We start from the raw sequence: 72,089 nt of genomic DNA, 5'->3' as shown, positions 1-72,089 counted from the left end.
CTGTTGGTTAATTGGGTTATAGAAGAACTAGAGTTATTGTATGTGTTTAAAAAAACAAATCTGTGTTTGTTTCAGTAAATACACAATATATAATAAATACATAAAATAGATGTATACAAATTATGTATGAAGTCATATTACTTTTGTCTGTGTCTGGACAATCTATTGCTCAGATTTTCTGATTTTTATTGTAACTGAAGTAACAGAAATCCTCCACTGTAATGTGTGCTTAAGTAAGTTTACCTAGGTTTTTATTTAAAATATTTATATTTCTTTCTTTACTACTTTGTCAGAAGCTTATTTTTGGTTTGTCTGTGCTTTGTCTTATTATGTATTATAGTTAATTATTGAACTAAAGGAACTCTAAAGTCTGGAAACCAAAATGCTAAAGGTTTAAAAAGCATAAGCACATGAAGAGAAGGCTATAGAAATGACTGCACAGTATAGAGAATCATGACTTCTCTCCACTGAAAGTTGATATGATGGAGATGTGGATATATCATTACTGGCTGTTGGCTGACTTCTTCAGTCTGGTGTTTAAGCACAAGAGGACTATGGGTATTTTCTTGCTGTTAGCTCAAGAAATCCTTCTTGTTCCCTAATGATATAGGATATGTCTTCATATTGGGCTGTTCTACTTTTACTGTTACTGTAACCTGTACGGTTTGTAGTTTGCTGAGGACTGACTGTATGATCTTCTTACACACCTTACCAGGTATTATCAATAAAAGTGCTTATTGCTGACATATGTCCAGCTCCACTGAATAAGAGGATTTTTTAAAAGCTCACTCTAAATTATTTTATAATACTAGTGATATCTGTACTCCATAGCTGTATCTGGCACTTAGACAATTTGGAAGAGATGAGCTCTGTGTAACTAAATAAAAGGTAACTGCACAGAATATTCCACACTAAACTGCAGTCTGCACTACACAAAACTGTGACTAGTCGCAGATATTAGTGTTATTCCCTTTTGGCATTGGCAGTTATGAAAGTACAATTACAGTTACTGCTGATGTACCTGAGAATCTAAGAAACACTGCTAAGGCTGGAGATGTAAACATTTTTTACAAAAATTATGTGCTCACAGCAGAGGAATGCTGATCATGTGTACATGAATTAAGTTACTTACCTGGGGGAGGAAGAAGTAGTTATAGTGGTCCTCAACCTCACCTGAATTAGTATTTCAGTGACTACAAAAAAATTGTATTTGTATGCCTATCTCATATTGGGCCACATGATTTTCAACAGATTTAATTATAACACATGGTAATAATACTTGCCCTCAAGTTCACTAGAAGTCATATGGAGATCAGAAGATTGGAAGTTGATTCTTTAGGAGAGAGAAGAAACTTTGCATATAGTTTCAGATGAGACCATTCACACAAATGGTGACCTGAGACCAAAATCACAGACTTCTCATTTGGGGAAAGAATGGAATTAAACAATGTTTTTGTACAGTGAAACCAGAAAGACTGAATGGTCTAAAGTTTCTACAACACAATATTACTGGAATAACCAGGGGATCCATTATCTCTCTACACCAATATTCTGTTGGAGTGAAACATAGTTTTTTGCAAAATATTTGTGTCAGTGGTTCTTGCCATTTAGAATCCTCCATTGGGATTTGTTGTTCTGTGCTGTCTTCAAAAGAAACAAAGCCACTGACATTGAGCAGTGTGAAGCTGATTGTGCGTATCTGAGGGGAATCATGTTCTAATTTAATATGACAGTATGGTATAAATTATAGGTTGTCTCTCAGGGTGAAAAGAAACTGTAAGGAGAGGATGCTCAGTTCTAAAACTTTCACTTTCTGTGAAATTGTAATATTACATCTTCAAAGGAGAAATAGAACAGCTTTTGTGTGCGAAATTCAAAGAAGTTTCTCATATGGATGTCCTTATCCTGAGCTGTTCACTTCAAAATAAGGAGTATCAGTCAGAACACAAGAGGAAAGTGGTATCAAACCAAATTCTCAGCCTTTGAAAATTTTAACCTATTTTGTGGCTTCAGTCATAGTCTGAGGTAGCTATTCAAATGATGTTTGTATCATGCCATGTAGGTGTGAAACAAATTTCTTAAGCATTACTAGACTTGCTTGTTTGAAATTTAAAGGTTAACTGAATTTTGAAATATAATTCTGTAAAATACTTTGAACTGTAAGTAGCTCAGGTCAAAGTAGTTATTATAAACATGTTTATATATTATAACCACTTCATTCTGTGTTTCCACTATAAACATTGTGAGAACAATGATGATATTTTTATTTTTAATTTTGTTAAGAAAAATTTCTACAGTTTAACAACCTTGGGAAAAAAAAAAAAAAAAAATCTTCTGTTTGTGCAGTTTGTGGAATGATCATAAAAGGATTTGTTCCATGGAATATTTATTGTTTCTAGACTGAGTACTTAAACTTTTATAGTATAGACTGCTTAAAGAAATTTTTAAATCCCTCAAGGACAAGGTACAAGGATCCTGACATCTTCATCCTGAAGTAAGGAAATATCACTAGTTCACCTCGGTGGAGCAGCATGTTTAAAATTCTGTCTTGAGTAAGAGCATCATCTTTGCTTGAAATAAGCTTGAAGTTCCAGTATTCCATAGTTGACTGGAAGGAGAGAATGAGATATAGACATTGTGTTGTGCATGCTCAAGTTTTTCCTAGCCAGTAGGAGCACTGTTTCTTCCTTTATGTTTAAAAACCCCATGGATTTCTTGATGAACAAAGGGAAAAGGAATAGAACCCATTTTTAGCAGCAGCCTTATTTAACTGATTTTCTCCGATTGCTTTCAGCCTGAATAATTGAACATGTTTTTGTATTTGTGTTGTCTAATTTGTAAGCATTGCTAATGGATTGCCTTATCTTGGTTATGCATAAGAACTGAGTTGTGTACTACCTTCTTCCATAAACCAGTGGATTGATACCACAAGTCTATTGACTGACAAAGCCATATTACATGCTAATACTTACTTCGGCAACTGATCCAAAACTCTAAGGTATTTCAAGAAAGTGAATTTTTTACCTTTAACTATTAAAGAACAAGATTAAACACTTCATATATGAGAAAGACAATTTTAATAACAGTGACATGCATGTTAGCTTGAGAAATAGTTTTAATCCAATTTGTGAGATTGTTTGGAAGTTTGTGACCTCCCCTGCCTCTACTACCCCGCCCCCTCCAATCTCTCATTTCTCCCTCTTAATTCTAATGGTTACCATTTTGGAGCAGGTAAATTTGCATCTGCATGAAGCATGCAGTGTCACAGTTTCTCTTCAGATCACTGCATTTGGCAAACTGGCTTGGGGAGACTGACAGGACCTGCCATCTGCATTGCCGTGAGGACATGGGAATTGACAGCACTGGGCAGGAGAATGGTGTGGTAGTTCAAGTAAAACTATTACTACCTCTCCTCTGCCTTACAGCAACACCTGCACCCCAGTAATTCTGTATGGCATGATGACAGAGTAATAAGGCTAGTGAAAGCAACGGGGTTGCACACTGTTGCTGACCTGAAGTATCCCTTTGGCAAAGTTGTGAGAGAACTCGTTTGACAGAGCGATTGCAGCGGCAGTCATTAGCTGCACTCATTTCTTGTTTACAAAGAACTGAGAAAAGGAAATCTCCATAATGCTGTGGCTGTAAAGGGTGAATCTGGCTAATTTTGAGTTTTATCCATTATGTGAAGGAAAATTCATCTGTTTCAGGTTAATTGAGAATTCATTAATGGCTTCCTAGAAAGAGTAATAGACTCTTCACTGACTGTTAGTGAAGTCTAATTTATATTTGCAGTTCAGTGAAGTCAAACTTTTCTGCAGCAGGAAATAGATATAATTTTATTTGGCAGCCCCCCAGTACTGACATGCCATTTGCTTTCTGTTACCTTTGTGCCAAAATCTTCTAAATCCTGCCATGGCAAAATAGAAATGTTAAGTTTTGGTTTTAGAATGCCTGCATATTTTGAGAATAAGTGGTGCAAACAGTTTTATACATCAGTATCATATTTCATTTGTTATCTTGTGGTGTCATCAGAGTGATTAAGGATATCACAGAATTCTGAAACATGTTTTAGGGCATTTACACTAATAACAGACAGACATGTCTTAGTCTATAAATGTCCTGAAAGATGCTTAACAATTCTATGGCATGCTTAGGTATTAATTTTTCTTACAAATATACAAGTAAAGGTTTGAAAGAGAAAGGTGTAAAAATCGATTTGGAAAAAAAAAAAAAAAAAAAGAAAATAAAAGTACATGTTCCTAAACCACCACTCAGAGAATGAAGCCCTAAGTCCTCCATTCATAAAATGGTTTTCTATTTTATATGCATAGGCAAATGAACATCTCAAACTTTCTCCTTTTAATTTGAAGTAAGAGTAAACTGACTTTACATAACACTGTTTAGATTAGAAAAATGACAAACTGAAGTTACTGACAGTTAGATTGGTCTTGACACATCAAACACACAGTTGAACAGGAACACAAAAGATAACACCTCATGTAACCAATGTGGATAAAAAAGAAAAACAGAGAAACATTCATAGCATAAAATAGAAAAGAAATATAAAGTTATCAATTACTGACACAGATGAGAGGCTTCAAAAAATGCTTGAATCTATTTTCAAGACACTCATTCTTCAGAAAGAAAAATCAATGTTATTTTCCACATCTAAGCAGTAGGTATTTGAGTGTCAAAGTTTTTTACATTAATTTTAGATTGTGTTTAATTCATGGTGACTAATTAACTGCTTCTTGACAGCATTTTAAGAAACTTAAATCCTCTTTCAAATATCTTCCAGTGGCAAGTATCTACCCATGTATTGCACATGCAATAGGCACTAGTCCCAAGGGGAGACACAGTTTCTGATCATAGGATAAAATAAGATTATACATTTGCAGTCATAGTGGTAGTTTGACAGTGTGCATCTTCTTATGGCTTTGTTCATTTTATGCTGCTTACAAAACCTCTTCTTTGTTGTCAGGACTGGTTTGTCCTGTTCACAGATGTAAGCATACCCTGTTTTATGAGCAGCTGATTTATATTTTCTTATTCTTTTTCCTTAATCAAAAAGTGAGTCCTAAACCAAAATTTTAATTTTGCTACTGTGTATTAAAAAGATAACAAAATTATAAAGTTCATCTGGAATGTTTTCTTCAGTTACAGTAGTCCTTTAAGGCAGACTTGTGATCTAGGGATTAAATAACTTTCCAGAAAGTTTAAGTCATTTGATTTTGTACATATAATTAATGCTACGGAGACATAATACAGGCCACTTATTGAATTGTCTTACTGTCATTTGTTAGTAATTTGAACATTAATAAGTTCATGATAATGTTTTAGTATATTTCCTGGGGAGAGGGAGGAGGGAGTTTGTATGTCAGTACATGCTCCAAACCCTACATTATGGAATAGGACCTAATTAGTTTTTTTGATACTAAGCCTAAATGTTATTTTTGAAGGGTTTACCAGAACTTGTTAAACCCAATTAAAGTAAGAATAGTCTGTCACATAATGTTAAGGTTAAAGTAGAACATGTTTGTGAGCAAGTGTTTTTTTTTTCCCAAGTGATCTGATAGCTTTTTTTTTCCTTCTTTTCTAAATATTTACTTTCTGTATCAGTTCACTATATATTGAAAGGAGAGGTTGCATTTTGATGTACACTCTTCACATTGAATGTTGCAGTATCTCCTTCAGAAGAAACCTGATCAAAATTCAGTCATTACAGTGGCTCCAACAGAATTTTTGTTTCAGCTAAAGTTTGAATATTTTGCCTGCTTACTCCAAATGACTTTCTAGAAAACATAAGTTTAATCTATCTGGTTAGTTATAACTTCTTATTATTCTGGCAGTTAATTCAGCACTGTAGTGACAGTTGTTGTTTACAATACCAGAAAAGCAAGCACTACATTTTATTTGCTGCCACAGAAAAATGTTATGGGTTGCTGTTACACTGAAATATTTTTCTTTTTTTAAATAAGAATCGAATTTTATTTAGTTTTTTTAGTCTTCTTCTAAAGTAACTAATACTGACTAATGTGTTTATATATCCAATTTTTTTTATTTCTCCCAACCTATTATGAAAAAAAGTAAAAGTAAATAATAAAACACTATGGTTAAATAGTAAACTGTATAATGAAATAGTTGTGTAGCACAGCATTTATATTGTGAATCTGAAAACCATGCATATGTAATTGACACTTACTAGGACTGTATATATAAGTAAAATGTAACTTTCTTTTCAGCCTGGGTCTGGCTATGCTAGAGCCTGTGTATTTTAAGAAATTGCATACCAAACTTTTTTATTTGACTAAGTAGCTCCACTTTAAATAAATAAATAAAAAAAAAAAAGATAAAAAGAAACAGATTTTAATACCTAGTGGAACATCTGAAGAAATTGTTGGATCCAAATGATCTTTGTGAATGCTAAAAGAAACCTTCTTTTATCTGTGTGTGATGGAATAAAAGAATTAATAAATGAAAACAATCAGGAATTCTGATACATGCAGAAAATGTGGTCCATTGCCTTTCCTTCAGATATTACTGAAGACAGTTGGTATCATGATATGCTGCCTGCTCCTTATCACAAAAATCCTGGGGTTACATTTTTAAAGAAAAATGGCCATGCTAAAAAAAGTTTAAAAAGTCGTACTTCCAATCAGATGTTTATTCTATGTATTTTTAAAGCACTGCAGCACCACTGAAGATGACAGTTGTCTTTAAAGGCTTTTTTCATTCACCTCATGCTGAATGTCTTCTACTTAGGGACAATTTTCCCCAATGTTGGCTGCCTTTATATCTTTTACTTTCTTTGGGTGAACACATTTGTCATACCTGATGCATATACACACATTTTGACATGAGTCATCTGTTACTTCATGAAGGACGTAGGAGTTCTTTTCCAGTGAAGAGTGTTGTAAGATATATTGTTATATCTTTAATCTATATTTTTTAGGGGTATTTATATTCTCTGTCCCTTTTTGAAGCATAAACAAAGTTAGCTTTAAACAGTTAATGATTGACAATGATCAGACCTAATTATTATTTTTAACAGTAATGTGGCAATAAATAAGGTAAAAATAACAATATTTAGAAGTATGAAGTTTAAAAATAATGACAAATAAATTCAGCTTCTCTGTTGCTTTAGAATGTTTTCTGCTATTTGAGATTTCATCTCTTTTGGAAAAATGGAGAAAAAAGGAAGGAAAAACAGTGAGGAATGCCAAGCACCACTGCCTACATTGAAAGCTCTAAGAAGTGAAAACAGCAAGTGACAGCTATCAAGCTATATTCAGCTGGTAAAATAGGTTCTGCATCAACTTGTACGTTATTGTAGTTGAAACTTGAGATAACTGAATTCAGCATTGAGCTTTAGAAATTCAACACCCCTTGTAACAAGATGGGATATTTCCTGAGCTGTGGGACTGAATTTGGTATGAATTGTCTATAGACTTCAACTCTATTAGCTGACTCTGGAGAGAACTTTTATTGGGATTACAAATATTGGTCCTGTTTCCAGCTAGGATGTAATGCACTTGCAGGAGGCAACACAGCTTTGGGTGCTTCAGTTCCCTGTCTGCTGGGAATGAAGGGGGAGAAAACACAAAAGCACACAGTACACTTTTTTGTCAGATGCATAGGTAAACTACATTCAGTGGAGTGAGCAGAAGACAAAAACTGTAGTAATAACACTAAGTATTGCCTTCATTTGTATCTAATATTTTCTATGTTTTTCCTTAACAAGTTTTCACTAAATGTTCATTTAGAAAACTGGGAAAGTTTTAGCTGTAGGGTTGCTGATACGTGACTCCTGACAAATGATAAAAACTCTTCTACATTTTTCATCAAAACTAACTACTATGGAAGCTGAAGGTAATCTGTACTTTTTAAAGTCAGACATAATTTCTACAGTTTATGTTCTCCTATATTCTTTTTCTGTATCTGAAGGCTCTTTGTTACTTTAGTCCATCCATCACTAAAATTTTGTTTGCACCAGTCCACTTAAAGAATTCATAACAAAATGAAAACCTCTCCTCTTCACTGTATAATGAACTGTTAAGACGATAAACAGAAAACACTCAGTACCTGATATTTTGGCAAATTTTGACTTGATATTTTTAAGTAGAAGTTTCTTCAATAAATTGAAGGTGACAGAGAAGATGCAATATCTTCTCACTGCAGTTATCCCAGATTACATCATTGATTTTTATGTCAGAATGTGCAGTGAGAGTGGAAAGTGAGCCTTTAGAAACAGAAATTCAATCAGGTTTTTTTTTTAGTTGTGCAGCATCTATATATACGTTGCAAGAAAGGGCTTTACTGAAGGAACACATTCTTTATTCCTCTCAATATTCAATTTTTTTATTGAAAAATGTCAAAGAAATAGATTTTGATAGGTTAAAAAATGGCTGCAGGTGTAACTAAGAAACATGCAAAAGGAGACTCTTCTGAGTGTGACATATAAATATTCTAGTAGTTTACGGAATTGTTAGTCCAGTGAAATTAGGATATAAATCCATTTTATGGAAATTTTGTTGGATGCTCAAGACAGGAGAAAATAAATATTTTTCACTGTTTTTGATTCTCTTAGAAAACACTGTCAGATGTTCTGACAACACAGTACAAACACAGTATCAAGGTAGTAATTTTTATTTACATGCATACACTATGTACTTATGTATATGTGGGTTATAATTTACAAGAGTTAAAAACATTACCTATTGCTAGCTTTCACTAATCTGCCTTAAAAAAAAGAAGCCACCGTATTGATACTTTCATTATATTTCACCTTAACCTTTATATGTCATTAGCTTGTGAAAGGTGGAGCATTTATTCCATGAAAATGGAAATCACGATAGCATAGTGTAAATTCGTATGAAAAAAAGCAATTAAGGTTTCCTGCTCAGAAGTTGTCTGTGGATAAGAAAGGTCACTTATTGTAGCACCAAAAACTAAGACAAAGAAGTGAGATAATTAACAGCTGTCAAAATATAGAGACTATACCTAGCCCAAGAAAAGGTATGTCCACCTTTTTTACTGTCACGTAACATTTTTCTGCTTTAGTGTTGCATATTATGCAATCCAGGGAAACCTGACAAAACTTGCCCTTCCCCAATATAATAGGGTTTATCTCCTTAATCATTGTCCTATGTATTTTCTCTTGCATAAAGGTTTGCAGGATTTTTCCAAAGTAATGATTTCATTGATTCTTTAATGCAGTTCAGCTCACCAAATTAATACTTTTAAGAAGGGGGGGGGGGGGGGGGGGGGGGGGGAAGAGGGGCAGGGGGAAGGCATTTTTAGGATATTAAATATCTGAATTATTTCTACCTAAAGCAGACACAAAACAAATTATGCCTTACACATTACTGATTATTGAAAAATGTTTTAAAAAAGGACCTGTGATGACTCACTCAGATGTAGAGATTTATTATCTACAAGCTTATAATAAGGTTGATTCCTGCTGATTTTTCTACTCCCATGTATAGAAATGGTTTATAGTTTAACTGTTTCTCCTTATGGAATCAGCTCAGTAGTTAGGCACTATGTGCTATCTCTTAATATGCTGCTTTGCTATCAGCTTTTATATATATCAAGAGATGCATGTGCTTATATTTATCTGTATGTATATACATGGCATCCAAAGGAAAAGAACTGTGGTAAAACCAAGAAATGTGTGTATATGGTGTGAGAATGCAAAGTTGGTAATAGTAGGTCAGGCAAAAAATTAATTTACCTTGTGACGTCTCTGAGAGTGGTAGGCTAGAGATGGAATGTGATAATGATGTTACAGTATAATGAAACTTTGCCAAGATCTTCTCCATTTTAAACCATTATGTGGTATGGGAATCTGTCAGCCCACAGTCAGTGTCTTTGTATAAAATAGATTTCCTTTTGATTGGTTTGAAACTGCTATCTAGGGTGAATCTAGGGGACATCTGATTTCTTGCCTTGGAAGACACAGTGAATAACCAGTCCTTTGTTACTCCCTTTGCCATTTATGATTTTGTAGATCTATCTTCTAATCACCTCCTTCAATGCTGAAGAGTTTTTCCTGTATGAAAACTGCTCCATAGCTTTAAACATCCTTGGTGTCCTGCTCTGAATATTTTCCAGTTCCACTGTGTTTTCTGAGACTGGTCAGGCCACTGTTTCTGAATTCCTAATAGATAAGAGAAGTATCTAAATACAATTTTTCTTTCATTCCCTGTTTTATTTCTAAAGTTTTATACTTTAATAAGAAAGCAGCTATGTATGTAAGTATGGAGATTTTGGGTGCCTATTCAAAGTATTGAATTTGATAATTTGTTTTGGTAGTGACAGGAGGTGACAGCATGAATATAGCAGTGCTTATACATGTCCTTTAATGCCATTTGAAATCAAAATGTAAAACTGAGGTCAAAGGGATATGAATCAGATTCATTATTATGTCTTAATATATTTCCAAATATAGCTTTGAAATAGACGAATTGATTTAACTCTTCTGAAACTGTTTAGTGTGTAATTTTTTTTTTTTTTAATTTTATCACACAAAATTGGGTTTTATTAGCTTGATAATTATAGGTTAAAAATATTAGATTCTATCACTTGGAAAAAATATCTCTTTCTAGTTATTTGTGTGACCTATGTCATGAATATAAGAATTTATACAAAGCTCATTTTTAATGAAGGATCATTTAGGTGTAAAAAATTCAAGAAATAAAACCATAATCAAAGAAAATGGGTATTGATTTCTCTAAATAAGTGAATGATAGTTTATGTAATGTGTTCAACCTGGGTAATGAAGTTTTAGATTAATTAATAACATTGTGTTGTGGTTGGAGGAAAGAGGGCAACTGAGCATCACATAGCCACTCCATTCCCTCCTCCCTCCTCTAGCACTGGGAAGGAGAAAATAAACAAAGGCTTGGGAATTGAGGTGGTCACAGGTAAAAGACTGACTCGTTAGAGGAAGAAAAAAATAACATAAATTTAATACAGACACTAACAGCAACAACACTTAACAGACAAGGTAGGATTGTGAGAAGTATTACCACATCTTGAAAATACCTACCTCCACTGCTCCCTTCTTCCCCGGCTCAGCTTTGCTTCTGATATCTCTACTTCCTTCCCCCAGCATCGCAGGGGGCAGGGGATGAGGGGTGCCGTCAGTGCTGCCTCTTCTTTCATCTTGGAGAGGGGGCAACTTCTGGAACTCCCTCCCCCTGCTCCAGCATGGTCCCCCTCTCACAGAATTCATGTTGGTCTCTGCTCTGGCACACCTGCCCCTCACTTTTCTCCTCCATTCTTCTACTGACCTTGGTGATCACACAGATGTCACGACTCCTCTTCCCAACTCCTTTCTTAAATACGTTATCACAGAGATGCAGTTGATTGGCTCAGCCTTGATGCAGAGGTGGGTCTGACTTGGAGCTGGGGGAGCTTTGAGAAGCTTCCTCACAGGGGGCCACCACTGTAGCCCCCTCCTCTGCTACCAAAAGCCTCACCGCTCACTCAAACCAGGGACACATTAGTGTGTTGATATGGACTGTGAGAAAAAGGTCCTGCTTCAGTTAATAATTTGAAGTGCAACCATTTCTAAGTAAAACATTGGAAGATACCCATTTCAAGGTCGACAAATGACCCAGTGATTTGCATGTGTTCTTTGCAGTAGGATGCCTTGACTGCTCCTTCCCTCACAAATTTCTTAGTCACTATGTATGAAGTGCAGATGGGAGAAAGAGGAAGAAGTTTCCTATTTTCTCCTTCTTACAACTTTGAAGTCCTTGTTTTTATCCTTATATAGAGCAGCAAAATATTTTAAAGCATCTAGCATGTTGAGAAAGTTAAAAATAAACAAAGAAATAAACAAGGAAACCTATTTCCCACAGAGATTTTCCAAAGTGGAAAGGAGACAACTTCAGGAATGTTCAATAATTTATGTATTTGTTTAGAAATAAACACAAGCTTAAAAAAAAATATGACATTCATGGTGCTTTATGAAGAATAACACCTCAAATTTACTGTTGACCATGATTTATTTGAAAATTTTCATAGGGTCTGTGAAAAGGGAAAAATACTCATTTTGAGGAAGCAGAAAATTTTAGTGGCTGATATTGTTGAGAGAGGCAGAAAATGGTCAAGACACATTACTAATTGTTCCCCCCATGTTACAGGTGAACAGTAATTTACTTGAGTAAAAGTATATAGTCATGTAGGGGCTTTTTCTATTTTTGCTTACATGGTTGAAAACATGGCATAAATGTAGAAACACGTTTAATCTCACAGTATTTGACTTATCAACTCAAGCACCAGTATTCAGATGCATTTTCTAATTCTGTTTGTCACAGGATTAGGTTTCCACACTTACTTTAACTAAAGGCTTTCATATTTAACTCATCTTTCCATAAATTGTCTGCTCAGAAGCAGAGTCATAGAAAAGTCAGCAGAATTTTTTAATACTTAAAAATCTCATTCAACCATGAAAACTAAGACTGGATTGTATCTTATGTGCTTTCAATATTTAACTTATTATTTTAACACTCTTCACTGCTATTCTGTAGTTATCTTTTGGGTATTTTTCCATTTGAAAAAACCAAACAAACAAACAAAAAAAACCACACAAAAACCAAACTCTATTTTCATAAAAAATATTATTTTCTTTACATTTTTCATCTTAATGAATATGCATACATTTGTACATGCTCACATATTCATAGGTGTATCACATTTTAAATATTACTTTAAATTTTAAGATCTAGTTTTTAATGCCAAGATAGTTTCTGGTGGTTTTCCACTATGTTTGTATTTCTTTGTCAGTGGATTATAGATTTATATCATTCTTATGTCAACAGGAGGATTCTTCCATTTCTTTTTTAAGTCTTGCAATGACATAGAACCAATAGAATATCAGGTATGCCATGTCTCAAGTCTGTAACTGATACAGAGAACTTCATAGTTCATTTTATAAATATATCAAATGTAACAATAACCCTAGCATTTTGTAGATAACCTCTAGACTGAAATATAACTCTGCTACAGTAACTATGGAGTAACATGAAATGACTAATCTTTTGAGGCTGTGGGAATTTCACAAGACAAATACAGAATTAAATGTTCAGGTACTGTAAAATACATAGGTGTTTTCACTATAATAAAACATAGAATCATAGAATATTTCAAGTTGTAAGGGACCCATAAGAATCATCGAGTCTAACTCACTGCTCCTCACAGGACTACCTATAACTAAACCATATGATTAAGAGCATCATCTAGACGCTCTGTAAACTCTCACAGGCTCAGTGTCATGACCACTTCCCTGGGGAACCTGTTCAAGTCACTGACCACTCTCTCAGTGAGGAACCTTTTCCTAATGTCCAATATGCACTTCTACTGATGCAGCTTCATTCCATTTCCTCGTGTCCTATTGCTGGTCACCAGAGAGAGGAGATTGGCACCTCCTGCTCTGCTGCTCTTCTTGAGGAAGTTGTAGACTGTGATGAGGTCACCCCTCAGCCTCTTGTTCTCCAAGATGAACAAAACCAACTGACCTCAGCCACTACTCGTAAGTCTTGTCAAGACCTTTAACCATCTTGATTGCCCTCCCCTGGGCACACTCTAAATATTTGATGTCCTTCTTATATTGAGGTGCCCAAGACTGCACACAGTACTCGAGGTGGGGCCACACCAGTGTAGTGCTGAGAGACATGATTGTCCTGGTCTACTAGTTACCTATGCTGTCGTGGTTTAAATCCAACCAGCAACCAAACACCATGCAGCTACTCGCTCACTATTCCCTGACTAGGAGACTGGAGGGGTAAAGGAAAGGAGGCTCATAGGTTGAGTTAAAAAAATACAATAATTGAAATAAAATAAAATTACAATAATAATTATAATAATTATAGTAATAACAGAATATACAAATAAGTGATGCACAACATGATTGTTCCCCACCTGCTGACTGATGCCCAAGCCATTCCTGACTAGTGAACCCAGAAGAAAGAAAAACCTGAAGCTGCAATCCTGGAAGAGAGAGACAGCTTCCCAGCCAACCCTCATCTACATACTGAGCATGATGTTACGTGATATAGAATATTTCATTGGTCTATTTGGGTCCATTGCTCTGGTTATGCTCCCCCCCAGCTTCTTGTACACCTGTATACTAGCAAGACATGGGAAGTTGAAAAGCCCTTGATTTCTTAGCAATAACTATAAACATCAATATATTATCAACATTCTTATACTAAATGCCATACTGAATCCAAAACACATCACTATTCTAGCTACCAAGAGGAAAAGTTAGCTCCAACCCAGCTGAAACCAAGATGGATGTGCTTGATGCACCCCAGGACATGGTTGGCTCTTTTGGCTGCCAGGGCACACTGTTGACTCATACTCATCTTGCCATCAACCCAAACCCCCAGATCTCTTTCCACAGGGCTTTTCCCCCAGTTTGTACATATAACCAGGAATACTGTATCCCAGGTGCAGAATCCAACACTTGCTCTTGCTAAATTTCATACAGCTGGTGGCTTCCCAGCTCCCTAGTCTCTCCAGATCTCCCTGTAAGGCCCCTCTATCCTTGACAGAGTCTACAGCTCCTTCTGACTTAGTATAACTGACAAGCTTACTTAATGTACATTCAATTCCATTGTCCAGATAATTTATAAAAACATTAAAGAATAATGACACTAAATTTGAGCCCTGTGAAACCTCACTGGTGACTGGTCACCAGATTTATTACAAATCTTTGAGCCTCACCTGTCAGCCAATTAACCCAACTTATTAAGGACTTGTCTAGCTGTATGTTGTTGACAGTCATTTATTTATTAGAGTCCTTATGACAGCAGAAATAACTGAGGTTTTTCAGTGTAAATATTTACATTAGTGCAAGAGTATTCACTACACAATGACTTCCAAATTTCCAAAGGCATGTAATGGGGCTTACAAAGAAACTCTCCTGTGCTTTATCAGAAAAATTGTCATTTCTACTCTTTTTAGAATTTGTAAATTTTGTATGCAAATTCCAAAATTAGCTGCTTTGGTTAATTTTTAGAATTGCCGGTTTTTAAATATTCTTGGATGTATTTTTTTAGATTTTAGGATTTGCACATAGATCTAAAGAAAACCTTGTTTTGTCATCTTTCTTTCTTATTTTTAAACTAGCTCATGTTTTCAACAGTTCTCTAAATATATTAATACACTTTACCTTATCTGCTCTATCTGTTGACCATACCATAAGTTAATGGTATTTAATTATTGATAAACAATCACCTTATAGCTGTAAAATAGATCACTTAAATTTTAACTTTTTAGAGGATAGCACTTTAAAACATAAATACCTCTGAAGTTTTTAGGGTATATTTTGTTATATTTTGTTCCAGTTGAGTCTCAACCATGGAATGAGGAACACATTAATACCTTCTCATTCACGCTACTTCCTTCAAGCAAGAAAAATTTTGAAGGAAAATTTTTTTCAATCTACTATTACACATTTTGTGAATAAGCAGAAGGCTTGTATTTCCTGAAATATCCAGCATGTTTACTGACACTTGTACTGAGAAAAAGTTGAGAAAAAAAGTAAATACTTTCACAAATTATTTGGTTGTATCATTGTAGACATATTTGTAACCCATAATAAAGTAGAAAGCATTAAAATGACAATGATTATTTGACAGTCATTATCACAGATATCAGTTATCCACTGTAAGTAAAACTCTTGATATTTTACATAATGCTGTATGAAAATGGTTGGCAAATGACCTTTTAATGGCAATCCACTGTATCTTGTGACTAGTATTTCTCCCTTTCTGATCACTGTTGGTTGCTCTTCTCTCTGATTTATTTTGCTCCATACATGATATAGTGTAAAACGGAATTAAAATTATTTGCTTCTCATTTCATATTCTCCCATCCCTGTGTGGATATTGTCTGTGAGAAGATATTCTCATCACAGTATAATGACTACTGTGGTGACTAGAGAAATAAACCATAACATTGTTTTAACATTGTTATCATATCTAAGTTAACTTAAGTTGATGAGGTCCTGACAGATCTTCTGGCTTTTCTCAATGCCTTTTACAAGGATGATTCAATTACTTTTATTGTGTGAGTGTTTCCTCTGGAGGGAGTAAAAGAAAGATAAAAATAGCCTTCCAGGTTTCTGACCAGCTCATTCTAAAAGAAGATTGTTCAGCTTAGCATGCAATGAAACAACTGTCTGAGAAGATTTTCATGGCTTAGATGATGATTTTTTTTTTTTCTCTCGAACTTTTATTCACTAATTAATCTTGGAATTAAATCAGTGTTCAATTTACGATGCATCTTAAATGCACTTTGCTTGAGTTCAGTTTTTTAAAAAGGAGCTACAGATAATGTCAATTTTTTGTTAGATCAATTGCTTGTTTCCAAAAATATGCAAGCAGTTATTCAAGACAAAATTAAATTAATTTCATTATTGAAGAATGTAGTCTATTTTTTAAATCTAGTGACATTCAGAGGGATCTCAACACACTAGAGAAATGGACTAACAGGTATCTCATGAAGTTCAATGAAGGGAAATGCCAAGTCCTGCACTGGGGATAAATAATCTCAGACACTGGAAGCTGACTGACTGGAAAGGTGCTGGAAAGCAGCTTTGTGGAGAAGGACCTTAGGGTACTGATAGACAACAAGCTGACTATGAGCCAGTGATGTGCTCTTGTGGCAAAGAAGGCCAACAGCATCCTGGACTGTCTTAGAAAGACGGTCATAAGTAGGTCAAGGGAGGTGATCCTTCATCTCTATTCAGCACTGGTGAAGCCAAATCTGGAGTGCTTTGTCTACCTTTGGGCTCTTCAGTACAAGAGACATGGAGCTACTGGAGCAATTCCAGCATGACGCCACAAAGATGTTTAAGGGCTTAGACCACCTTTCATGTGTTTGAGCCTGAGAGACCTAGAATCATTTAGCCCAGAGAAGAGAAGGCTCAGCCAGATTTCATCAGATTGTATAAATACCTGTTGGGATTGAGCAAAGAAGACAGAGACAGACTTGTCAGTGTTATCCAATGGCAGGACAATAGGCAATAGGAACAAAATGAAAGATAGGTCATTTTACTTAAACATAAGAAAAAACATTTACTTTCACAACAGCCAAACACTGAAAGAGGTTGAAAAGTGGAGTGGTGGAATCACCATCCTTGAATATACTGAAAACCCAGATGGACACAGCCCTAGCTGACTGTCCTTTGAACTGGTGTGAAGGGGGCAGAACCAGACAATCTCCAGAGGTGCTTTCCAACCACATTTGTTCTGTGATTCTGTAACTGAGTTACATCAAGAAGGAGCTCTAACTTTATCTAGGTGCTTTTGCTCTAAGGACAGAGTATGTGAAAAATGTTAAATTAGAACCACAAAGGTACATTAATATAACTCAGCTGAGTTCACCTGTTGTAGCCAGAGAGAAGCAGAGAAACATCAGTGTGGGTGGGACCTTGTGAAATTAACAAGTCTGAACCATAAACAAAGAACTTCATATGGAAATTATAGATTGTGAGCATCTGGAAAATTTGTCAGCAGGGACCTGTCAGTCCTCATTAAGGGAAGAAAAAGGATAGCTGTGAATTAAATATTCCACAGGGAAAAAAATAGAGGAGGGAAAGCAGTATCATATTGGAAAGACAAAATCGAATCCAAAAAGAACCATCAAGGGAGTGGCATCATCAAACTAAATGGACTGGAAAGATAACGACAGTAGCTATATGTATCTGTATTAAAGCCCAAATGACTTCTAATAACCTTTAAATATTTCTCAGCAACTCTACCTATAATTCTATTTTTCTCCTTCCATCTCTTTTGCATCTGTTTCTTCCATTTTCTTTCTATATGTTTTTTTTTTTTTTTCTAGCTAGGAGTAATTACACTATTGAATTCCTGACTAAGCAGATGGCACTTCTCTAATTTTCTCCTGCAGAATTCCAGTGGAGATATGAAAATTTGTCTGCATTATTTCTGATGTTTTTAACCCTTTTTAGTTTTGATATTCACTTTTTTTTTTTTTTCTAAGTGTTTTTCTATATTTAAAAGTTATTTTGAGATTCAACACAAGTATGTTTCCATATTCACAGTTTCACTTGAATGTAAATCACTGAAAGTGTTTAAAAGCATCTCCTCTCTGAATAAATAGGGAATTGCTAACAAAAGTCTTAGGAAGTCAAACAGTGATTATTCCCGTATAAGGGAAACAAGTTTCGGAGTAGAATTTTAAAAATGCATTCTGTTTAGGGTTGTAAACGATCATGAGTAGAAGAATATGGATGTACCTCTGTGGAGCTTCCTTCTTTTTCAGCTGTGCACTTAATTTGAAATTATTATGAAAACCAAGTTAGTGACTGCGTACTGTGTATATTTATAGACTGTAAGTGAATGACCACTCAGTCCTAATTTAAGTCTTACTAAACCATGTGTCTGGACAATAGATCAGCATTTTGAACTTTTCTGAAATCTTTCCAATTTTTCAACATCATGTTTTGAAATCACAGAGGCAAAACGGGCTATTGTGGTCCAGGATTTTTCTTCCTGAATACTAATGGAAGTTAGATTATTTCTATTCATGATTTTCGAGCAATATTCCCTTGATGATCTGTAGTTAGAGAATTATTGTGAAAACTCCAGTAGAACAGATGATGATGACTTTTCTCTGTCAGTGTTGCAAAATATAATCTTTAAATTTTCAAGGTTATATTTTGAACACAAACTATACAAAATCTTCTAATACTTATAACCCTGCATTTGGCTATATTAAAATGTTAATTCAAAAGAGCCCACATTACCAAGCAGATAAGATCTCTCTCTGAGACTACAGCTGAGTAAAACATAAGCAGTTGTTGTCATTGTTTGAGCCTGGTCAGCAGCTAAAAGCCATGCAGTCGCTCACTCACCCTCCCAACACTTGGGAATGGGGAGAGAATTGGAGGGGCAAAGGGAGACTTGTGGGTTGAGATACAAACAGTTTAATAACAGTGACAGAACAACACACTGACAGCAGTATCAACAGATAATGTACAATACAGCTGCTCACCTCCTGCCGACCAACACCCACCTGCTCCCGGCTGGCAATCCTAAACACAAAAGCACCACAACAACACTCCCACAAGTAAGAGCTCCTCCTGACCCACTCCTGCCTTTATATAGTGAGCGCAGTGTCACATGACATGGACTATCAGCCAATCCCGGCCCAGCCCTCCAGCTGTGCTCCCCCCGCCCCCACGCACAGGTGAGGGCACTAGGACCTGGGGACCCCCTGGGAGCTCAGTGTGCTGCAGCACTTCTCCCGCTGCCAAACCAACGGGAGCTCTAGTCCAGCCCCAACTAGGACAGTAGTGTATATATCGCGTTTCTCTATTAAGATGTGGAATAAGGAGTGAAATAGCAAGATCTTCTCTTTGGTGTTGCATGAGTTTATTAATGAAATGCATCAGTTTATGTTTGATCATATAGCTAGCAAAGTTCAAAAATAGATGAAGGAGACTGATGCTGGTGTCTGCTACGAAGCAAGGGTAGTAACAAATGAACACAAGTAACTTTAGATTTAGCTGAGCTGTATTCAGAAGTTAATGCAAAAAAAAAAAAAAAAAAAAAAAAAAAAGTGTCCCTGTTCACCCAGGTATGGAGACCATATGATTGAGGGAAACAGTAGGTTGCAGGGTGTTGGGTTAAGTTTGATAGATTGTTGCCAGATGTCATGTTTGGGTTATTAAACAAACTTCTACCTTGGCACATGCATTGTAGTCTGTTCTCTCTTGAACCTTAATGGTCACTAGAGAATTCTTAGTTTTTGGTAACACAGCCCTCCTTAGACAAATACAGCTACCCAAATATGAGTACTGTCATGTTAGCTTAGGACCTGAGCTTGCACTAAAGACTTGAGTCCCAGACCATCCATGCTATCCATGTTAGCTCAGATGTCTAGCAGGTGTAGAAAAGACTAGACTGAGCTCCTGTAATCTCTTATGGTCTTATCACTTATTATCTGTAATAAGAATGAGGAAAAATTAACTTGGTCAGACATAGCTAGCAAAACCAGTGTAGAAATAGGTAATGTATTATCTTTAATTTTATCCACATCTCTTCTAACCCCACACTTTCTAGATCTCCCCTCTGTTTTTCTCCTGATGCTGAAACTCATTTTACTTCCCCAGTATAATAAAGATCCACAATATGTATTTGCTACAAAATATTATGTAAAATATGTTTCAAATTAACACACTATTTCATCTCTCTGGTCAACTGAGAGTACTAGATTTTTGGAAAAGGATGACTTACTTCTAGTACAGCTGCATCTAATGAATTTTAATTTTATTTAGGTTAGAAGATCATGCATAAGAGACCTTATTGTGAAATCTTCTGCCAGGTATAGTATTATAGAAACATCTCACAGCCCCTTACAGTTTTCAGATTGAAAATAATTATATTTTAGTTGTTGTCTGATGTCAATTCTTGTTCGTAGTGACCTAAGTAGGAGTTTTGCTACCGACTTCTGAGTGATGAGGTTTTAACAATACATACAGTTTTTTCTCACAGTATAGTTTTCCTCGCCTCACCTCGCCTCGCCTCGCCTCGCCTCCCCCTCTTTTATCAGCTTTCTGGTACATGGTATTCTTTCATGTATGTTTGCTTTCCATCTGCTTGAAAAGAAATATAACAGACACCACACTTTATAGGATGCGGAGCCGCGGACGAACGACACGCCGAGACGGGTTCAGTGTGGGTGATAGAGCATCAATCAACGTGTGTGCTTATTGGTCCAGGGTACATATATTTATACAGACAATGATAATTATTATGCCTACTAGTCACTATCTGATTGGCTTAAGCTCTAACGGTCGTATTTGCACAGTCCACCTACTTGCAGTTAGCTTACAGCACAAGCTTCTCATAACACTAAGTTTCTCATGCTACTATTTCTGATTCCTGTTGACTTGTTTTCAATACACGACAGTACCGTAACACAATGTTTCTCAGACCACCGTTATCATAACACTGGGTTTCTCAGACCACTATTCCTAATTCCCCTTAACCTGTTTTCAACACACCACGGCACACAGGGCTGAAGCGTCCTTGACATTCTTCATTATCAGCAGCTGCGAGCAGCTGCAGGCAAACCCTAGTGAGGCCCAGCATCAGCAGCTAGAGCAGGCTCTGATCATACAATTGCTCGGTGGGCTCAGGACCCTTGTCTCTGAGCCATTCTCCAACAATTCCCCCTTTTTCTTTTTGTAGGAGCAGAACCTGCCCTAACGTTCGTTCAAAGATTTTCTTAATACATGAGAAGGCACAACTTAAGCATGGAAGCTTACAATGTGTTGGCTAAAGGCACTTATCACGCACCCGGAAGTGCTGTGATAGGTCTGCATCATTAGTACGCGTGAACAAACTAAATCTACTTTATGGTTAGTGCATCCAGGCATTCAAACAGGGAGGAAGCACTAGATTGACTTCCTCCTTCTTGCCCTTCCAGGTGACCTCAAGGGCAGGATTACCATGTGGCAGTTTTCTGCTCAGAGACCCAGCCTGGATTGTCCAAACCCTGTAGGATCAGTGCATAACCCTGATCCCCCCCCAAAAAAAAAAATTCCTACCAGGTTTTCCCCCTTTTTCTTTTTTGGACAATCCAGACTCCTTTTAATGTCTGAATCATAGCATTCATAAAGCATTTCCACACAGACCCCAATACCATCATGACAATCATAATGACAATCGGCATTGCCAGTCTGTGCATCAACAAAGCTTTCAGCCACTTAGTAATTTCCAAGTTTTGTAGATTTGCAACCATCATCAGTCCATTTTCCAAATTCCCAAGTCTCGTAACCAGTCTGTCAGTCCATGTTCCAGTCTTATTCAGTCTTATGTAGCAAGAAAACCATCCTTACAGTTTTAAAAGTGTCAGCAATTGTAACAACAGAGTATGCAATACAGAATGTAATACAGGTTTCACCATGCTATGTTCTAAACATTGCAACGAACCCACAACATACAATGAATCTGATACTACATGAACAAGTTCTTGATACCAGTGTTGATGTTGAAACACCATACAATGAACCTGATACTACATGAACAAGTTTTTGATACCAGTGTTGATGTTGAAACACCCAAATGACAGTTCAGAGTTGTAAAGTTCGTAAGGAGTCTCCAGACCCCCCGAGGAGAATCTTGTGATCTTGAGTTCCCAGGTGTCCCCCATTCGTTGTCACTACTGGGCAGGCCAACGCTCCAGCAGCATGCCAGTCCCCTTTTAACAAGGCATCACAAATCACCCCACTCCATCGGGACTGAGCTAAAAGCGGAGCTGGTTCTGGTAAGGGTGACGGGAGTGGGTGTGGCGGGGCTGCCGGCAGCATTTCCTCTTCTTGTAATTGTAAATGCAGAGTTCTGTTCTGTAGCTCAACTTCTATAATTTTCTTTCAAGTTCTTGGACTTTGTCACTGTCCCTTACCGATGTTTGACCCTGTTGCTTTAATTCGGACAGAGCCGCCGCTTTTCTCTCTGAGCCAGATGCTGACGCGCCGTCAGGGGCGGAACAATCCGAAGGGCGGGGGGGCGGGCAGAGTTTATGGTGGCACACCGCTCCACCTGGTACCCCCGCGCCGCCTGATTTCTCTGCGGCTTCTTGCGCGGTGGAGCAAACAGGAATACTTGGTGACATGTCCTTAATAGAGCAGAACTGTTGATTACACCCAAAGAAGGTGGCTAATCGTGAAGGACAATTGGTTTCGGCAGGGACCGGCGGAGATGGTACAGCTCCGGCAGCTGCCATAGCAGCGGCAGCTACTTTCTTTTCTGCTGGCATCTGCCTCAGGGCTTTTACAATCGTTCGCCAGACCACCCCTTGCTGTCGTGCTTCACTGCCTTTATTGCCTCCAGTGATGGTCTCGTCCCACAATAAATCACCTACTTCGTGCCACTCCTGTTGGCTAAATATTAGCGAGGGGCCATCGTCCCTCTGCCCCTCCGCCTCTGAGGTAGGGGGGGGGTGGGGGGTGGCATGACTGTAAAGATACTGGGGGGGGGGCTGGCCTCCAGACTTTCCTTATTCACATTAACTGTAACTGGCCCTCCTGTTGATGGTACAGGAATACGATCACTGTCAAAAAGCATAGATCCGGATGCCTCACTATCTGGGGTAACAGTGGAACTTTCCCCCCCCAACTTTGCAGTTGCCACAGCTGCAAGGTTCTTTTCAAGCTGACACCGCCCACTATTATTCACCACCTCCCGCCATGGTTTCATCATTTTCCTTGCAGCTTTATCCTCATCAATTGCCATATCCCACAAAACATCACCTAATCGTCTCCACTCCTTGACATCAAAAAGAGAATTAGGATCCTGAAAACATCCTTTGACCCGTCCTAATGCTACTAAACCCGTGAGTGATTTTATGCAATCCACTCCCCGCTTTTCTAAAAAGCGCTGTAATAAATCCAGGGCTACCTCTTGTTCCATCTCGTCAACCTGGTGCTCCTTGGTTAAGGCACCTCCGGTCCTGTGCTCCCTGGATAAGGCACAGTACCGTTACTGCCAACCCACCCCTGATTAAGGCACCGTCGGCCCTTTGCTCCCTGCTTAAGGCAAAAAAAAATACTCCCGCTGGCTTGTGCTCCCTGTTTAAGGCAAAAAAAATACTCCCGCCAGCCTGTGCTCCCTGTTTAAGGCACTAAAAATACTCCCGCCGGCTTGTTCTCCCTGTTTAAGGCACTAAAAAATACTCCCGCCAGCCTGTGCTCCCTGTTTAAGGCAAAAAAAATACTCCTGCCGGCTTGTGCTCCCTGTTTAAGGCACTAAAAATACTCCCGCCGGCTTGTGCTCCCTGTTTAAGGCACTAAAAATACTCCCGCCGGCTTGTGCTCCCTGTTTAAGGCACTAAAAATACTCCCGCCGTCCTGTGCTCCCTGTTTAAGGCACTAAAAATACTCCCGCCGGCCTGTGCTCCCTGTTTAAGGCACTAAAAATACTCCCGCCGGCTTGTGCTCCCTGTTTAAGGCACTAAAAATACTCCCGCCGGCCTGTGCTCCCTGTTTAAGGCACTAAAAAATACTCCCGCCGGCTTGTGCTCCCTGTTTAAGGCACTAAAAATACTCCCGCCGGCTTGTGCTCCCTGTTTAAGGCACTAAAAAATACTCCCGCCGGCCTGTGCTCCCTGTTTAAGGCACTAAAAATACTCCCGCCGGCTTGTGCCCCCTGTTTAAGGCACTAAAAAACTACCCCCTTTGATATGTTGCTGATGCTCCATGACTAAGGCACCAGTTGCAGCTCTTGCCAGCAGCCCTTGCAGAGAGCGACCCTCTATCTCGGTTCAGGTCCTCGGAACGACCTGTCGGAGGCCCACTGTCCGATCTTCCTTGATTCGGCTAGGCGCTGCCGTATCTGATGTTTCCCCGCATTTGTTTCTGCCGCCGCTGTATGCAGCACCTTTCTGCGTCAGCTTCCATCGCCCCTCTGCATCAGTTCCGGCGCCCCCCCGCTTCCACTTCCGGGGCCACCCTGCGGTCGCCTCCAGCGCCCCCTCGCGTCCTCCCCCAGGGCCGCTCAGTGTCCACCTGTGGCGTCCCTTTGCGTCCGCCCCCGGGGCTGCCACAGTCGGCTCCTTACCACGTCAGCTCCGGCGTCTTTCTGCTTCCATTCGTGGGGCCACTCACTTCCGGTCTCGGGGCCGCTCCGCCTCCGCTCTCCGGGGCCGGTCACCTCCGTTCTGTGGGGCCGGTCTGCCTCCGTTCTGTGGGGCTGGTCACCTCCACTCTGCGGGGCCGCTCCGCCTCCATTTCTCGGGGCCGCTCCACCTTCGCTCTCGGGGCGGTCCAGCCGGCTTCTCTCCGCGTACTCTCCCGGGGGCTGCTGGGGCCGGCACCTCTCCGTCTCAGCTCGTGGACCCCGGACGCTGCTGCATTTGGTGTTTCTCCGGGTCCGTTCTCGAATTCCTCGGTCGTTGCTGTTTTCTCTGGGTCCGCCGCTCCGTCCATGTTCTTCTTCTATGCAGGTCCCTGTTTGGGCGCCATCTTGCGGAGCCACGGATGAACGACACGCCGAGACGGGTTCAGTGTGGGTGATAGAGCATCAATCAACGTGTGTGCTTATTGGTCCAGGGTACATATATTTATACAGACAATGATAATTATTATGCCTACTAGTCACTAGCTGACTGGATTAAGCTCTAAAGGTTGTATTCGCACGGTCCACCTACTTGCAGTTAGCTTACAGCCCAAGCTTCTCATAACACTAAGTTTCTCATGCTACTATTTCTGATTCCTGTTGACTTGTTTTCAATACACGACAGTACCGTAACACAATGTTTCTCAGACCACCCTTACCATAACACTGGGTTTCTCAGACCACTATTCCTAATTCCCCTTAACCTGTTTTCGACACACCACGGTACACAGGGCTGAAGCGTCCTTGACATTCTTCATGTATCAGCAGCTGCAGGCAAACCCTAGTGAGGCTCAGCATCAGCAGCTAGAGCAGGCTCTGATCATACAATTGCTCGGTGGGCTCAGGACCCTTGTCTCTGAGCCATTCTCCAACAGTATAGTTATCAAAATAGTTTCTTATAAAACACTAGATGAATCAAAGATACTTCTTTAGCTTAAGCTGCAGCAGCACAGGGAGAATTGCTTGACTTCTCTACATGTATTTTTTTGTATATCTGATCAAATTATTTAATAAGATTTGGTGTTGGCAATATTTATAACAGGTATTTGTATGGGGAGATTCGAAGAACTGATTTCTTATGCAAGACTTTTAATTTAATTTTTCTGTCCTGCAAGTTTCTGAGTATCTATGCTTAAAATATTTAGCATATGATTTCAGATATGAATTTACATAAATTTTAATGAAAGAGAACAAAAAAGACAGCTTATATAAAAAGCTCCGAGATAAAAATCTTCCTCATATCAAATTTTACTTATGAGAAGTTAGAATCATACTTATGGTGAATTGAATTTGAACAATTTCATGGGGGGGTTACTGAAGCTCATTAAAATGTACATTTTTACATGTTTCAACAAATTTCATGCATCTTCAATAGTTTGCACTAATGTAAGGAAAAGTTAATACATACTCAATATTTTATATGTATATTAACTTATAAAATTACATTTCAATATCCTTTTTGTTATGCTTTCTGTTGCTTAGCTATAATTTCAAATTTATAAAGTATTATATTTTAATTTCTCTATCATCTTTTTTTTTTTTTTTTTTTACAAAAAAGTAGCAAATTAGTAATTGGAAAAATAAAATGAACAAAGAAACTTTTGTAATTAATCTATAAGAGTAATCAGAAATAGGATCTTATCTGTTAAAATCAGAAATTTTTCTTTTATTTTTTAAAGTTTCCTGAAAAAACTTTAAAGTTAAGTACACTCAGCTGTTTGAAGGTTTCTAAGTAAAACAGGACTCGTGTTTTGCCCTGAGCTTTCCAGAATAAATTTAAACGGCAGTTCAATATTCACTGATATTATAGGGACAAATAGTGAACACAACTCAGGCCACAGATTTTGTCAAACGCCTGCTCTTTTTTATCCCCAGTAATAAAATATATTCATCAGTATTACAATTTGCAAGAGTGATTTTTAATTACCTCATTTTTTTCAACCAAAATCAGTTATTGGGAAGACTCTTTTTTTCTTTTTAGTTTATTTTCCTATATGGAGTTCAAAATTTGCAGTTTTGTAAAAATGCCTCCAATGTTTTTGCTTCACATTTCAAGTGTATGTGGGGAATTCACTTGTATTTTCTTTATGTATGCATAATCTTAATTATTCAATGTTATTTAAATGAATATGTGAATAAGAGAAAATCTATGCTGAATGTATGACAAAGGGTGGTTATTTTTTTAATGCTTGATAAAGACATGGTATAATCCTGAAAAATGATTGCTGATTGATAGTTTTCTATTGGAAACACATTTCTATTAAAAAAAAACTATCTAGAAGAGGCCTTGAACTAGTTATCGTAATGTATTAACGTCTCTGATTTTAAGAACAGTGTCTGCACTTGTTAATCACATTGAAAAAAAAAAAATATATTAGCTGCTGATAGTCCTTCCAATTCCTGACTTCCACAGAAACCAGATACTTTTATTTTTTATATATTCAAACTTAGATTTTTTGCCTAAAAGTTAAACAAATTTTAACCTGTTGCCTCTTTGGATAAGTGTATGCCTGAGGTACATATTTATTTGGGGAAACAAAGAAATTATTTAATCTGCAGATAAATTAAATAAATTCTGTTTCAACACTAGTCATCAATTGGTTTTGCAAGAATTCAGCTGTGAGACTGGATTTTCAATTCATGTGTTCTAAATGTAGTTCTAATTCTGTGTGTTTATTTGCTCTAGCATTTAAGCTGACATAAATTTTTATTAACTCTGATTTATTTAATCAATCCCTTTAATATTACAAAATTTACATCTTTATATTTTGAAATTTTGCCACTTTTCCTCTGCTTGGACTACTATGGCATTTATCTCTACTTCTTTGTGCTCTCACACTTTTACCTCGATTTATTTTGACTACTGGCCTTCAGAAATTACCATCATATTTTAGTATCCTTCCGTCATGTTCTACCTATAATTTACACTACATTTGTCTTTTTGCTTGACACAGCCATTAATAAACATTTTAGAAAATTGTATCTAAATACTCAAAACTCACTAGAATGTGAACTTCTTTTGAAAGAAAATAATATATTTTTTCATTAAGATGTTCTGTTGAAGTTTTTAAAGGGAAAATAAATGAAGATCCTAGAACATATAAATAAGAAGTTAAGATATAGAAAGTGAAAACTATTAGATTAAGTTCCTTTATGAGACAACACACATCCTGCAGAATAATCTTTGTTTCAATTTTGTAACTGTAACTCAGTTACAAACTTAGGGTTTTCTTCTGAGTTTCCAGAAACTAGAAATTTGCTGTGGTAAGCAAAATTAAAGGAAGATATTAGTATCTTCAGAAATATGCAAGAATGGACTGAGTATTATATACTAGATTCTTCCAAAGTGTAAATATTTTTTGTCCTCAGGCTTTTGGTTTTCTACATTTCCTTCTTTCCTCATCTCCCTTCTTTTCCTGCATTCCTAGTTTCTAGTTACACACTATTTGTTCTTGTTTACCACTTTTATATGCTTTTCTGTCTCTACCTCATTCCTGTTATATGTAATTTTTTTACTTCTATATGTCCCCAGTTCTCTTTCTCTGTCTATTGTCTTAAGGAGTATTGTCAAACTCATTAATTGCACCGGTTTGGAATTGTACAGAGCTTGTATATTGGGGAGGAGGAAAGAAAAAACCCCTCAGGTATATGCTTTTTTACTATTTTAAAATAATTTATTTATATGTTTATGTGTCTTCAGTCAATAAGTTCTGTTTTCTTGGTTTCTTAATGTGGTGGTTTGAGCTCAGAGGGCAACTGAGCACCACAGAGCTGCTTACTTCTTCCTTCCCTCCCAGTGATGAGAATGGAAAAAGAAGCCAGGCTTAGGATTCAAGATAGGAAAGGGAGGGGAAAATCACCCATTATAGTCACTGGCAAAAGGCAGACTCATTAGGGGAAGAAAAAAAAGAACGTACATTTATTACAGACACTAACAACAACACTTAACAGAGTAGAACAGTGAGAAGCATTGCCACATTTTAAGTACACCTTCCCCCAACCCTCCCTTCTTCCCAGGCTCAGCTCTGATCCCAATATCTCTACCTCCTCCACACAGCGGTGCAGGGGGCAGGAATGGGAGGTGCAGTCAGTGCTACCTCTTCTCCCATCTTTGGTGGGGGTAGCTTCTGGAACTTCTCCTGCTCCATCGTGGTCCCCCTTTCACAGGAGACAGTCCTCCACAAACTTTCTCCAACATGAGTCCCTCCCATGGGCTGCAGCATTCCCCACACTGCTCGTCATGGGTCACCAACTTTCTCTGACTGGATTCCGTCCCACAGCTGCAGCCCTTCCCGAGCTGCTCCGGTGTGGGACACCCCCACATGCTGCAATCTTCCCAGCACTGAATTACAGCAGCAGGTCTACCTTTTCCCACAAGACCCCGGCCTTCTTCGGGCACAGAACCTTGATCAGCCGAGCAGGAACAACAGGCCACAAATCAGTGTCTGCTCCACTGTAGATCTTCATGGGTGGCAGAGGGGGGCCACCCTGCCATCTCACCACACAATACAGGGGGGGGTCTCTGCTCCGGCACACCTCCCCCCTCCTTTCTTCTTCTGTTCCTCCACTGACCTTGGTGTTCATGTAGCTGCTGCAACTCCTCCTCACAAGCCCAACTCTTCCTCATCACGTCCCTTCTTAAATACATTATCGCAGAGGAGCAGCTGACTCGATCAGTTTTGGTGCAGAGGTGAAGCTGACAAGGAGCTGGAGGAGTGTCAAGAAGCTTCTCAAAGGGGGCCGCCCCTATAGCCCCCTCTGCTGTTACCAAAAAACCCCAGCACTCACTCAACCCCAGGATATTTAATGATTTAAATTTATTTAAGAACTATTTAGATATCTTCTCTATCTGGATAACAACACCTGAGTTTTCTTCCTGAAAATCTAGGTGTGTGCTTTTCTCTTGAGATAGTGACACAAATATGGATTACATAAATGTTAATTACTTCAGTATAATTGCAACTACTGATTGTAGCTAGGCATTTTCAAAGATCTTGTTTTCTCAGAAGAGAACAAAAGAGCATTCTGACAGTGACTGCTTTAAAATGTTACAGGATGCTTGTGAGTGTGACTGATATGCCTTTAGTATTGAAATTACTCTAGATTATGCTGTATCTCATAACCCTTTCATATTAAACGCAATGACTGATGTTGTGAAGGAATCTAAAATTTTTCAACTATAAAAATACATTTTAAAAAATATTTTTTAAAATCTAAAAAAAAAAAAAAACCACAGGAAAATGTGTTTAAAATCTGTTCATTCATAACATTCATACAGAACAGTATTTATGGAGACTGATCTTACTCCTTTTTGAAGTTGCTGATAAAATTTTCTTTTCTTTTGTTTTACTAGAACTAGAGAGAAAGATGTGGATCCAAATGGACAGGCATGTAGAACAGGAGAAGAATTGGAATGGTAATTGATATACATTATTTCTAAAATACCAAATATTGTACAGATCATAGGTAAGCCCACATAATACTTAGCTTCTTCACCAAGGTCCACTGCTGAGCCTCCAAGGTGAACATAAGCTTTATACCAAGGGGGAATGAGTTTCAGTTTCTAGCACTGAGTGGTGGGCTGTCCTTGGCCAGCTGCCAGACCCCCCACCCAGTCACTCCCTTAATCCCCCTGCCCCTGACAGGAGAGAGGGACAAAATAAGATGAAGAAGTTTGTGGGTCAGTTACCACCACAGGTGAAACTGACTCTTAGGGGAAGATTAATTTAATTTATTGCCAGTTAAAATAGAGTTGGAAGGTGAGAAACAAGGACAACAGCTAAAACACCTTCACACACACACACATACATACATACACCCTTTCTTCGCAGGCTCAGCTTCAGTCCACCATTCCCAAATCCTCTCCCTCCTCTCTCCGGGGGATGGGGAATAGGGGGCTGCAGTCAATCTGTAACAGCTCATCTCTGCTGCTCCTGCCTCCTCACACTTGTCCCCTGCTTCAGCCTGGGTCCCTCTCACTGATTGCAGTCCTTCACGAACTGCTCCAGCATGGGTCCTGTCCACAGACTGTAGGGACTAGGTGCTTCACTATGCTCCCATCCATGAGCTTCAGGAGGACAATCTGCTTCATTATGGTCTCCACATACTGCAGGGGAATCTCTTCTCTGGTGTCTGGAGCACTGCTTCCCCCTCCTTCTTCACTGACTTTGGTGTCTTGGGGTTTGTTTCTCACATATTTTTTTCTCATTCCTCTCTTTTAACTGCTGCACAGCACTTTTACCCTTTATTAAATACATTTTCCCAAAGACACCCTACCTGTGGCCAAGGGGCTCACATGTGTCCTGCAGTGGGTCTAATTTGGAGCCAGCTGGAACTGGATGTGTTGGACATGGGTGTAGGTCTTGGTCTCACAGAAACCACCCCTACAGCCACCCCCGTTACCAAAACCTTGCTATATAAACCCAGTACACATTGATAATACATGTTATTAACTATTTTTGAGGTCACTGCCTGTAGAATAGTCCAACAACTGGGCTCATGAGTCACTGAGTTTTTAGTTTTATTGGAGTTTGACAACTCATCTTACTCAACCAAGTCCTGACTTACGGTCAACAGCTTTCAAAAGGAGGCTTTCCTAGGTTTCCCTCCTTTAAAGGAAACCATCTTACTGGGGCAGAAAACTAGGTTATGTTCCAAAAGTCCCCACGGTGTTAGCAATCTAAAGCAAAGGCTTTGAGGATTTATTTCCAAGTTCATCTATTCTGTAATTTTAGACAGTCATGAAAATCAATTAAATAGCATAATACTTAGAAACATTTTGAAGTACATTATCAAAGTGTCCTCCAATAGAGCTTAACTGCTCTAATTTTTAATTGTTTTTGTTCTTTCTGAGGAAACTATAAAATGATATGGTGGTTTCATGATGTAAGTAGATCCATAAAATTTTCAGGGCAAAATTAAAAAAAAAATTTTTTTTTTGTTTCATTTTGAATGACTAAATGAAAATATACATTAAAAGACCATGAAGACCACTAATTTGAGAAATTAGAAACTACATATGAATTTTACTTAGTAGATTTAGTATTGAAAGTAGAACTACTTCTCAGATGTTTTTAAATTATTTATGGAAGTGAAAGTTTCCACTACTTTATACTATTGTTCAGGCAAGTTAAGAGCAGAATTTTCTCATTTATCTGACTTCTAGCCATACTGTCTACGGAGCGATATAGATATTTTACTATGCTTATAAATTAAATGAAGAAACATATATGCATACAGATACACATTCAGAAATACTCAAATGTAAATCATTTATAAAGCACAATTGATCTAGAACAAAACTGTATCATCAATGAGCCTAAAAACCCAATAAAATCAATTTGCATGTTCCTTTTTCCACTCCAGATATTAAATAAATAAATCAAAATTAAAATTAGAAAGAAAAAGAAGTCCCTTCTATTTTATCAAAAGTGCTCAGAATACTTCTGTTTACTCCTTCTCTCCTGACCCATTTTGAATGAGAAACATATTTCATTTGCATTCTGTATACAGCAACACTATTGCAAATCTTTAATTATGCTTGTCATGGTTTGAGCCTGGTTGGCAGCTAAACACCATGCAGCCACTCACCCACCCTCCCCCCACTTGGGAATAGGGAGGGAATCGGAGGGGCAAAGGGACATTCGCGGATTGAGATAAAAAACAGTTTAATAACAGTAATAACATAATACAGTGACAGTGTAAACAGGTAATGCATGATACAATTGCTCCTCACCCGTTGACTGATACCTGACTGTTCCCAGCTAGCAATCCCAAAACACAAATATACTTCAACAACACTCCCAGAAATGAGAACACACCCCTTCCTGCCCACTCCTTCCTTTATAGGGTGAGCATAATGTCACATGACTTGGAATAGCAGCCAATCTGGGCCCAGTGCTCCAGCTGTGCTCCCCCCGCCCCCCATGCACCTATACACAGGCAGGGCACTCAGAGCTGGAGAGTCCCTGAAATCTCAGTGTGCATCAGCACTCCTCCAGCTACCAAAATGAACATGAACTCTAATCCAGCCCGAACCCTTGCAAAAGGATCATGTGTTCTTATAGAATCATGAAAAAAAAAAAAAAAAAAAAAGAATGAATATGATAAGTATTAACACTTTCAAGTATTAATAAACAGAATATTTCTTTCCAGTGATGTTTCAAGAGACTTTATTTTATGGTTTAAGATGGTGTCCATTTCACTTAGCCAAGCTATACTACTAAGAATCTTCTTTTCTGCAATAAATAACATACTTTGAAGTAGCTATACTTGTTTAATCACTGATTATTTTTATATTATCTGTGAAAATGGCAATTGTTTCATGTCACTGTTATATGGAAGAAAAGGAGAGGGGAAGAAGAAGAGTTTTTACTCCCAATTTGAATGAACAAGGTTCTCTTCAGCATATAAATAGAGGAATCAATTACCTCAGAATCTATATGAAGATAATTTTGCCTTTGCAGATAATGAACTTGTTTTAGTGATGAAACTGAAAATGAATCCATTACTAATAATGAGGCTGAGAATGCAAAAGAATCATACACCACAACTTCTGGCAAAGACGCTATATAAATCATAGGGTAAAAAATAAACAGAGAAAGTCAAGGACATTAAAGCAACAGAAAATAAACCCTTGTATATATAATAAGTGCACAATGGATGGTGCTTAAAGGTTTAAGTTCATATCCTTAGCCTATATTTTTGTAAAGAAATGTTCTCTACTACAGGGTTTAATCTATATTGAAAATTATAGTTGATGAATTTAATGTTATTAATCTGTTATTTAAATTAGTTGTCCATATTCATGGATATCTGCTATTAAAATTTCAGCATAGAATGTACTCTATGGCAAAAAATTATTTGTTCAAAATAGATGCTTAGTATTCTTTATAAAATAATTTGAGAGATCACATGGGCATTTTCCCTTTATCTTTGGCCCCACACTGCTCACTTAAGAACTAAAAAGAATTTGTTTCCCCGACTTTACAGTTTTCTGTCATACACCTTAATGGAAGTCAGGTGATACAAAGGTGACTGAAAGGATGAGAGCTAAGAGTTAGAGACTCATCTATGTTAAGACCAGAGGCACCAGTTAGAACATTTGTCTGCCTGTATATTTAACACTGCCTGGAATATTAAAGCCAAAGGCTTGTAGAGAATATAATGATACATTTTTAAAAAGTATCCATTCTTTATTTCAAAACTTCAAGAAGTGTGCCAGTCTTCATTGCCCTTGATGTTTTGGTTGTTTGGTCATATAAATGAAAAATTTGTCTTTTATCAAATTTTTGCACTTCTTAGATTTTTCTCAGCTATTACATATGTCTATTAACTTCACAGTCAGTATTTTCTCTTGCAATCACACTAGTATGCTCTATTTAGATGTTGGTTTATTTCTCTCACTGATACTATTCATTTTATCTCACTGATGTTTTCATAATTTCTGAAGTAATTCTTGAATCTTTTTTTGTGCACTTTCCAGACTTTCTGCAACTTCATAAACTATAGACAAGTATCACTTACTTAATTCCTCCTATTCTGTGTTTTCAGTTTTTTAGAGTCATCTTAACTGCTTGCCTCTGAAAAACGCTCTGATGTACTAAGAAACATAGGCAACATTTATTACCAGATGTGCCACTCTTTGCTTCTTTCCACATGAGAGAGACATAAACTAGGTGCAATATAAAATCTTGCATGACCTATCTTATACTTTCCTTATACAGAGCAAAGGAAAGAACAATGGAGGCTGAGTATTAGATTTTTGAGGTGGACAAATATTCTACTTTAACAGAGATGAGAAACTACAGATGTACCAGTGGTTTTAACCCCCTAAGATTTAGGTCACGTTTTAAGGAACTTAGTCCTCTAAGTCCTTTGCAGTCCTTTGCAGATAATAGCCTTAATGTCTGATTTGGTGTTTCATTGAGCTTGGTGTAACGAGTATGGTAACAGACCCAGTGCACCTTCATGATTTTTTTTTCAGTGCAGCATTCCATTATTTAGCAATTTATTAGAAATGAATTCATTGATGTTACTAAGATGATTAGCTACACATTTCTATATTGGGAATATAAATAAGAAAACAGAGACAGTTGATAACATATGCAGCAACTTCTTCAGAAAACAAAACAAAACAAAACAAAGACAAAAACCAAAATCAAAACAAACCACAAACTTATGTTTCTATTAAAAATATTGCTTAAAAAAAGGATGAAGAAAATCTTCATTAGATCTATGTAATTAAAAAATCTTCTGAAGTTTTCTGAAGAAATGACCAAACTATAGCTTTTTCAAATGAAAAAACTTTATATCTTTATGAAAATCTTTATGAAAATCTATATCCAAGGCTATCCAAATAGAATTCAATTGAAGTACTTCTGTCTACAGTATCATTTGGTTACATAATGTTTACTACTTCAGTTTCTTGGATATTACCTAATGGAATAGGATGGACTTAAGGAAATAAGGACAAAATGTCATTCTTATTGTTTCTAAATGTTTATCTGTTCTTGAAAGTGTTCATTGCTAGCTAGAAATTTAAAACTAAAGTAGCTTCTACTCTAAGATTTACAGTGGAAACTAGCAGTTCAAAGAAAGAACAAAATACTCAATTCTCTGATTATAATGCAAAGGACTAGGGCAAAATTAAAATGAATTCTCAGTGGTTATTATGTTATTGTGTTTGTGTTACTTAAATCCTGAAAAGAAATAAAGAAAAACCTTCAAATCTCAATTGAAATACTATTGAACACTGGTGTCTATTGTTAATTACTTTATTTTTCTCATATACCTCTTATTAAATCAGTTTTTAAGCTTTCTCTAAGTTTATGAATCTTAAGTATTTCAATAAAAATTGTATTTCTAAAAAATTATTTGACTTTTAAAAATACTGTAATAATGTTCAAAAAGAAATGTCTTGAGCAGGTGAGGGATTATGTGTATACGTGCATACACGCACACTACCATACATACACATTGCCATACACACAGAAGCAGTGATCTTTCAGTTCAAGACATATTTAAAACAGATAACAAATATGACTTCTTAGTAAAATTATATTTCTAATCCATAAATAGTTGACAGGCAGAAGGCAATTGTCCATGTTACAGATAAGTAAGACATAAAAAAGTTCTGTCCTCCACAAATCTGAGGAAATCCATTAGTAGCAGTTGCAAGGAAATATGTCTGTATCAACAGTTGTGTCACTGTAATTTATTCTTCTTAGGGTCAGTTGTCCTTCCCCCTTTATATCTACAATACATACATTTGCTATCGAACATATATAATCTCACTTTTTGGGGGGGGCAAGGGATTGGATGGGTTGTTTGGTTTTTTTTGTGTTTTTTTTTTTTTTTTTTTTTATTATTTGTTGTTTTTCTCTTCAGAAGAGCTAAATATTTACTAACTCAAGAGGGGATAATCAGTGCACTGTGGTGATAGCTGATTGGAACTGAGAAATCTCTTCAGTATCTGGTAGAAATATACTCTTGAAATGCACAGCACATTTCATTTTGCTTCTTCCCCCTTTCTCAAATGTTGCTAGTAGGTGGGCTTTTCTGTTCTCTTCTTAGGGCAGTGGCTACTGCTCCTTCTTTGTCCCAGTGGCACACTGAAGCTCTGGTCTTTCTGCTGGGTTAGGTTAATTTTATTAAGTCTTGGTGGGTGGGAGGCATTTTCTGACTTCTGGGGTGTGTGATATTACACTGTGAATTTATTAATATCTAAAGTAGGAATATAGCTTCTACATCAGACTACATGAAAAAGATGGGCTTGATCTTTTGGATGGGTTTTCCTGTTTTACTTTAATTGAGATCAGTGAAGTTACTCGAAAGCTAGGCAAAGTTTGTTAGGATTTTTTTTTTTTTTTTTTTTCAGATAACAGAGAATAGAAAAGAAAACTAAATGATGTCAAAGATTTTTTCCTCCCTCTGTTAACTGGACTCATTTAATAATGCTCAAAACTGTCTATCCTGTGGAGAAATCTGTTGTTCTTTTGTTGTTTATTTCTTTATTTGTTTGTGTTTTTTTGTTTGTTTGTTTGTTTGTTTTGTTTTGGTTTGGTTTGTTTTTTTTTTTTTAAAAAAAAAAAAAAAAAAACAGGACCAAGGGCTCATTCCTATATTAGAAGAGTAATCTTATTAAAATTTTGTCAGAGTTTTGTTCATAGAACTTCTCCTCTTTTTGTTGTACTGTAGTATTTCAACAGCTTTTTTGAAATGTATAGTTTTACAGTGTACTTTAATCTCCCAAACTGGACTACCTATACTACTTCCAAAATAAAAGGTGTCTCACTTCAGTATATGGTACCTGAATTGTTTTTAAAGTTAAAAAAGGGGGTTGCTTTTTGTTCACTGATGCTTATTTCCAGGTTCTGAAAAGATGTGTGGGTTTTTTTTTCTAGAAAGGATATATGGAAATAAATGTATTTATTGCATTTGATTTGTATTCTTTCATTTCCCCCTCCTTCTTAATTTGGCAATTTTGTCATTAGATCAGATCTAAGAATTTCACTTTGATTCCATACCAGATTAAGGACCACTTAATCACCTGTCCCAGGGGAAGAGCGCTTCTCTTAAACAACATTTATGTTAATTTTGCCACAGATAATTTTGTCCCAGCACATCAAACACTCTATAGGGGGTCTAAAACTTTGTGGTTTTATCCTCCTTTCCTGAAATGGGTTGATTCATTTTAATGAGGAATGTATGGTGTTTTTGTTTGCTCAGTCAATGCTGTACATACAATTTCTTATCTTCCAGAAACCACAAGAATAAAGAGAGTTGGCATATATATTTAAAAAGTATCATGGTTAGAGACGGAATGCATAAATCAGCATCTGTGGTTGCTCTTTCATATGCTTTTTTCTCTGTTGAACTATTAATGCAAAAAGTGCAGAAAACAATACTAGAATCAGTGCTGGCAACAGAAAAGATAACCCTTTCAAGAAGGCTACAGTTCTTGTTAACATGCATTGACCCAGAATTGTTTATTATGTTGTGAACAGTACCATATGGCATAGCTGGCTTAGAAGAGACAACTTGGAAATGAGTGGCTATGCATTTCATTCAGTCCCTACATCAAATCTGGGATCTCACAAAAAAGATTTCATCCCAAGAAGACATGAGTGAGCTTCAAATCACCATGTTGGATCTCTGATATATTGGAAATGCTTACTTGTACTTTGAAAAAAATGCAATACAAATTGTGATATATGGATCTTCAGTGCATTAGGCAAAGAAGTAAAGGAATTGAATCCTCCTCTTAGCAGTCAATAAATTTCAAATACAGTACATCATTCTCTTTGGTAGTAGCAGTAAATGGGCAGACATTCTGCAGACAATTAGTTGCCAGTTCCAAGTGATAACTGAAATTCTTTCACACAATTATTTCTCTGCTAAACAATACTGATTTACAGTTAGCAAGATTTATTGTTAGCTTCTGCTTCTTCCTTGACATTGTTCCAGGATCCATTGTCCGGATCCAAGGTACACACTCTGATGAAGTCTCAGACATATTTTTGATGGACTTTTGTAAATGCTGAGTGAGATGTCATATTTTAACTTCAGTTAGTGCTTTGGAAATTATTACCATTTTTATGATATCTATGGAGACTTGAAACTTGCTGTAATATAATTTCAGATGATTTTATGTTTGAGGAAGATATTTTTTTGAGGAGAAATTTCAGAAGAAAAAGGATAGAATGAAGAACTGTGATAGAAGTGATTATGGAAGCTGAAAATTTGCATAAATACAAGTTTATTTATATTTATTCTTTTGCTCTTATATTTTAAGATTGGAATGTTATGCCAGTACAGCATAAATACCATATTCCAAATAAATGTCTTCTATAGATTCTGTACAGTATATTCCAAATAATGAGCAAAGCATCATATGATTGACATTTGTATTATTTTGCTATTCTGTTCACTGAAAAATAAAAATGTCTTTCTAATGAAATCTTATATTGAAATCTTACTTAACTGGACAGAAAAAAAATATATCAGATTCAGCCTTAATTTCCTAGACAGCTAAGGACTCAAATACAGGACCATGCAACCAGAAAGTAAATGGTTATCATGAATCAACTGATCCACAGTAATTTTGTGTGCCCCCTTTTTCCCATGACAACTGTGAAGTGACAGAATACAGATGTATTTGCCCTTGCATCAGAGGGGTTTTATGTGTTACTGTGGATCAGCTGACATACTACAGCATGGTACTTCACAGTAGTTTGTTATTACATTTGAGCACTTCAGAGCTAAATTGCATAGCTACAGGAAAGGACTTATTTTGGAACTTAATTTGTAAATTGTATATTTGCAGGTTTAGTGTACATATTACAATGCTGCAAAATATTTTTATATTACATTATTATTTGCAGAGCAACATTTGTTCATTAGTTCCTGTTCCCTGGATTTATAAAGTCATATTCAACCTTAATATTTTTAACATTTTCTGCTTCCTTCTTAGTTGTGCAAACACTTCCATATTTGATATCAGTCAATACTTCCAACTGTTTATCAAGAAAACTTAGTTTAACTTCAACTTAATCTTTCATCTGGATACTAAATTCAGGCATGGAAATTTATTGCAACTCTAATGTAACACAATTATTATCACAAAAGGGGATGAAACATCACCAGTAGTTGTCCTATTTAATTTTATAATTTGGGAAGGAATAGGTACACAAACTGTTATAGGGAAAAGTCAACATGAAAAACCTCCGATCTTGACGGCATCTGCCCAGCTCTAACAAACTAGTTTAACCTATCCAGGAGGCTGGTTTGGGGCCATGTGATTACCGAGGCTGTTGGTGTCTCATGCCAGTGGCATTGGGAGGTGTGCAGGTGTTGCAGAGGAGACATGGCTCTCCACTGTTCTAGCCATCCTGGCTAGTAAGTAAAAAAAAAAAAAAAAAAAAAAAATGAGAGATCATATATTGCTAAGTGATGTGGTTCTCTTTTTGTGCCCAGCTGACCCCAATTCCCCCTTTACACAAAAAAAATAGGTAAAAAAAATGTGAAGCAGAAGAAAATCTATTTTCTGTTTCCTGGATCAGGACTGCCAGAGAGCATGAATGTTAGTAACATAGGAAAGACCAATTTTAACTTCTTATTCTAGATGAAGAACGAGTGCTTAAGTTTTTGCTGGACTCTGGAATTTCCAGAAATTTTGAATTTGATAGAGTAAGATGTCCTGGTTCAGGCTGGAATAGAGTTCCTGTTCGTTTCAGTAGCTGGAGGAGTGTTGCAACACACTGAGACCCCAGGGGCTCCCCAGGTCCCAGTGCCCTCACCTGTGTGCGGGGGCGGGGGGGAGCACAGCTGGAGGGCTAAACTGGGATTGGCTGATATTCCATGTCATGTGACATTATGCTCACTATATAAAGTGCAGGAGCGGGCCAGGAGAGGCTGCCACTTGTGGGAGTGTTGCTGTGGTGCCTTTGTGCTTGGGATTGTTGGCTGGGAGTAGGTGGGGGTCGGTTGGTTGGTCAGTTGGTGGGTGGTGAGCAGCTGTATTGTCCATTAGCCGTTGGTACTGCTGTCAGTGCATTATTCTGTTACTCTTATTAAACTGTTTTTATCTCAACCCGTGAGTCTCCCTTTGCCCCTCTGATTTCCTTCTCGTTCCCAAGTGGGGAGAGGGTGGGTGAGCGACTGTGTGGCATTTAGCTGCTGAGTAGGCTCAAACCACAACAGTCCTTTTTGGTGCCCAACGTGGGGCAGAGGGTTGCGATTTTATAAGGATATTAACTGGGAGAGGTAATGAGCAAAATACAGACTGAACTCTGTTAGTGGAATGATCTTTGTAATGTCTGTAGTTGTAATTGTGGGGAAAGTTTTTTTTTCAGGTGTGGTGAAGGGACTATGGGTGGATGTTCTGTATTGTGTCTCAGTATTTTGTCAGGTATGTTTTATTTGGGTGTGGGGAAGTTCCTTTCAGTCTGGTTTTGCCTTCTCTTTGTTCTGATGTTGATGTGTATACTGCTTTCTGTACTGAATGTTGGATCTCTTAATTCTTAAATACGTGATTCGCAGAGGCGAGGGGTGGAATGTCCTGGGTTGAGTGAATGGTGGAGTTTTTTGGTGGCAGGGGAGGGGGCTATCAGGGTGGCCCCCTGTGAGAAGTTTCTTGAAGCTTCCCCAGCTCCAAAGCAGCTCCACTTCTGTTTGGGAAATTGAGCCAATCAGCTGCACCTCTGCGATAACGTATTTAAGAAGGGATGTGGTGATGAGCAGTCAGACTTGTGAGGAGAAGTTGCGGCAGCTGCATGAACACCAAGGTCAGTGGAGGAACAGAAGAAGAAAGGAGGGGGGAGGTGTTCTGGAGCAGAGACCCCCCTGTATCCTGTGGTGAGATGGCAGGGTGCCCCCCCGCTCCCCCCTGACACCCATTAAGATCTACAGTGGAGCAGACATTGATTTATGGCTTGTGGCTCCTGCTCTGATGATCAAGGTTCTGTGCCCAAAGAAGGCCGGGGTCTCATGGGAAAAGGCAGCCCCGCTGCTGTAATTCAGCGCTGGGAGGATTGCAGCAGGCAGGGGAGTCCCACACCGGAGCAGCTCGGGAAGGGCTGCAGCCGTGGGAGAGGATCCATTTGGAGAAAGTTGGTGACCCATGATGGAGCAGTGTGGGGAACACTGCAGCCCATGGGAGGAACTCATGTCGGAGAAAGTTTGTGGAGGACTGTCTCCTGTGACAGGGGGACCATGATGGAACAGGAGGAACAAGTTTCGGACATTCCCCTCACCGAAGATGAAGGAAGTGGCAGCGCTGACTGCACCCCCCATTCCCTGCCCCTGTGCCACTGGGGGAGGAGGTAGAGATATCGGGAGCAGAGCTGAGCCCGGGAAGAAGGGAGGGGTGGGGGGAAGGTGTTCTCAAGATGTGGCAATGCTTCTCACTGTCCTACTCTGTTATGTGTTGTTAGTGTCTGTAATAAATGTATGTTTTTTTTCTTTCCCTAACGAGTCTGCCTTTTTCTCATGATCATAAAGGGGAATTTTTCCCCATCCCAGTCCTATCTTGAACCCCAAGCCTGGCTCTCTGTCCCTTCTCATTGCCGGAGGGGAAGGGAGAGAGAGCTGCTGCATTTTGGTTGGCTGCCAACCAGGCCTAAACCATGACATAAGACTATTGCAGGGGTGAAAAGGGGGGAAAATATGGTGGTTTATAATCCTTTAGATTTGCCTGCTGTAAATTTTTGTACTTTTCTGTTTTCATGTTACTCTTATACCACTGTAGCATACAAACACCTAACAATCGATGGTGAGGGAATTTCTCCTAAATTAAATCATACATGTTAGATTATTTTAAAGCAGTTATTTTGTTGCAATTCATTTTTATGGGTTTTATGACTCCTTACAATGCTTTAGTGCTTTAACGCAGATGACAGATGTTTTCTGCAATGGGTATTTTATTTTGAGGAAATGTGTTTTTCAGTAAGTTTTCTGAGACTGTGATGTCAATAAAAAGTTTATATGATTATCTGTGACCTTGGGATCTGGGCTCTGTGACTCAGGTTTTCCTGCCTATAAATGTTGACCTCTAATACTTAGGTTTAACATTTGAGTGTTGTCTTAGTCTCCATTTCAGTGATGATGGAGGTGGTCTTGTAGTGTAGGCTTGTCCATTGTGCTAAGTACCTGGAAAAATGGATCTCCAGGTGCCCATGTGTGATGGGCATGGACAGCAGGGTCATGCCTGGGGTTGCAGGGGGCCTGGATCTGCCCCCAGCCTGTCACAGCTGATTCCAACCAGCTCAGGCACTGCTGTGAACTGCCTGCCAAAGCTGCAGCCAGGGCATGTGGCACCTTTGAGAGTGAGTGGCATTTGGGAGGGTGGGAGAAGATGGAGAGGAGGCAGAAGAGGACATTGTTGGGGATGTGGCTGGTGGCACACTTAGGGAAGAGGTGCTCCATGGCAGAGAAGGTGCTGCTCTGATGGACCGGGGCCCACTGGCAGCATGCTCTGGGGCAGGGGCAACCTGGAGGGACTGCAGCCATGTGCTATGCACACCGAAACATGGGAGGAGGAGTCAGAGGCAAGGAGCAGCACACAGAAGCTGTTATGCCCAGGACCCCAACACCTTGCACTGCCTGTTGCCTCACTGAATGAGCTGGGAGGGACTGAGTGTAATGCACAGCAGAAATTAAGGGTTGCTGAGACTCGGAAGGGGTGAGGAGAGGTGCTTGCCTGAAGCTGAACTTGGGGAAAGGGTAGGAAAAATGTTTCCCTAACTGTTCATTTGACTGTTTGATTTATTTTTTCTGGTATCTGAATAGATAATCAAAAGTTTTGTAACTTGGCAGTAATTAAACAAAGTATAATTCCTGAAGTTAAAGCTTCTTCACCTGCAACAGTCTGTACATTGCTTACCTCTGGATTTTAGTATGTACACTCCTGATTGCCATTCAGTAAAATGGGGTGAACATCATCACCCTTTTCTTCAGATAACCTCTAAGTAAATTAACAAATGTTTCGCAAAACTCAGATGTTGTGGTGCAAACACTACTAAAAAATTTTGCTGAAGTAATGAGTAATTCTATTGTGCTGCTTAAAACAAATGGGTGGAAAATGGGACTAGGTAGTAAGCAGAGCTGAGGCAAGTTGTTCTTGATTATTCTTTTGTGATAAGAAAGGGATGGACATGCTGGTAAAGGAGGTCAAATGACAGCGGACCTTTTAGATGCTTGTACTCTGAACTACTTTCTCTGTTGAAAGAAGGAAAAAAAAAAATCTACTTTTTCTTCATAAGTTCAAGTGAGTTGCTATATAAATTGATAATATTTGACTTTTCTCCCATGACAGCAAGCACTGGCCTCTATCCTGCAGACTGTATTTCCCTTATTAAAACTTATGTTTATATTGTTCGTAATCTTCACACATTTTTGAGTATGCAGGTGTGCTCTGGTGCATCCAAGTGGAGCTCTCAGCTAGCCCTCCAGCTACTCAAACTGGCTCTTATGTTTTAGTTGGTGGAGAGAGTGAGTTAAACATGGTAATTTCACTTCAGAACTGAGCCTGTAGGAATATATTCAATTCACAGACCATACACAATCATTTTCTTGCTGATGTTCTGCTCTGTTAAGGGGCCTGCAGCAATGTCAAATTTGATACTGTTCCACTCTTCAAAGCATGGGCAGAGTGATTGGGATAAGAAAAGACAAGGCAGCACTCTGAATGGGCTGTGGAGACAGAGAGGAGTAGAAATAGCTTTGTTTCAGTACAGCCAGGGTGCTTCATTCTGTTGTTCTGACACTGATTGTGACTTAAAGTGGGATGCAATGGCACTGTGACAGGGGTTATTTTGTTTCTGCTGTTGTAAGGCCGTTTGTTAATGAAGAGTTTGGTAACTCTAAAGTGAAGCTAACAGCATATATACTTTTTTCATTCTTAAACCTATAATGAAAAAGCATTTTTCATTTAATTAATAAATATTTAGTGATAATTACAAAATTTTTACATCTTTAGAAAATAGTCCATTATGTAACTGAAAGTATAATTCAACATTTGTCATACCAATTTTCTGTGCACACAGAAAATCAGTACCATTTTGCTAGAAATAGAAAAAAATAACTATTGTTTGGGCCTTTTACTACAATTCAAACAGGATTAAACAAGAAATGTTTGCTGCCATATGAAAAGCCATGGCCACAACTATCCTTTGCTGAATCTTGCATACTATCTCCTCATTGCGTACTACTTAGACAAAGTGTTTGTGCATATATGTGCAATCTTGAAATAACTACATCATTTTTCTATATTTCTTAGTCAAATAACATAAGCATTTAATGAATTATGTTTCTTTCAGATATTTAAACTATTTCCTGATAATGTTGATGTCACTGATTTTTACTTAATGAGTTTGAGTGTCACTATACATATGAAGGAATAGATACACTTTTTTTAAAAAAACTTTTTTCTATAAGGCTTGGTTAAGTATAAGGATCCCTTTGACATACATAGGGGTAATCCTAGGAGGGACTGATTCTTTGTGTGGGTTCTGTAGTGACAATGTATAGGGAAAAGAGTCTTGTTGTATTGTGTATTTGGTTTTAGAAACATCACAGGATTTAACTTGTTACAAGAGAAGCATAAATCTTGTGTGCAGAAGAGAACTGAAATGAGAGACTCCCTTGATATTTAGGAAAAAAAAAAAAATAAAAGAAGAGAATAATAAAAAAGATGGAGGAATTCCCCTCATATAATATCTCAGAACATAACCAAAGGATGAATGTATTTGCTTTTAGTAGTCTGAGTGCTAAAATATATTCCTAAATATATACTGACCTTATCAAGTAAAATATGTGAAAGTTTACAATTGGGATGTGCTCTGGGACATGCTACAAAGCCTTGATCTTGCCTTATACCTTAACACATGTTAAATTTGCACACTTCCATCATGTTGCTTATGTCCTGGGCCTGTTTACATGACAGGTCATTTTTGTAGCACTAACAACTTAACTAGTGAACATACACAGTTACATATCTATGTACATTATACAGAGCCCAGACACTATGTGTGAGTTTGGCTAAGTAAACAAAGGATCTCCTTTGACAGCAAAGGTTCTCTGCTGTCATTTCAAGGAATTAGTTCTGTGAGCTTTTTACTCAGTTATTTTTTATACTACATTGCTATAGGTCCTCAACTATGTAGATGTATTGAAGAGTATGCTAGTCTTCAGAAGACACTCTCCAAAGCTTGTGGGCAGCAGGTTCTCAGTTTTCAGTCACTCTGTGGATGTACATGCCAGGGTAGTGAGATTGAATAATGAGCTATTGATCATCAGAGACCTTTGAGTTTGTTCACATAATGAAGGTTTTGGAAGTGGATAACCTTTTCATTTTTTACTTCATGGAGTTTTTCTCCTAAGGAAGGAGAAAAAAATCTTGCCTCTCTTGTTTTACATCTATTGGCACACTGTAAAAGAAATTTCTGGAAGCAATGTTGACAGGTGGGTTATTGCTAAGGTTGCACTAGTAGTTTGGTAGCACTGATAGACTAGTTTGTTTACATATGTTTAGCCTGTGGATCGATTTTCTCATGACTCAAACAACTAGATGATATTTCTGCATAGAATCTGAGCCATAAATGTTTTTCAGATTAAATTCTGGCATATAAACTACAACAGAAGTTGCCTTTCCAATGGTGAAATAATCTCAGAGCTCAATCTCCTGGATTCAAAATTGATGCAAATTACATATTTTGCATATGATTAGAAGGCATAGTGAGATATTAGGAAGAGTACTAAAATAGCTACATATTCATCAACATACAAAACTAAGCATGATAAATTCAGTTTAAATACTGTTATTCGATTCTAAGGAGAATTTGTTGAAAAAGCATTTATATTTGGTAAGAATCTTTACTAAATGTTAATTATACCTGCTTTTGTAGATTTATGGTGTTAGTATATATTAAAGGAATGTTGCATCTAGAACTTGACCTTCTAGTCTTTGCAGAATGAGGTTTATCAAACAAAAGCCTCACAATAAGAGAAAGAGCAATATAACAGTTAATATTGTGAGATTGAATACTGTGCCCTCGTCTGTGCCAATTGTGTACAGGTTACTTACGACTGGACTGACAAGGACTTGGTAATTTGGAAATGGAAGTGTGTTGGAGAATGGCTCAGAGACAAGGGTCCTGAGCCCACCGAGCAATTGTATGATCAGAGCCTGTTCTAGGGGCTGATGCTGGGCCTCGCTGATGCTGGGCCTCACTAGGGTTTGCCTGCAGCTGCTCGCAGCTGCTGATACATGAAGAATGTCAAGGACGCTTCAGCCCTGTGTACCGTGGTGTGTCGAAAACAGGTTAAGAGGAATTAGGAATAGTGGTCTGAGAAACCTAGTGTTATGATAACGGTGGTCTGAGAAACACTGTGTTACGGTACTGTCGTGTATTGAAAACAAGTCAACAGGAATCAGAAATAGTAGCATGAGAAACAGTGTTATGAGAAGCTTGTGCTGTAAGCTAACTGCAAGTAGGTGGACCGTGCGAATACGACCCTTAGAGCTTAAGCCAATCAGCTAGTGACTAGTAGGCATAATAATTATTGTTGTCTGTATAAATATATGTACCCTGGACCAATAAACACACATGTAGATGGATGCTCTATCACCCACATTGAACCCGTCTCGGCGTGTTGTTCTTCCGCGGCTCCGCAGAAGTGGTACCTACACTCCTGTTCACATAACAGACATTAGAAATTGACTGTCATGCTACAAATGTTGAAAAGGAGTATGTTTGAAAAGGATGCTTCCTCTGAGATTGTCAGGAAACATCTACACAAGTTTACCAGTCAGAAAGCTCTACTGTTTGGGTACTTGCATTGATTTGAATCCTGTAACCTTTCAAAGATGAAGTGTTGTTTTGTTCCCTTAAAAAATTAGGATTTGAGGTAATATCGATGTCTTAGTCTGGTAGGTCAGCAGTTAAATTTTACCAGAAATTGTAGAATATGGGTTAAGTACTTCCTTTTACACTGGAGTTTTTCAACCTGCATGTCTAACTGCACAAGGTATTGTCTTAGGGTTGTCAGATGTCTGGTTCCTCTTGTTGCAGCTGTGTTATTGTGGAGAAGAAAGATCACTGAGGCAGAGGGAAGATGCCTGTACTGCAGTGATCAAGATATTTTGGGGTTTCTGAGTTACTTCAGGGACTGATTGTTAATTTGAAGTTAAGCAAACATTGGATAAAATGCAAAGCCAGTCCTTAGAGATTTATATATCCATTTCCATTGTCTGCCTATTTCATTAGAAGGGTCTGTGAATCCTTTTATTCAGACTGTCAGGTGCTTGTAGACAAAGAGAGGACTTTATATGCACTGAAGGCAACAATAAAATCAATCTCTTGTTAAAGCCAGAAGGCTAAAAGTCAGGGATAAAATAGTTTGTACTATGTATATGCTACATGAAGGTCACAGTAAGCCAATTTGTATTTGAAAGAGTGTATTTTTCAGGGCAAATCTCAACAGAAATTAAGATTCAATGGAATTGAAAGAGAAGTTGTTCAGAAGAAGGCATTATTCTTGGTAGGTCCACTTTGTGAACTTTCCACAGGCAGATTTATCACATTGTCCTCTCATCTAAATGTTCATGAGACTTTCTCATCTACAAAATTAAATGATTTGTTGGGTGATCCACAGCTTTATTTTATTCCCTGTAGCAGTATGAAATACAGTGCATTGTTTACAGTATTAAGGAAAACAGCTCCCCCCCCCTTTTTTTTTTTAGGTCATTTTCAGTGCATAAAGGTAACTCTGAGGTTGGCAGTTTAAATCTCAAGAGACACAGATTAATCAGTACTGACTACATGCACATATTGCAACCACAGATGTCTATGTGTTAAAATACACTGACTGTAACATAAATACATGAAACCTCATTACTGACTGACTGAAAATCTCTTTTCCTAAATTTTCCCTGTATACCAGTAAAGTGTCATAATATTGAAATGAGTGAAGCCACCCTCATCTAAGCCCTACCCATATTAAGGTCTGTGCAAACAGTGCTCTTTTTATACTACTGAAAATACTTATTCAGACCTTACTGGTAATCACTTCAATACCTATCATGAATTAATCAGTTATGATGTCTTGGACTTGAAATTTTCACTGTATGTTCTGTGCGTTAACTCTCTCATTCCAGAGACTGAAGAGAATTTAGATTTCATATAGCATTGACCTTTTCCTTAATTATAGATGCTTCATTACTTCCTATTAGACATTAAGTATTCACACATCTTGGGTAGATGAGATTGCCTCCGTATCCTCAGAAGTGATTATTACAGATTAATTCTTATTGATAAAAATATTGATTTTAAAGGCTAACAACCAGATTCTTCGCAACCCAGTACCTTTATAATTGCTTAAATGTATATGCAGTGAGTGTAAAGTAGGTGGAAAATGTTACTATTTTCATTTGCTAGACTTTTATTTATTTCACCAAAGTTTATATGTCTATGGAGCACTGAAGATAAAATCAACTGTTTTCTATTTAGCTATTATTGGTAATTACAATATTCTCTGAAGTACAATTTGAGTTTCTGCATTGGCTAAGCAAAGTGTACTGGCAAGACTGAAAGCTCAGAACATGAATCTGTAGTTGTTAAGATAAGAAACAAGTTTCTGCTTCACAGTTGTGATAAATAAATTTTATTTCTGATTAAGATGCTTACAGGAACACGAAACACATTCACTAAGGAACTGTGCATGTTTTGAAAGACTTTCATTCATGTTTTCCTTTATGCAAACCCAGTTTATTTGATACAAATTAATGTCATCCTCTGCAGTTGTACTACATACATTCACAGTATTAGTATTCCAACTCCTAAATTTAGAGGAATAAAATGTGCTAAAAGATAAGCCAATCTGAAATACATTTTGCACCATATACTGCACTGATTTTTGAGAGTACAGATTTTCTTACAATAAAAGTTAATGCTACACCATGATACTAAAAATGTATGATGCTACATATTTGTCAATTTAGTGTAAATTTATACTTTTCTGATCAATATGAAACTGAGACTTTGTTAATTGTTTTACATAAGGTGTAATATTTTAACTCAGGAAACAATTTGATAAAAAAAATTTCAAAATTTGTGCATCCTACCCATCGAGAAACAATACTTGTGCATGTATATCAAGACACAAACTGGGTCTTACAGATGAAAATTACCTGATTTTGTGATTTCCTGAATCAGCCATGAACCTGATCTTCATTGGATCAGTAACGCAAAAAGATCCAGTGGTGATGAGATTTTTCCCATCGGTTTTGTCATTCTGGTTGCCACTATTTGAAGAAAACTTGTTGGATGTTAGAGAAGTAATTTACTGAATTATAAAAGTAACAGCTCTTCCTTTATTAATGTAAAAGGTCATGCTCAAAAATGCTTTACTTTCTGTTAGTTTTTTTGAGGGATCATTGTTTGGAAATCTCAATTTTAAAGATACTTTCCAGGGAATTCTCAAAACAACCGTTACTCCAAAGCCAAACTTTCTTCTAATTTTTCATACACCAATAAAACATGGCTATATAAAAGTTTAAGTTTTGATTTGAGACACTTGAAAATATCAACAATATTTTAATGTAAACAGATTTCTTCCTTTTTTTTTTTTTTTTTCTTATATGGATAGATGACACGGAGGTGGACAAAAGAACAAAATAAATTAATTTTCTATGTTTTTGTCATCTGTGTTTTGGATCCTTGACCTATAAGCAATCTAGAGACAGCCATTCCAACTTAAGTGGCTATCTACTCGCAAGAAGTACAAAGCATATACCAAGAAAAATAGCCTTAACCTTTGCTTCTCACAAGTAGAGTTTTTAAAGATGTGAGGGTTTTTCTATTTTTTTAGTCTTTCTTTTCTTTGTTCATTGTCTCACTGACAAAACACTGCACATAAAATATTTTTGTTAATAAAAATTATTTGGGAATTAGAGGTAAGGTTTCCAAAAGATCTGTAGAATTAGTGGTATATTTAACTAAAATATTATATATTTATATATTTATATAATATATTTATATATATTTAGCTAAAACAATATTAATACAACTATACTGACTTGCTGAGGATGAAGTAGTACATAAGGATATTGGTAGAATACTAGTAACTTGATTCCTATATGGACATCCATTAAAAAAAAAAAAAAAAAAAAAGGTATTTGAACCACAAATTGTAGGTAAGCTTTAAAAAAGCCTCTTTTCTGTTTACAATATAAGATCATAATTTTTGTTTAATAACGGTAAGGACACTACTGGGGATGAAAGAAGAAACAGACTAAACAGAAACAATTACTTGAAATTTACATTTCTCTAATAAGTACCTATTGACTCATATAGGAAAAAATTTATGAATAAACGTATTTGTCAAAATGTTGCCAGAATGCCTATGGCAAAAAATAGGGGCTTAAGATTGTTTAGTAGAGAAGCTTTTACTGAACTGTACTTGTATATTTCCTGTCTATCCCTCTACACAATTGGTCAAACTAATTTGAAATGGATGACTTCTGTAACATCATATAAACAATTAGTTTATTTGGAGTATGATGGATTGCTTAAAAATGTTGTCCAATATATTTCAAATCTATTTTATATTACATTTATTATAAATTAATACTACCAGGGTCTGCATTTTGATCGTTTGTGTGAGATATCTGGTAAAAATTAAATGCATTTTTAGTATATTATGCAAAAACATCCACAGTGAAACAAAACAAAAACATCATTTAAAAAAAAAAAAAAAAAGCTATAATGTAAATAAGAACCCAAATGCTTCTATACAGAATTTAGAATGTTTACGTGTATCAGTTTTTCAGTGAGCCTTACAATTCTGTGGACAGAGGGAGTAATGAGCCCTGAGATTGTATGGCTTTGAGTTTCACAGATTAATTCAATAATATAAACCTCTCAACCTTTCCTCAATAACTATCATTCCTCAGTACATCCCTACTTAATAGAGTGTTCTGGTCTTGAGACACTGAGACAGAGCATCAATGAAGGCAAACTTAGAAATGGGATGACATCAACTAAATCCCCATTGTGATCACCAGGAGTACTTTTCATTGGCTTAATAGTTAAGATGTGGGAAGTATTATTTGAAAGATAGAACTCCATTTCTGAGTTCATGAGTAGTTACAGATATTTTCCTAGACTAACCTGATATACTCACATGATATTGCATTTATTTTAATTGACCACAGAAGATCATCCAGACTGATGTGGATATGAAAGTGTCATGGTACAGTCAACGCAAAGAAAAGGTCATAATACTCCATTTATCATCTGTATTTCCCTGAGAGGCTGGATACAGGTTTTTTGCTGGTTTGTTCTTTCAGGATAGTTCAAAAGAAAACTAAGATGATTCAAAATACTCAACCAGCTTCCTAACACAGACCAGCTTCAAATAATCAGAAAAAAAAATATTAAAGAACAAAGGTTTTGAAATTACAACTGTTCTGCATACAAATCTCAGTTACCTATAGGTACTTTGTTCCTACGCGGTAGTATGGGCAGAATTAACCTGCTTAGACATTATATTCAGTTAATCTAATTCTCTGTAACAATTTCTTCAAATTCTCCAAAAACATTGTCTCATTTTTTCAAACAGATCCGCTACTTTATACTTTTCATACTAAACTTTATTTAGGGAAATGCCCATTGTAATAAACAGCTACCGAAGTTCCATCTGCTGAGTAGATGAGGAGCTTTAGCTTGGCAGACAAGTTCTGGGGCAGCCCCAATTTGTGATTTTTTTCCACAGGACAAAAACTGAAGAACTTACAGTATCAGTGAAACCTTATTAACTGTCCTGTAAGAATTCCATCATCCTGAATGTGACTGGAATCATTAGACCTATGAGTGTTTATTAGGAAGCTTTAATTCAACGGGTGGGGAAGGTGGAGGAGGTTTTGCTATAGGGGGTAATACCTTGATTTTTTTCCCCCAATATCTAATGTTTTTTGTTGTTTTGTTTTGTTTTGTTTTGTTTTTCTGGGGAGGTGGAGGGGGGAAGAAATGGGAAACATTCAGATACATAATGGAAATTCTCTTAGTATTTAGAAATTTACTGTAGAAAAAATTTTGAACTTACACTAGTTCTTCTTATCAGTCAGGGTCTCAGCAGTGCATCCAAACATGTTTTTCCTTTTTATTTGTTTTTATTTATATTCACTTACTAAATTCAAAGAAAACAGTCTTAATTACACCACAGTCAGATGCCCAGCATAATGCCAACATGTTGCAGAGCAGAGAAAACATCTCCAGTTAGGGTACAGTTATTATTTATTAGTAGCTGTTAAATAATAGAGAACTTACTTAATTTTGGATTTTATTTTTTTTTTTTTTTTTAAGAGGGAATTTAGAGAATGAAGAAATGTCTTAGATGAATTTTGTAGGCTTCATCTGAAAACATCAATAGAAGAAGATCAAGAAAAAATACTATAAAGAAGAAAAGTGTGTGAGGGGTTTCAGTTGAAAATTCATTAGATGGGATCCTGGATGAATTGCGATGGGAAAGAAAAGCAGAAATCATAGGACAGATGAGCAGAAAAAGCAGTCTAATAGGACTTGTTGTTTTCCCATATAATCTTGGTCTTTCTTCACTTGTTAGGAAATACTGGCCACAAAAAATATGGAGCAATTTATTTTTTCTTCAATTCCACTAGGTATAGTAAACTCTAGTCTTCCTTTCTGATTCATTTTTGATATCCTAGTGGGAAGGTGGAACATTCTGTATAACATCAAAAATCTGTAAACTCATCATATCACATCTGATTGTGATATTTATTCTAGGAGACACACATAGAAGCTGTCCAATGTAGCTTTTTATTAAATGATTATTGAGAAAGTGTTACAGTAGTCACTTTTCAATCTTCAAAGAGTTTTGTCTGATCAAGGATGCTGTGAATTGGCTGATTTGTTTACCTGGTTCAGTTTCTCTGCTTAGCATGAATACAAAGCTGCTCTGAGTGTTTTGAAAAACACTTCAGCATAATTACTATGCACATCATTGATCTTCTAGCCTCCTGGAGTTTCTTGTATTTCACTGGCTTTCCTGTATGTAATAATTACAAGACAAAAATGGTTTTGACACTGACATTTTAGGTTTTATACTGAAATACATTATTAATAAAAACTGAATTGAATAATTAAAGTCTCCCTATAGCTGTCTTTATAGTTGAGTTTTTTAACACATGAAAAATTCCTGTAACACATGAAGAAAAAATATTAAAATATGCTAAATATTCCTTTATGTTTGTAGCCAGAGATTTTTATCACCTTGTTAGTTGTACCTCCTCTTGGTACTCTTTGAAAGTTTACTCAACTGTGGAGCACCCAGAAATAAGTTTAAATTAGTTACTTTCTGCTGGAATTTCTTAAGCCATCATTTGTCTTACTTCTGTGCTCTAACGAAGAAGAGTTCAGCTAGACTTTTGAGTCTGAGAGCAGACTTCTTTTTTCAACAGTAAGATGTAGTCAGACCCTACTGGTGGAAAGGCCACATTTTTACTCATATCTACCAAACTTCACAAAATTTGAGATTTGTAGCTTTATCATCCAAGATGAAAAAAACAGTTCAATCTGGTAATTCCTTCTGAAAGTAATAGTGAGTTATCATCCAACAAAACCCAGTATCATAGAGAAGACACTGTTTCCAAAAAAGGTTGATTACAAGACTTTATTCAAATATTTCAAAAGCTAATCTTTCCAACAAACAATTTTGTCAGCTTTTTACCTATCATAATATTAATGATGTTGTCATCACTACAGGTCATTCGTAACATGGAAGAAATAAGGTAGAAAATAGTGGAATCCACAAAGGTGCTTTGATGTAAGTAGAATGAGATAAAATTGGTGAGATATCTCAGATGGCTGGAGTGTTAGTTAAAATTACATAAATGGGACTGGCATTGGTAAGGAGAGGTGCTGTTTCTTTGTAGACTTAAGGTATCCATAGCAGAAATGGATCCAAGCATTGAGCAGTCCTTATCTTCTTTATGATCCTTCATATACTTCAAATTTTGAATGTAAATTTACTTTACATAGATGTGAAACTCTTTCTCTGATATTGAGACAATACAATAATTTAGTGTAGACTACTTTCTTAAAGATATTTGCACTGGGTATAAACTTCATCTTTTTCTTCAAACTGATTTCCTATAACCTTTTTTTTTTTGATGTTGTAGAAGAGTTATTTGTAATTTAGAAAAAGCAATAATCGAAGCTAAAGAAAGTGCATAAACTTGACCTCCATGCTAGTGGGTGAAGAAAGGTACAAGAGCAGTAGTCCATGTCTCCTCTAACCTGTGCTTTATATTAAAGCATTTTACTTTTTTTTTTCTCCAAGATCTTCAGTTTTCCTGTGGTATTTTTAATTCCACAAAAGCTATAGCATTTCTTAAACTTATTATTTTGTTTTCAGAGACCATGGTCCAAATGTCATAGAACATCCTGAAGTTTTCTCACATTCCACAGTGAAAATAAAGAGGAAATCCCAGATAATATTAAGTGGTAACTTCCTAAACAGTATTACCAGTTACTTCCTTTTATAAATTAGACATAAAAATGAGGACATTATTACATCCTTTTAATGCAGTGTGAAGGTTTAAGACCAAATGGTTGTGCAGAGGCTAAATGGACCCAGATACCAAAACACTTTAATCACAGAAGTATGCAGTTTTCTAAATTGCTTGGCTTTCTTCAAGATAGATGGCATGATTCAGGAAGAAAATTGGGTGGATGGGCATACTAGTTTGAGCCATGCAGGACACCAGGGCCTGTGAAGTCCCTAAAATGTCTCTTGGTTCCCTCTCTTCTCTCTGGACATCATTAGTTATGGGAATAGGTAGATGATAACCAATTCCTGACTGATGTGTTCAAATTAATTTGGCTCCTAACAGCTGGCTCTTGCTGTTGCTGGAGGTCAGATTCTGCCCCTCTCACAGGTTCTCCTCACCATCACAACTTTCACATTGATTGACTGACAGGTTCTTTTTGTTCAAGGTCCTTCTTTGTTCTTATAATTAAGCTACTTCTTTATCCTATACAGCTAATTAATATACTAATACTATTGTCAGCCAGGCCCAATACATATCAACTCCCACAAGAAATTAATATATTTCAAGCCAATCAAGAACGAAGCTTAAAAAATTGTCCATAATAGGTGCTACTCAAGATAATTACAATATTTGACTCAATATGGCTGATGTCAGCATCTAGACATTGAATATTTCCTCAAAATACTGTTTATTTGACTGGGCTGATCTCGTAAGATTATCTTATCACATTAAAAAAATTAGTAGAAAGAACATATCTTTGAGTAATATCCTGAAAGTTCTTCCTTAAGGCAAAACTAACTATAGTTATGCAAAAATAAACACATTCACCTAAGTACAAGCACACAGATAAATACATGTTACTTGACAAATGTGGCTCAGGCCTTATCTAGCAGAAGGATAAATCTGACTTATTTTATTCATTAATATATTAAAGAAATACAAGAAAATAGAAAAATTATCTTCCAGGTTTTGTAAAACAGAGAAGAAAATCAGTTATATTTATTTTTTTCAGGAATATGACATGCTTAGAATGCATTATTTAGTATTGAACTATGCAGGCATAGATACAGGAGGTATCATCTCCCTAATTTATTTCATTTCACTCCTGTGACAAAACAAATCTAACCCGACTTTGTGAGAGAACCAATACACAGTTTGGCTAACTATTAAGTCTTTTCTGCAGGAGTCCATACAGACAAAGCTTTACTATTGTCTGACCGTAAATAACAGAACTTTTTCATTAAAAGGATACACCTAATTTATTTTGTGTCTTATTTGACTGTTTCTAACTTTTAATACTCTGCAGACTAAAACATCAATACGCTTTCTGTGCAGAGTTTATTATTATCAATGTTTATCCACCAGTAAACATACTTATTTATTTATTTATTTTTGTGGACATATTTGAGTTCCACATGGGGAAGAAACTACAAATGGTATGATGAACAAAAAGGAATAAAAAGCAAATGTTTTTTACGCTTATATTAGATGCTGCAGGGGTCCAATCTTCCTCAGTTCTTCAATGAAAGAATGTTAGTATTATTTAGTAGATCATTTACACCTATATAAAGACGCAAGGAAATAATGGATCAATCAAGACATGTGAATAGATATTATTTCAACAGTGAATTACAATTAGAAATATATTAAAATGTTTTATACATATTTTCATTTGTGCAGGTGAATGTGCTTGTGTCTGTTACTTAGCTAGCATGTTTAGAAGACCTGAAGTTTTCCTTAATTTTGCTTTTTAGTTAAAATTTTAATTACAGCATTTTTATGGGAGTCTCTTGTGGAAACCTTGTGAATATCTTTTCAGTGGAATGCTTTCAGAAATTTAGGTAGCTTGGAAGCTAGCAGGTTTTGTTTTTATTTGTACAGTTTGTTTTCATGACGTTTGGCAACAAATATTTTTTATGTTGCCAATCTTTGTAAAGAAACACTGCTTTGCTGCTTCACTTATTATTACAGTGAAAACTATTCTATCTGTTTATATAGGAGATTCCTGGGAACAGCTATATGATTTGAAGCTTACTGTAACCTCTTCTGTAAAACTTAAGACTTTGACAGCAGCCAGATTCTTTGGAAAAGCAAGTAATTATTAGGACAGAGAGAGAGAGCTCAATAAAATGTATTACAAGTTTGGCCTCTATCACTAAATATGCTGACATTTTCTTCTGGGAATCATAACAACCGAGAAAAAATGAGTTTGGCTGGGAGGGCAAAGTATTTTAGAGAGCTTATTGCCTACTTGACTATCATGACCGAGGAAGTTTTAAATAAATAAGTTGATCTTTTATGCATATTACAAAGAATGAAGTAAAGAAAGGGAGAAATATTTAGAAAAGAAAATAATTAAAAGTACACGGGGAAACACTGAAAAACTAAAAAAATGAAAGAAAAGAATTATTATATTGGAAAGTAAGCATATATTTCAAAGATTAAGACATTACTGGACTATTGTGTATATTTTTTATTTGTCCTACATATAGTAATTTCTTCATTGATATAATGATTTATTGATTCCTGTCTTGCTCATTAAACATCTTAATTTTAGACTTCACTATCCTGCAGATGTCTTGCTGAGATAGTCTCACCATTTTTTCCCCTCCCATTTAAAACACACTTGTTTTCAGGAAATACTTTTTCATTACTCTCAGTGATTTGGTTGGTGGTACACCATTGTTAGTTCATGCAGGAAGTCTACAATTATACAGGTATCTTCCTATATTTAATGATTGATCATAATCACTTGGAGATTTAGATCACTGTAATGCTATTGAATAGGAATAATATCTTCCATTTAAGAGAATTTTGGATAAAACATATAAATACATTGTTGATATTTGCATATACAGATACAACCATCAATATTTACACACACCCACCAAACTAAAGAAAATTTATCCACATTAGTTAATATTGAAAATAATTAAAATATCTGGGGTTTTATTTCACTTTTTTTTTTTTTTTGTGAATTCTGCATGATGTCAGTCGTATTTACAGTGTCCATTTACTTTCTATTTCTAACTAAGATTGGCGTTGTAATGACTTTAACAGAAAAGATCTTTAGGTTTAAGAAAAAAAAATGAAAAAAGAAATATCAGTGAAGGAGAGGAAGAAGGAAGACCAGTTTGTTACCTGTATGGCTGGCTTTAGATCTCAAAATGTCACTTTTGACATTTCCCTTCTCTACTTTTAAAATCAGTCTAATTCTCAGAAATTATGGAAGCTGGATTTTGTTTAATAAACCTTTCACTACAAGTGGAAAAGAGCCCCTCTAAGAAACTTTGAGTCTGAATATTTAATCATTTCCCAATCTCCTGTTGCAGATGAGTATGATTAAATCTAACTTTGCATATTTTCCTGTAGTCTATATCTGTACTTTTGTCACATGGGGAGCATAGTAGAAGAATATCTTATAGACTTGTAGTCTACTTTGTATGTCTGTACTTATTTCTATAAAATTGCATATGCTTTCATAATGCATGTTTTAGATTTGTAGTTTTTTTGCACGTTCTTTATCTCTCTGAGAGCTAGACTAACACATCTAAATAAGTTTGTTTCATCAATAGAGGCATTTTATTCTCCAAGATGTAATATTTCACAGAATCACAGAATAATTGGGGTTGGGAGGGATTTCTGAAGGTCATCTAGTGTAATTCCTCTGCTCAAGCTGAGCCACCTAGATCCCATGGCAATGTTCAGACAGCTTTTGAGTATCTCCAAGGACAGAGACTCCACAATATCTGTGGGCAACTTGTGCCAACACTCAGTCACCTTCACAGTAAAAAAGTTTTCTAATGTTCGCATAAAACGTCCTGTGTTTTCATCTGTGCCCACTGCCTCTTGTCCTGTCACTGAGCACCACTGAAGACCCTTTAATTCAGTAAATACTCAACAAATACAATGATAAAGTTTTGATTCTAATGGTATTTTTCTTCAAGTAAAAAAGAAAGATGGTCCTTTCTTCTGCCTTTCATGTCAAGAATCAGAGTAGTGAATTCTTGGAAATTAAAGGTATCAGTTTAGGAAATCGTTCCCATTCAGGAAAGCGCTGAAACAAAGATTATGTCTCATTGATATAAATGAGGGTTATGTGCACATCTAAAACTTAAACAAAAATCTAAGAGCTTTCTTGAAAAGGACATGAAACCTCCGCTAATGTTTTCCTGAACTGTAGGAATAAGTAGAGCCATTATAAGTATTAAATTAGTGCTTAAGAATTTATATGTAACTTTCAGAGTCAACACAGGTGTTTTAGAAATAAATAAAAAACAGCTATTGTACACACAGCATAGAAGTAACTTATATAAATGATACCATTGCAGGTATAAATTAAAGAGAAAAAGATTCCCTCTTTCTGTAGCACACCAATTAACATCAGTTTCTGCTGCTTCAGATCTATGTTCCACCATAGCTCATATATTCTACCGTCTGTACCGATTCATTATTAGGAATGAATAACAGGGCTATTTCAATAAAAATGCAATATAAAAAAAACCAAATCACACTTACATAACTGCCTACATACAAGTATCCCACAGTGCAGCACAATACTCATCAAATTAAGTTCCACTTAATTAAAAACTCAATCAAACAGATCAGTATTAAGTTCAGTCAAAAATGGCTATTTTTTGTCAATGCATTTGATATTAGGATATAATGAAGATGAGGTACATAACTGCTAAATGGCTTAGCACTTAATGAGCTCAATAATAACTTTTGTTTTACTAAACACTGCTTTGGCCTACAGAAGTCAACCAGGAAAACAGGCTACTCAGATAAGAGCTGAACTGGAAGCACTGTAGGATTTGCAGTTTCAAAGCACCACTTGTATTAACTTTTAAAATTTGTATTGACAATTTAGTTGGATATTTTTGCAAGAATTTATATTCACATTATATTAAATCAAATCAAACTTTCAATATAAGTATTTCTGCTGAAAAAATACATATTTCTGTAGCCTTTTTCTTTCTGAAGTTACTTGATCTGAGGTTAAATAGCTTCGTTTTCTATTACTGAACTTTCTCCCTAACTGCATTTTGTACTAACAAAGAGATACAAAAAAAGCAGACATCTAATTCTAACTGCATAAAGCTGAAAGAAATAGGTGTGATACTACTTTCCTGGACAGCTCTAGAGATCTAGGGTCTATGTTCAAAAAAATTGTCAGGTATGTAGGCTGAGAAAAGTCTTCACTGATATCTCTGTTTTAATGCAAATCTATGATATGTCCTGATAGCTTTAAGGGTGGTAGCCTTTTTTTTTTTTTTCCCTACAATTTTTTTTGTTTGTTTTTGCCTTGTACAAATTTAGCAAAGTGTAAAAACTCTTGCAAATGATAGTCTTTCTAATTGGTCTTTTCTCCAGATACTTAACTGTATCTCAGCTCATGGTGGTTGGCCCAGATGAACAGCTCTGAATGTTGCCCATAGATTTGAATTTTGAGTTCTGTCTCATCTCTATCTGACATGTGTCTCCCACTTTCTCTCTCCTGTCTTCCTTGCATTATTTTGGATTTATTATCAAAGCACCTGTCCAGTATCTGCTTCCTTTATCTTTCAGTTTGGACTAGATAGCACCCTTTGCTTGGTGAATTCCAATTAATTCAAATATTCATTCTAGTATTTCATCTGTAAAAGCCACAGGTATTGATATTTTTCAGTATCATTTTCTTCTCTTTTCCAGATCACTCACCAATTTAATATCTAACAACATTATGATTAAGGTGCTAATAGGATATTAGCCAAGTTACAGTCCAGGAACCATCTTAAAGTTCTAATTACACACAGGTCAAAACTGTCATATCAAAACTAATATAGGATACAAATCTTGTCTGTGATAAATATAGAAGTTGTGCAAAGTGTGAAATAAAAATGTATTTTATTGAAACTATTGAAATTATCAAAAACTAATTGCTCAGTTTTTGGTTCAATAGATTTACATTACCCTTGATCTAAAAGGGACATTAGTTCAGCATTGTTATGCTGAGAATCACTTATGAAATTTCACTGATTTATGAACTTACCTGTTACATGCCTGGACTTCCATCAGAAGGCACACTGCAAAACAGAACAAATAAGAAAATCTAAAATATTTTATCTGACCAGCAGTTAGATGGCTAACAATTGGCAACAATTTAGATTGTGAAAAGCTGGGGGACCATTATAAAAAACAAAACAAAACAAAACAACCAACCAAAAATAATAATAATAAAAAAACCACTCAAGCAAACCCTCATCCTTTTTGGAAAACGTGCCTCCTTTAGCTGGCTGTTAGTTCTGGGTTTTTGCTAGAGTTTAATCTACTATGCTTTTCCAGAGCATGTGGTGTGTCACTATAAATTTTATGGCAAATTCTGAACACTTAGACAATGATGGTAAATGAGACACCTGTTTTTCTACATATCTGAGACAAAAAGGAAGTTCAATATAGTAAAAAAGGCTCAAAACTAAATTGATAGAAAATATACTTGCCCAAACAATTGTGCAAGTGTAGAACTCATATTTACAAGATGCTGTTGAAATAGAAATCATAGGCCAATCTTTTAATATTTTGTTAGCTGGCTATTCAGGATTATTGCATTTTTGGAAGAAATGTTAACTATCCTTTAAGATATGAAATTGTTTTTTCATTTTGCTTTACTATTAAGAAAAATTAGTGTTAGAGTCAGGTTATCACCATATTTATTTTTCAGAAACAAAGCACTGAATTAGAGGAACATAGGATTTTATTTAACATGGCAATACCTTTGTTCCTGCTGTTTGTACATGGTGCTTAAACTTAAGACATGCTAAGAGTGTTCATAAGGCACAAAACATAAAATATGCAGAAATTAATCTATTTCTATCCTAGATTTCTCACAATATTGATTTTCTCCACCTAAGTTTAGAGAGAAAAATTCAAGTCTATTTCTACTTTCTTAACAGGTTTCATCAAATGCAGCTCCTATTAACTGGTAAAATTTCATATTGATTGTAAAATCCTTTATGATAATCTGCTGACTTTATAACTTCCTAAACAATAAAAACAGGTTTCTTGGTCATTTGGATGTAGGTATCACAGTAGACTCTTTTATATATACTATATATATATATATATTTACACACACACACACACATACATTTAAGTACATACACAAATATATATAGATGTATATGGAGGAACAGAGGGATAGAAAGTGAGAATATGTGAGCTAGGACCTCTACTAGAGAGCTTCAAAAGCTATTTCCTACCTAACTGTTTCACACGCATTTTGCAGACTTGGCATCCAGCATAATAATGTTTGTGGCAGGCGTATTTGATTAGCCCAGGTCTCTCAAGTTATGTTAAAAAGCAGGAAAAATATGTTATTCTCCATCAAATAGGAGGTACAACTGGATAAAATTCTCCTGTTGAATATTTCTTCTATACAAAGAAAACTTTAATTAGGAACTGAGAATCTCAAAGGACAATTCTCATACCAAAATTATTTGAAATGCTTCATCGATTTGAATGCCAGGACCATGATTATAAAGTTAAGAAACTCTGTACAAGAAAGAGATGTAGCTGAAACCCAAGGGACATTTTATGGATATTTCCTCTTCTGCTTAGAATTTTTTTCGAACCCAAATCATCCTCTGCAGATGGCCTGCTCTGTACCTTGGTTCTTATAAACGTTAACTTCTAAACACCAGGTCATAACTTCTTAACAGGACCACTTCATTTATCAACTTCCTGCTTTAGAATTAGAAAAGGCTCTGAAGTTATGTGCTACATACAATAAAAGGGCACACAGTATTCAGAGAATGTTTGTTGGGCTATTTTTAGAAAGTCCATCATCTTGTCTGATTTTTATTGTGTGGGGGTTAATTTCTAAATAGCAATTCACATCGGAGTGCTGTGGAATCATTGTGATTGTCATATCAATGTCAGCAGCATGAAGCAACACTGTTCTGTTTATTGTCTATGTGTAGCAGCGGCAATTAGATATCTGCTTTAGAAAATAAAAAAAAAATGTAAAAAATGTGTATAATCAAAAGATCAGTTTAAAACACGCTATCATTCAGACAAGATGCCTGGTATTTGATACTAAATTAATTTAAATCAAAGCTCTTCCAGAGTGAGTAATTGTCAGATCCTCAGTTTGACATGATCTGTTTTTAGCATGACAACACCAAAGGATGGTGATTAAGGGATTAAAGTAGGAATTCACTTATGAACAGCCAAAAATGAAGACAAAAGGGATGAAATGGCTTCTTAGTATTTCTGCTTTAAAATCTTATGAGGCTATAAACTGTTACCTATATTCCTAGGTAGGAATGTGATAGTAGAAGTTGATTTTCTGTTTCTTTCTGAAACTAATTCAGTTTTACAGTTTTGTCTGCATGATGTATTAGACCAACATATAGCACAGACAGTGATTTTAGCAGCCCTATTCAATCAAGTTTTAAAATTTTACTTAATGATTAATGCACATTTCTAGATGCGTCAATATCAGGAGTAGAAGCTCAAAATAGTTTTAACAGCATATAATATAGTACTTTAATTCCCTATATGCTTAGTAATTTATGTGTTTCTGTTTGCATACAATTGTTACAAGGAACAGAATCTTTCATGTAAAAACAGATGGGTGAATGTAATCTTCACATCTAATGAAGTTTAGAGCATAAAATGAAAATCTATAAACAGATGTGAGTGAAATCTGCATGCTACATATTTAATCTTTTTTTTAAAATTCCCTTTTGCAAGTTTGTTGGAGTTTTTTTTCAATGATTAAGTAAAGCCAAATTCTGTCCCCAATTACAACTCTTGAACTTTGTAGGAAGCATTGTTTAACTTATTTATTATTACTAATTAAGTTACTAGGAAAAAAAATTGTTCTCACTCATGTTTTTTTTTTTTTTTTTTCTTAGTTTCCCAATAAGTGTTTCTATCCCAAAAACAACCTTTTGGCAATTTAATGTACATTTATGGGAAAAGGTTTGCTATTTTATTTGTTATCATGTAGAAAGTGCAGCTGCATTTTTTTTCTATAAATTGATTTCTAATAGATGGTAGATGTAGATTTTCATATACCAAAGGTCTTTATATTACACTGTCACAGTAGTGACTTTATTTTAAAAAGGAAACAGCCTCAATTTTTTTCCAGTTTCAAGATTTGAAATAAATCTTATTTTGATGTCTATGTGCAATAGAATTTGTAGAAATTAAGATTTAAAGCAATCTTATGCTTTATTCTCTGTAGTTCAGCATGATCAATTCAATATCTTTTTAGCTTGGCACCAAGAGAAATTTCCTTTCCAGTTCTGATACAATCGTCTTTACTAATACGATGAAAAGTTTAGTATTCTTTACATGTAATATAACCTCACCCAGTAGATCATGTTCTAAGGTAGAATTTATATCTGTGATCAATTACTTTGAAATAGTCAGTTACATATTATGCATTAATTACAGAAATATCACACAGATCAGATTGTAGCATTTCCACTTGAGATGTTGTAGAGGGAAGAAAGGTATGCTTTCTACACTTTGTGACATAGACCAGCTTCCTACCCCCAGTAAGGCTGTCCATGGACATGCAAGAAAAATGTTGCTTGTTAGTTTTCCTAGCCTTGTTTTGTTGCAGTTTACACATTCTGACAGTGGGTAAAGCTGTAGCTTTTTCTTCTAAAACGTTTATGCTGAAATTTCAGTTAAAAAGAACCCTTCAACTTAAGTATGCATGAACGTTTTTTCCTGATAGAGATCTTAATGACAGGCCTCCAGATTGCTGTACACCATTAGTGGAAGTACCCTTTTCCTCCAGATACAACTGACACAGAGTCAAATGACAAACTTGCCCAGACAAGCTAGCTGAGCAGGTCTAGTAAGTCTGTTTTCAAAATCTGTACAAAGTGCAGAGAGGCTTTGATTAAGAGTTAAAAGCTTTAAATAGCTTCACTCATCTCTGTCCAGTCAGCAGGTGTATCTCTGGTTTATCAACATGGCATTCAAAATCAGGTAGACCACTCCTGCTAAAAGCCCTGCTATGAACATGGAGTGACCAAACCTGTGCTTCTTGTTGCTGGAAACTCACCGCAAGGTACTCTCATGATAGACAGTAATGTGTTTAGTCTTGCTTAGGGATTGGTTTAGACTCATGCATTGTTTCTTACAAATCTGGTAAATAAATCTCAGGTATGTATTCATTCAAAATATTTTTTCTTTCACTGAAATTATTACTCCTATCTAAAAGCGGCAATTACAGAACTATGGCAGTCACAAAATGAAAATATGTATTGTCCCCTAGTAGATTTAGTCATGTCTTCTCTCAAATTAGTAAAGCAGGACTGAGAAATCATTGCAGATGAATGTGACTTTTTATTAGTCTCCCTGTCTCCGCCCAATGGTAGGCCAAGAAATACAAGATATTCCACATTGTTTGAATGCTGAGCCTCTCCAGCGAAGGCTTCTCCAGTTCAAAAGATGTATTCTCATATTCTCAGAGCTGCATTTCAGCTAATTATCCTTTCTAAATTTGTTAGGAATTGAAGCAGTAGCTTCAGTTTTAAGGTTTCATGTGCCGTGATATACTTCATAGGCACCTGATTTAGCAGCTGGCCAGAAGCTCCTGAGAGGAAGATCATTTTAGTTCAGGATTATGCTGGTGTATCTTTTGCTTTTCCCGTATAAAGGCTAAGCCAAACTTGTGCTTGACCTGAATACACTAACCAGATGCTTAGATTTGCTTTTAACTTATAATACAGTTATAAAATACTATATTATATAATAGATATACAATAATATACTATCATTCTCTTTGGTGCTTACCTGATTATCTCCTTATTTTTGATGTTTCTGTTGTTTTCTTTTTAACATGTCTGCCAAGCTACCTAGTTTATGACAATAACATTTTTCACCTAGGTGGCTATATATGAAATAATGGGTAAAAAAAAAAAAATGTGAGACACTTTGATAGAAATTAGAGAGGAATGGCTCTGTCAGTGAGGTTGGTTCTATCCCTTATGTCATCATTATGAATTCTATTCATGTTTGTCACTATCTTAAAATAAACCTCTGTAAAGACACCTCAAGAGTCGTCTGTATCATTCAGCATACCTCAAAGAAGGATGAATTATACTTAATTATAACAGATATACTCTTGCAAGATCTTAAATTATGGTGACCCCCCCAGACATCTTATTCCAATGTTTTACTATTGTTATGACCAGAAAGATTCTCCTAATGCCCAAGTCCTTTTTGCAACTGAAACTGTATTTTTACTAATCTGCATTCACTGCGGATTATTTCCTTTGATACCTTTTATGCATCTGAGAACAGCTATTGTCTCCCTAACACCCACCTTCTCCTTTATAAACTAAACAATGAAATATTTTTCAGTCCTTCCTTGTAAACCGTTATTTCCAGATCTCTGCTTATGTTTTTCTTCTACAGTCATTAGATTTCTAGTTACTTGACCCACAGTGCTTCTTCAGACACACCACCTGCGCTGGCATGGAGTCTTCCACAGGCTGTGGGTGGGTATCTGCTCCACCCTCCCATGGGCCTCCATGGGAGGCAGGAGCACAGCCTGCCCTCTCACCATGGGTTGCTTTACTTTCTCTGACCAGTAAAGATAATTTGACTGATTTACAATTCCCTCTTATTTCATGAAGACCCCAGTTTATCTTTGTCTTCTATTTCAATACAATGAATAATTAAAGATAATCGTTAGAAAGCTAAGATTGCTACAGCCAGATTTGCATGCATCTAGAACAGAATTTATCACATCCAACAGATAACTTCTATGTTTTTATATTGATTGCTTTCACAAAATATTCAGATAACAATCACAATAAATGCAACTACAATGGAGTAAGATAAATCTTGAATAAAGAAAAAGCAAGTTAGAGACTACTTGGTTAAATTGGAGGCTTTCATAAATATTCTCTGGCCTTTCTTTTTTTATTAAAGTTGAGACCTTATACTTTTTCTCTAATATTGTGTTAACACCCTTTTCCTCTGATATTAATTGAATTAACTGTCTGATTTAAACTGATATTTTAATTTAAGACTGATGAGGACTTGCATTGCAAAGAAACATTCAACACTTGAACCCTTCTCAGGTTCATTTTTGCTAGCTTTACTAGTCCACTAAACAAAAAAACATTACTAACAATAGTCACTGTCCTATTGTTAATATAGAACATCGATTTGTTAATTTTTATGTCTCTTCTTATTTGTACCTTGGTTGGGGATTTTTAGCGTTTGGCCTGGACAAGTAAAATTTGTGTTCAATATCTGTAGACAGATTTCATTTTTTTTTAATATTTATCTTCTATCTCCTGTAAAATGCAGATCTGATTCCATTCTCACACTGAATGAAGCCTCTGTTTATTCAAATCTAGCACAAAATATATATTTTATACTATCACCCTATGTTGTTGTACGTATGTGCAAAACAGATAAATCTTGACTATCAATAGTCATGCTAATTCAAAATATGAAACAGCACATGATCTCAGGATAAATTATTTGAAGATAATTAATTTTTAATTTTCTAAATAATTACCTTCAGATTTTAAGTATAAATGTAATGTGTCCTTATAGAAGTGTAAAAATTAAATACTGTAGTACCATAATTTGGTTTCTTATACAGTCTCTCTAATTATGTTGCATATCTGTTAATATATCAATGTTTACCATATAAATTATCTATGTATACAATGTATTTATGATCTACTTAGGTCAAGAATTTACATCCTTCTTAGAAGTGAACTCATATTCTTATATTGAGTTTGATTTTGAATCATGACCATCTTTCATGGAAGACTGAAAAAGGTTATCTAGGTGGTCTAGAACATAGTTATGAATTCCAACTGACTGAGCTCTAAGACACTTAAATTCAAAAAGGAAAAGAAAATTGATTGTTAGAGCAGTTTTTGGAAAAGAGAAAAGGCTCTCAAAATTGTTCCACTTGGACCAAACATTTCTGGGGAAAGTTTTGTTTTGATTTTAGTTTTGTGATTTTTTGTGTGTGTGTGTTGTTTTTTTTTTTTTTTTTCCTCTATGCAATGACATTTAGAAACTAAACACACCTTTATTTTCTGTTTCTCCTTTAATTCCTCCTCTTCTCTGGTTTGCTCCTTTCCATTTGCAAATGTGACATGAATAGTGAAAACACTGGAAAATAGGAAAAATGTGATATTGAATCCTGTTTGAAAAGCAGTAAATGTTTTTTTAAATACTAGGATTTTTTCACTCATCTCTCATATTCATGTTTCCTGTTCATTAACAAATTTATCAAGGAAGCTTTGGCTTCTCCATTGCTCTAAGTTCTCACACATAAGTTCCCTTTTTAAAATTGATGCAAAGTTATACATTCTGTACTGTATTTGGAACTGCATGCTTCTTAATATCAGGTTTAATTTTAAAATCTTGAATAAAATCTGTGGGTACTCTGTCACATGTTTTTTAATGGAGCTAATTTTTTACCAAATATATGACATTTGTACAGGATCCTATATATGAGCATAGGAACATCTATTATAATTTTATAATGTATATATTTGTATAATTTAGATGCTTTAAATGTATAAATCCAACTTATAACTGTGCAACACTTAATAGTTTGTGTTATAGATAAGATCAAGATTGGATTAATTGAATATGGATTGATGCATTTGTTTTCCAGTAGTGCCAATGAGCACTGAGCATTATAGCTACATTGTGCCAATCATGCTAAAAATATTTGTCCTATTTGTTTTTTTTTTTCCAATGGTGACACCTTTCTCTGACAATCAAGATGGAACAGTGAATCAAGAAGAAAAATCAGTCTTTCTATGGACGGCATTCCACACAGAGAGAATACAGAAAACTATAAAACCTACTGGAAAATAGAGTTTGGGAATAAGATGCTTTTTACTGCAAGGCTTCCTATTGTATGCTACAGTTACAGATTATCTGGCTAAACTCTGATTAAACAGAAGAGAATTTGTTCCTTTCACACACATGGGAGATTCTGCAAATAATTCTTCTTTACATAATGAAACAACTGCAAATGAGAAAGATATTATTATAAATTATCTCTTTTGTCACCCATTAGGTGGGAAACACATTACTTTAATATGTTTCAAACTGAGAAGCATAATTATTTGATGAGACCAATCTCCATTACTTATCTTATCCTCTAATTATAATGTATTAGTTTTACAAGTGATTATGGAGAAGTTGGCTAATCTAAGCAAGAAATCACTAATTCAAACCAATAGTTACATTTCATGAGCTGCTTCTGTATTGATATGGACACACAGGTAGTGACTTGTTTACTTTATTTAATATCTTGCCCAACATAAAGTTGGACTTTGAAGAGTAAAGCTATAGAAAAAATGAAATATGAACCTCAAGGTTAGCAGGAAATATTTTCAAATGCAAGATCCCATGAGCAGCTCAAAGAAAAAAAAAAAGGAATATGATGTGCCGAGTTGTCTATTTTTTCCCTAGTTTTATTTGAAATGTATTTACTTTAAAGGAGGAGACTAAATATCAATGTTATCTAGGTAAAGAAAAAGAAGATGGAGATTTTGCTTTTATTTCTGTAAAGTCAACTGTTATACAATCTAATCTTCTAAAGCTGAGCCAGGATACTGTATACTTTACAGTATCACCTGTGAAGATTAAGCATTTGCTTAGCTCTGACTTTCACTCAAAGCAATAGGCGTTAGATTCTGACTCTTGATAATTACCCACAAATTATAGCCAGACTTTGTGATACAACCTTTTCATAAGCAATTGGGAAAGACTTTACCAAAATCCAGAAATAAAAAGGGACTTAGAAAAATTTCCTTTCTATTGACAATCAACAGTTGACTCTATACTATTCACAGGGACACAGCATATCATCTACTGTAATTCTTTTTTATGACTTTGAGTGGACAATCAAGTAGTACTAACATGTGGCAATGTTTCTTCAGTATTCATCTGTTACCTTTTCAGGTATAAATTGTATTATATGTAAAGGTATGTATGTAGTAAACAAGTGATGTCCCATTTAATCTCTTTTTGAGGCCTCTCACCCTCTGTAGAAACAAATGATGCACTAATGCAAACGCTTAACAGTTCAGTGCTCTCCAAAGTGTGACAAAATTCACTGGTATTGGTGATAGACATTTATTACATGGCATTCTATACTAAATATATAATTTTGTTGGTGTATGTCCTGGTTTAGGCTGAAATAGAGTTAACATTCCTTTTCGGGAACTAGAAGAGTGCTGTGTTTTAGATTTAGCTTTGGGTTTGGTATGTGAAGAATGCTGATAGCACACTGATGTTTTCAGCTGCTACCGAGATTTCAAGGACTCTCCAACTCCCCATGTCCTGCCCGTGCGCAAGGGCACAGGGAGCAGGGAGGGAGCACGGCCACAGCACCTGACCCTAATTGGCCAATGAAATATTCCATAGCACGGATCATCATGCTCACTATATAGAGGAGGGGTGCTGAAGAAGGAGCTCTCTCACTTCTGGGATTGCAATTGTGGGATCTTGGTATTTCGGGATCACTAACCGGGAATGGGATGGGTATTGGTCAGCGGGTGGTGAGCAATTGCATTGTGCATTTCCCATTTATATTTTCTATTACTGTCATTGTTCTCATTTTATTACCATTATTAAACTGTTTCTATCTCAACCTGCGAGTCTCCTTTTACCCCTCCAATTCTCTCCCCCATTCCCAGGTGTGGGGGGGGAAGGGTGGGTGATCAGCTGCAGGGTGGTTGGCTGCCGACCAGGCTTAAACCACGACAGGGTATTCCGCTGGAAGAAAGAGGGCTGTATATTCACATAGCACATAACATTTCTAAATAAATCATTTTAATTGTCTTCTATGTACAGTAAATTGCAGGTAATCTGATGACATTATGAGATGAGATAAGAGAAAGCACACTTTTACAAATGGAAAAATGTATATATATATATTTTTTTTTTTTTTTTTACCTTAGTGAAGCTGTATTGAAGATACAAATACATTTCAGCATTCTTTTAACATGTTGTCACGGAATGTTCTCTAAGGAACTTCATGTTCCAAATCAAATTCATTCTTTCATAAGTGCTGTGAGCCAGTGTTAGGGCAAAGACTTTAATACCAGAGAATGTAGAACTTTTGAGAGAGGGCTAACCCCCATCAGTATTAGGTAGCACAAAATCCTTTGCCTAATCTAAGGTATCATATCATTGCTTTAAATTGTTCTCTTCTGTAGAGAAGAGATAGAGTATTATTTGCTTAATGGAAAGGAATTATTTTTTCAAGGATTTATTTAAACAGAAATTTAAAATTGCTTCATTCATTGAACATTTACAATAGGAATTGTGTTTTTGTATACAGTTCCATTTTTAACTCCAAAAGTGTTGGTTGAAGTAAAATGTATGGCATGACTCTTTTCTTTCTGTTTAAAAGATGTGTATGTATATGTATACTGATGTTTGACTATAATTGTTCTTGCCAAGCAATCACTTGAAGAACTTAGACATAAGAGACCCTCTCCAAAGCCCTTTGAGGCTTATGGTGCCTCTAGTGATGATTTATTTGAAATCCAGCTTAGAAATAAATACACAAATGATTAAGAAAGTGTTGGAAAATCAGTTATGAATAACAGTATTAAAATAATTCAAAGGAAAAAAATGTTAGAAAAACACAAAAGCTAAAGAATACTGAAATTATACTGTTGTTTTTTCCTTCTGTTGAATCAGGTATAAGTTGGAAAGTAAATGGCATCCAGAATAATACTGGCCATTGGTTTATGTTTTTCAGTGAAGATCTCTTTGTTCTAAACTAAAACTGTTTGTTTTGGCTTTTTCTTCACTTTTCATTTATGACAAACAGAGGCATGCCAATCTGGTGGGACAGTGAGGACTAGAACTTGAGTCTTTCAATTTAGTGGGAAAAAATATACTGAAAGTGGAAGCATTTTATTTTCATATTCTGCTCAACATATTATTTAATCCATAAATTTATTGTTTTATAAAAACCTTCTATTTCTCATTCATCTCTGCAAATCTTTAAAATACATGTTGTCATCTGAAAATTTACACCTCAGTGCATTCTCAGTGTAATTTAATATTTATCATAATATGGCAGTCTTCTTCCATGTATCTATGGAAACTACCTACAATCATAATATCAGAATCCTTTAGCATAAGGTGTTGATATAAAGACTAAGACATATATAAAATTAATCTGCATTGCTCTTGACATCAGCAAGGAAGTGATTCTAGATGTGGATAAAATTATATGGCATTTGCTTGTTAAAAGACAATTTCCATCTGTAAAATTTTTTTTGGAAAAAAAAAAAATGTATCCTGCTCCTGGTTTTGATCAAGTAATAATGTCCCTTAGT

This window comes from Tyto alba, unplaced genomic scaffold (genome assembly GCF_018691265.1).
Source record: "Tyto alba isolate M040663 unplaced genomic scaffold, T.alba_DEE_v4.0 Super-Scaffold_48, whole genome shotgun sequence".
NCBI classification, from domain to species: domain Eukaryota; kingdom Metazoa; phylum Chordata; class Aves; order Strigiformes; family Tytonidae; genus Tyto; species Tyto alba.
This window is presented reverse-complemented; position numbering follows the sequence as displayed.